This window comes from Silene latifolia, chromosome Y (genome assembly GCF_048544455.1).
Source record: "Silene latifolia isolate original U9 population chromosome Y, ASM4854445v1, whole genome shotgun sequence".
NCBI classification, from domain to species: Eukaryota; Viridiplantae; Streptophyta; class Magnoliopsida; order Caryophyllales; family Caryophyllaceae; genus Silene; species Silene latifolia.
Window position 1 is genome coordinate 443808311 of NC_133538.1, and position 72089 is coordinate 443880399.

At 41.6% G+C, this 72089-nt stretch overlaps 1 protein-coding gene across 1 annotated transcript; it reads right to left on the minus strand.

Moving 5' to 3' along the window:
* Positions 1-6204: 6204 nt before the first annotated feature.
* On the minus strand, positions 6205-9688 carry LOC141633328 (nucleoside diphosphate kinase 2, chloroplastic-like). The gene is made up of 7 exons (XM_074445808.1): positions 9404-9688; positions 8987-9043; positions 8493-8579; positions 7190-7270; positions 6990-7102; positions 6840-6889; positions 6205-6504 (listed from the first exon to the last, which is right to left on the minus strand). Exons 1-7 carry the CDS (start codon positions 9638-9640, stop codon positions 6437-6439), a joined length of 693 nt encoding a protein of 230 aa, XP_074301909.1. The 5' UTR covers positions 9641-9688; the 3' UTR covers positions 6205-6436.
* Between the last annotated feature and the right edge of the window lie 62401 nt (positions 9689-72089).

A 72089-nucleotide genomic window follows, 5' to 3' on the forward strand; every position in this document is an offset into this window, starting at 1 on the left:
TTAATTGTTTTCATTTAATGTAATATATTTGATCAACTTTGTGGACAGGGTGTTGAATCTGCACTTGATGAGATTTGGCCTCAAGCCTATAAAAGGTTTTGTGCTAGGCATCTTTGCAGCAACTTTAAGACTGAATATCCTGGCCTATTGATGTATAACCTCTTATGGAGAGTTGTGAATGCTACTTCTGAGTACACATTCAAGAAAGCATTAGAGGTTGTTGTGCACACTCCAGGTAGAGGTTGTGCTAGATGGTTTCTAGACCTAGGTAGCAAAGAGCATTGGACAAAGCACAAGTTTGACCCTAGGGTTTGTAGTGATGTGAACACTTCAAATTTTGTTGGAAGTTTCAACAGCACTCTAGGTGTTCATAGATTAAACCATGTCTTGAGCCTACTTGAAAGTAACTCTTAGCCTAAAATTTTGCATATTTCAACTCATTTTATTATACAATATATAGTGAATTTGATTGTTATGCATTCCTACAACAGGAATCAGGAGAATTAATGGTGAGACATGCCACAAGGAAACAGGCTGATGAAAAGTGGAGAGATAATGGAATCTGCCCAAATATAATGCAAAGGCTAAGAAAACTGAAAAAAGATTCCAGGGGATGTCAAGCTTATGCTTCAGAGCATAGATGGGAGCATGAAGTATCTGATGGTGGTTCACATCTACATGTTGATATGAAAGAGAGAACCTGCACATGTGGACTATGGCAAATGTGTTATCCCATGTAAGCATGGCATAAAAGCTATATTGTTTGCTGGACTGCAACCTGCTGATTTTGTAAGTGACTAGTTCTCAGTTATGATATACAAATAAGCTTATGGGTTAATAATACACCCCATCCCTGATGCTGAGTAGTGGCATGCACTTGATGTGCCAAGTTTGGAACCCCCTACCCTTAAAAGATCAATAAGAAGGCCCTCAAGGAACAGAAGAAGAGAACCAGGAGAGCAGAAGAAAGGTAAGAGGTCCATCACCATAAGATGTAAGAAATGAAAATGTCTTGGCCACAACTCCAAGACATGTAAGGAAGGGTACACTGATAGAGAAAGGGAAGAAATGCAATGAAAGGTGACAAAGAAGAGGAGCAGACAAGTCATGAGAATGACACCAGTTTCAAGCACATTCAAGTCTTTGGATGAGTTGGAGGGAGTGATAATGAGCACCACTGAAGCCACCCAAGAAGAAAATGTTGAAAGTACTAGCACTGGCAAGAAGAGGAAGACAAATTAGCCATAGTTGGTGTACTTTGTTTAGGTTTATCAGTTTTTGTTGCTGACTCTTAAACTGTTCAAGTGTCCATCACTTTTTGTCTTGAAAACCAAGTGTGGTTTATGGTTGAAAACTGTTAACAAATTGTGTTTTGTAATGAAACCAGGTGTGGTCCATTAAGGCTTCTTTTTATAATGAAACCAAGTGTGGTTCATTAAGGGTTCTTTTGTAATGAACAAGTATTGATTGATGCAATTTGAAATGTTCATTATGGTCACAAGTGTTCATACAAATTCTGAAATTTCTGGAAAAGCATACAAAGGCATAACAATTCATATTACTAATTTTGAAATTTCTGGAAATTCATAGCAACTTATACAATTTTGAAAATTTTTGCAAATTATCACTACTTCATAACAATGACTAATATAAGGAAAACAAACAAATATAAGATATACTTGAAAAAAACTTCATCATCCTTGACAAACCCAAAATCTCTTCCTTTAAACCTATAACTTGCTCTTTCATCACATTTCCACTTGATGCATCATTAACTTCATCTTCAAATGCTATCTTCAACCTTTTTGTTATTGTCAAATGATCTTCAGTCAACCACATCACAAAATTATTGAAATCTAAACATTTAAAATATGCTTTTGGATTATTAATTGACCCGGATATCTTGATGATAGCGTTTTTGCCACATCGATTGCAAGATTGATTCTTAAAATCAAAATCAAGGCCTTCAATTGGGTGGTTTCTCCATATTGAGGATGATGTCGACATGAGTAGAGAGAGGAAGAAGAAAATTGAAGGAAAAAATTTGGAGCAATTTAGCAAGTGAAGAAGAAGAAGATGAAGATGTTAATATAGTCGAGATTTAGGGAAAATGGAGGGAAAATCAAAGGCAAAGTGGAGGAAAAACAAAAAGAGGAATGAAGGGAAATGAAATGCCAACAAAGCATGCCACATAAGCTATTTGACGGATCATTTAACGTCTAACCCAGTTTTAGTCACGTTGTATAGTAATTAATCAAGGTCAAGGGTATAAATGAGGGATTACAAAAAGACAGGGGTATCAAATAGAAAATGAAAAAACACAGGGGTATACAAGAGAAAAACCCTAAATATTTTTGATATTTTTGGCATGTTAATTATTTTGATATTATTGTGCGAGATTCTTGCCTTGTATCGTTCTTAGTTTATTTTCGAATATTATGTAGTCATAAATAAAAAAAAGTTGCACAATTTTTTTGTCAATTGTTTTTAAATTGAATTAGGCATTTAAACAGGTGGATAACATGTGGCAAAGTATTGGAATGTGACATGTGGCGATTAAAGGGGTAGCTGTTTGTTGCTTTATTAGAATATATGATATGATATATGATGATGTGCCCAGATCAGCCCAGTTACTTAATTGAGTTGCAACGCTCTAATCTTGACCTGATAATTTCTAGTCGAATTCTTGTCTTGTTTTCCGATCATATCAATGATTACGAATTTCACATTTTCACCTCACTACAAGGCTTGACAAAATTGACAACCCAAATAATTCGATTTGTATCCGACCACATGAATACATGACTCGACCTGAATGTGTAGTGTTTCACATTTCCCATTATCTAAATAATTACATAATAACTAACCTAAAAATGACCTCAAACTAAAATAATCAGACCTGATCTGAATTTGTCAAACTCAAAATAACCCGATTCGCACCAACCCAATTAACCGATTTACCAGATCTACCGTCATGATTCATGAGTCATGGCCATAAATCATTCTCAAAATGTGGTAGCACTGAGGCCCTGTTCTTTGGACTTAAAGTCACTTAATTTAAGTTCTCTTCAGATCCTATAAGTTCAGTTCAGTTCAGATCCAATAAGTTCAGTTCAGATCTTATAAGTTCAGTTCAGTTCAGTTCAGATCCTATAAGTTCAGTTCAGATCTTATAAGTTCAGTTCAGATCCTATAAATTCAGTTCAGAAAAGTTATATACAGAGTATTATTTTTAAAAACCGATGCAAAAACATTTGACATTAATTATTCGATACATATATACATTATTATTTTTAAAACAAAATTATCACTCCTCTTATTATTTTTATCGTAATGTAATCATAGTATAATGTATGAATAAACCAATGTATATAAAGCGAAAAAATGTTATTATCTTACCTTGTATTTTAGACTATACTGATTTTACACCCGTGCAAAAAAAATATACGGGCTGCTTTTCAAAAATGCAAGCAAAATATAATTATATGTTATATAAAAATATCCTTATAAAATTAATTTAAATAAATTGAAGAATCAATAAAAAAAATCGATCACCAAGTATGATCGAAAACTTATATCTAGGTAATTTTTGAAAGTTTATATTGGATTAGTACTTTCCTGTATGGAGTAAAAATGTATAATGTATGGTTTGTTGTAATAAATTTGGAATATCTAAAAATAAAATTCCCATCATTTAAAAACTTTCCTGTATGAAGTGAAAATGAGTGATTAAATTGAAGTATAAAACATGGGTGACCCACATAAAAAATAAAAACTTTTTTTTCAATCCCTTAAAATAGGAAACCAATAAAAACTCTTTAAAAGTCTTAGCTTTTATACTAGGTAGATTTTCTTATTAATGTTTTCTCTTGACTTTACATTAATTTCTTGTAAAAAAATTGTTTAATCTCAATAAAAGTTTGCGTTTTTTAATACTACTACTACTACTACTAATAACAATAATAATAACAACAACAACAACAACAACAACAACAACAACAACAACAACAACAATAATAGTTAAGTTAAATTAATTTAAGTTAATTTAAATTCAGATCTTATAAGTTCAGTTCAGATCTTATAAGTTTAGTTCTGATCCTATAAGTTCAGTTCAGTTCAGATCCTATAAGTTCAGTTCAGTTCAGATCTTATAAGTTCAGTTTAGTTCAGATCTTATAAGTTCAGTTCAGTTCAGATCCTATAAGTTTAGAAAAGTTCAGATCTTATAAGTTCAATTTAGATCTTATAAGTTCAATTAAATTCAGTTCAAATCCTATAAATTCAGTTCAGTTCAGATCCATTTCAGTGCAAAAGAATAGGACCTGATAGTTCATTATATTCAACCATCCCGCTCAAATCCACTTAGGGCTCGCTTGGAATGGGAATAATTATTAAGGGAGTAATAGAGGTTAAAATAAGAAGAAATGGAAGGAGATTGGTGGTTTGTGGTGGTTGTGGAGGGTGGAAAAAAGTGGTGAGGGAGGAATTATTACCTCCATAGGGAGGTAATGCATTACTTGAGGGGGAGAGGATTATTATCCCTTAGGCTCCGTTTGGCAAGGCATTTCAGGTACCTGATTTGGTCAAAGTAGTTTATTTGACCAAAATTTCAGGTACCTTATTTTTTTTGTAAGCGTTTGGTAAGTAACTTATTTGTCCAAATAAGCTACCTGAAGTGAAATGCTACCTAGAGTAGCATTTGAGATTTCAGGTACCTGATTTGGTTTGATTTTCCGTTTTTACCCTTTAAATATATACTATTAAATAATTATCATATCCTTTTACGTCATTTCATCAAGATCAGTTACCTTTTCAGTTTGTTGCCAAACATTTTTTTTATATAATCAGCTACCTTATCAGTTACTAATTTTCAGCTATCTTATCAGTTACCTTTTCAGGTTTCAGTTAACTTTTCAGTTTTCAGCTACATTTTTAGGTTTTAGCTAACTTTTCAGTTAGTTTTACCAAAGAGAGCCTTAATGGATAGACTATTACACTATCTTCCTCCATTTCTATCTCCAACATCCATCACATTCCTCCATTTTCTAGTTCATTTGAGCTCTATTACTCTCTTAATAATTACTCTCATTCCAAACGAGCCGTTAAGATTCACAATTCCCGCTCTCATTTCAAATATTTTTCCACCAAGACTCCTCTCTTTGTCCCTCTTTTCATAAACTGTCGACATAATTAGTGAAAATAAATTATTCAACAAGAGGAGAAATATGTTCGGAAGGATACGACCGACGCCGTCGTCGTCATCACCGTCAATGGTGGAATGGTTTGAACATGAAAGGCCTCCTTCTAAGCTTCTTAAAGATGATTCTCTCTCCATTTTCGGTATTTTCTTCTTTTTAATGGATTTTAATTGATCAATTTCATTTGTATTATTTCAAAACCCTAATTGATAAAATTGATTGTGAATTGGTATGCAGAGGCGACATTGATGAAGCTTAAGCAAGGATCTAGACGTTGTTTGAGCTCCGAGCATGATTCAAGCGTTGTATCTCATGATTCGATGAATATTGAATCGAGTACGAATGCGTCTCAAGATTTTTCTGCAAATTCAGGAGTAACTGTAAGTGGTGATAGTTCCTGTGTCAGTATGAATTCGGAATCTAATCGAGTACAGGAGAAAGGCGTTGGTGTTTCGATACAGTTCCTGTTTTCTAGGTACAGTAATTCGCAGAAAAAACAAGGGTTTAGCTCTTGCGATAGTGATCCCCTGTCGAATGTTTCTGGTTGTTCGAGTGATTCTGAATCGACAGGCTGCTCCAAAAATCTGAGTTAGATGGTGAATAACGCGCTGTTTGCTGTCTGCGAGAAATTTCTGTGGTGTTCAGATGTTTCTGGTTGTTCTAGTGATTCTGAATCGACAGCCTGCTCGAAAATTCTGAGTTAGAAAGTGAATAACGCTTTGTTTGCTGTCTGCGATAAATTTCCTGTGTGTTCAGATGTTTATTTTAGCATGAAATTATGCAGTTAAGTTGTAAGCTTGTATCAGTATGATTATTTGATGAACTCGTATTGCCGAAGCAATTTGTACGTTGTCACTTTGCATTTAGATTTGCGTTCATAAGCGATTGCTTTCTGTTTATATCACACTCCCTTTGTTCATGAATATAAACATCACAACTTTCAATTGCTGGGCCAGTTTATTAATGCATCACGGACCAATTTCTTCCAACTCAGATACGCTAAAGCTTTTCTTCCGAGAATGAATCTCTATTTTTATCATGTCATGAATGACGAGAAATCAAGAATACCAGAGTAGGTAGTCATTACAAAATTATTAACAAAACATGAGCAAAAATTACATTTTAATTCAACAAATGGATTGTCATGCAGTCATGCCGGTATGCAAAAAGCATCTCTCATAAAAGAAGCTCAATATTGTCAAAACGTTCGCCATCACTGTTGCAAAATTGGTAAAAAATTACTCCCTTAGCCATGGTGCTTGAGCAGGAGTCCACTGACATATTTCATCTTCTTTGAACCAGAGACCTAAAAGGAGAAAAGTAAATCGGAATATCAGACTCCAAATAATCTCCAATATACGACCTACACAATCACCAGACACCAGTAATGTGTTATTTACCGACTTTCCTAGAAAGAAAACCCTAACAACTCAAGTCTCTTTGGAAGCCAGGATCTCCATTGCCGAGAGTTAGACCAAATGTAACACTCCATGGGAAAAGGTATATTTAAAAAACACATCACTTATGTTTGACTACTTAAATTTTGCTCAACTTTAACTTTTAACCATTACCCATACTGCAACCAATTCATCAAAGAAACATCTAGAAGATGAGTAAAAGAAAGGCATAGAAGTAACTTACTAATTTCGCGCTTGCCATTGTCAGGGCTATCACTTCCATGAATCACATTTCTGCAAGTACAGTCTCAAGTTAACATTCACAAAAAGAGATTAGCAGACAGTTCTTAGCTCGTAAATTATGTAAACATTGCTGTGCTCACAACAGACTAACCTTCCAGTTTGGACAGCAAGATCCCCTCTGATAGTTCCAGGTTCAGCTTGAAGAGGATCAGTAGCTCCTAAAAGTTTGCGTGACGATGCAACAACGCCAACGCCTTCCCAAGCCTAACAAAAATTCAATTCCACTGTTAATTTGCACTAATCGGCTTCAGCATTTCGCCAAGAAAACCAATTTTAGGATAGAAATCTTACCATACAAACAACAGGACCAGATGTTATATAGTCGATCAGCTTCTGATAGAATGACTTGGCCTTGAGATCTTTGTAGTGCTCCTGTAAAAGTTTATCTCTGTAAGAGCTCATAAGTCATACACATTATTCGTCATTTCTAACCACCAAAAGACCAATACATTGTGAAAGTTGTTGCCTTTTCGAGCAATAGAGAAAGCATTTGATTAAAGACAGAAGATTTATTGATTTTCCCCTTCCTCCCCCCTTCACTGCACACTAAGCTGAACTCCATAGTCGTAGAACCAAAGTCTTGAATCTTATGTAGCAATCTTAGGTTAAAAATGAAGTATTTTATCAACAAAAAGATAGTTTATCTAATTCGACGACATAAAATTCTTGTATGAAGCCATAATAACTTTTGACAACAGTTGACAGTGGTGTAGGCACGCCCAAGGTCATGGGGTCTCAAGACTCCACATGATCTTAGACGACCGATGTTCTACCGCGCAAATTTTAACTAAATTTGAATTTTTATGCTAGCATCTATAGGATCCAACAATAAAAATGAACAATTAATAGCAAAACTCAAATGACCCCATACAACGGAATCTCTGGCTCCGCCCTAGCAGTTGTATACTTGTATTAGCAAAAATCACAGTAGCTTTTGAAACTCATGATATGCTATGGATGGTATGAAACAGTCTCGTGCTAGAATAATCGACTAAACAGAAAATACCTACACATGCCAAACTAATCTAGTACTCCCTCTCTCCCGGTCATTTGTTGTCCTTTTCCATTTTGGGTGTCTCAATCAATTGTTGTCCTTTCTATTTTAAGAATGAACTTGATGGGCAATTTGATCATTCACACTCAATTTGGTACACTTGTCATTTAGTAATTGACCTCCTCTTTCCTTGGTCTTTGTGCCAAAACCAAAGGACAACAATTGACTGGGACGGAGGGAGTATGTCTTTTGAAGCTCATGATAGAGCTTTGTATGGATAAGACGGACTCGTGCTAGAACAATCGACTAAGCAGAAAATACCTACACATGCCAAGCTAATCTAGTACTCCGTATGTCTTTTGAAGCTCATGATATAGTTTCAGATGGTATGAATAAGACACTGTCGTGCTAGAATAATCGACTAAGCGAAAAATACGTAAACATGCCAAGCTAATCTAGTATGTCTATCCAAGCAACCTATAATCCTCATGAATGATATCTCCATAATTCATACCTCATCAAGTGAACAATACTAAAAGAGATACAAAAGAACATAAAAATCAAAACTTTCGAGCCGAAAAAAAAGACAAAAATCCGAACCTCAGCCAATTGTTGAGGGCACCGATACATCTTTAACCCAATCAATTTAAAACCCTTGTTCTCAAACCTTGAAATTATCTCCCCTACCTGATCAAAATTCCATCAACAACCTTTTCAATTCTTTGCGACGGGTACTTTAATTAAGGGTGTGTTTGGATAGCAAAAGTGGAGGAAAAGAGAGGGGAGGGGGGAGGAGGGAAGGGAAAGGGAGAGAATGGAAGGGGGAATGGAGTGTGGGTGTTTAGATACAATTTCCCTCCAAATCTTGCTTATTGTGGAGAGATTTTAATTAGGCTCCAAGGGAAATTGGATCCCTCCAAATCTCTCCCCCTCCATTTCCATCCGACCTCATTTGCTATCCAAACAAGAGATTTTAAATCCTCTTACTCTCCTTCCCTTTCTTTTCCCTCCAAATCTCTCAATCCAAACACACCTAAAGGTAAACAAATGATTAATAAGATGGAATATTCAAGTTCATCAATGAAATTACATACAAGACCACGCTGAACTCCATCTGGTTTAACCATAATGTAAGTCTCTTCAACATTTTCCTGTAAACCCACAAAAGATTAGGTAAAAAGATGAAAACTTTGCAAGAAAAGGGTAAAAAAAAAAGTAAATTTTGTAACATTTTACAAAAATTCCACAGCAAATTGAAGTGCAAAGATGAAAACTTTACAAGAAAGAAGTAAACTTTCAACATTTTACTGAAAACACACAAAAATATTAAGTAGAAAGATGATAAATTCAACATTTTCCTGCAAACCCAAAAAAAATTCAGGTAAAAAGATGAAGACTTTGAAACAAAGAGGGGAAAATAAGAAGTAAATTATTCAACATTTTACTGAAAACCCATAAAACATTGAAGCAAAAAGATGAAAGGAAGAGGTGAAAATAAGGAGTAAACATACCATGGAAGCAACTAAATGAGGAAGAAAGATGTAGGTTTTGATGGGTTTTGCAGATAAACGAGGGCATTTTGGGGAATAAGAGAAAAAATGGGAGTTTGAGGAGTGAAATGCGGCTAAGTTATTGTGGTGGTGATGGTGGTTGTTACGGTGGAGGGAGAGGTGGAGGGAGAGGTGGTGGTTGGTGGTGGAACATTGGATAGAATTGCTCAATCCACTCAATGTAGCCAATGCTTCCATTTTTTTGTGTTTTTGTGTTTCTAGCTCTACTTCGTTTATGTTTTAAGTTTAGGTGGTTCTATTGAGGTGCATTTCTATATGTGAGGAATATTTTTTTTTTTTTTTTTTTTTTTTTTTTTTTGATAAGGTAAGAAAATTAGGTTGATCCTCTAGGGTAGGACCAGCCTATCTCATACTTTCGAATGAGTGAGATAAGTTGAAGCCACCGGCTTTCAAACCACTTCGAAAGAGTTGGACATGAATGTCCAATAGAAGCCATGAAGTCAGCAACCTTGTTGACTTCACGAAAACAATGTTTAACTATCACTTCATCGAAAAAAGAAGGTCTAATTTCACATCCTTGATACTAAAGTGATGGGGCATATTCTGCACCGCTGACCAAGTCAACATATTGAGCAAGGTCAAAGATGTCCACAGCAAGTCAACTTAGACAAATAGCCGATGCCGCCCATCGGCCTGCCAACCCTGGTCCCGCATGACAACTCCCGCCCCAGACACATATCCGCGTACTCATATCCAAGACCCCTCGGCGGGGGTCACCAGCGCCGCCACGGCCACCATAGGTCCCTCGGCCGAGGGGTAGATCGGCCTTTTCCACCCGTTAGCCACCTGCCACTTGGCCACTACGTGACAAAAGGTGAAGTCTATAAATACTCCTCAACCTTCATTGAGGAAAGGATCCAATCCAGAAATATACAACTTGACCTAAATACACTATTCATCTGGTATAATCTTCCTTATCTCTCTACAATATATTCCTAGCCAATTAGCATACAACTTATACCTCTAAGTTTACCGACTTGGCGTCGGAGTGGGTACGCTTGGCACAAAGCCAAGCCCTCGCCTGTTCATTGTTGCAGGGAGAGGCCGAGAGGAACGATTAAGACCAAGGAGAATCAACTCAAGACATCATTCTACAAGCCACGGGTGGTAACGATACTTGCTCTGGAATTACACCCGGAACAATTGGCGCCGTCCGTGGGGAAAGACACTAGAAGCTAGTCACATTCATTCCCAAACAAAAAAAAAAAAAACAAAAACCCACCCAAAAAGCTAAGAAGATGTCAAAAGAACAAGAGGTGTTCGTAATCGACGAGCCCTCCACCCGGATGATACCTTCAACAATTCTCGAGTCATACGACCCTCCGCCGGCGAGTAATCCAACCGAGTTCGGGATGCCAATAACACCGATGCGACGCCACCAACCAAGTCACCCTCATGGGACATGTGGTCGACGTGGCATTGCTAAAGCAAATCTCGGACCTCATCGGTAGGACGTCGGCTCACACTTTGTCACACCGACAAGAGCGGCGGGACCCGTCCGGAGACCAGGGGCCCGAACGTGACTCCAAGAGACTTGAACGGAGCACCGGAAGAGGTTGGCCTGTTGAAACACCGGAGGAGCCCCGAATGCTAGTGATGGACATAAGTCCCACCGCACTCGCGGGGGACGGCGTCACCGTAGCGACCCACGAGGCCCACTCCGAGGAATGAAAGAAGTCCGACCCATCGAGTCGGAGAAGAAGAAGCCCGACTCGCCGAGTCGGGGAAGAAGTCCCTCCCGCTACGAGGAGAGGAGTCGGGCTAGGAATGCGAGGAGCCGATCGCCACGTGTCGTCCGGCATGTGATCGACACCCCCGGCGCCTACGTCCTAGAAGTCCAGGTGCCAACTAAGCTCAAGTTGCCACCCATATCATACAAAGGGGAGGGTGATCCACCACCACGCCGAGGCTTTCGAGTCTCACATGTCGGTATGGGAGCAGCCCGATGAAGTATGGTGCCGAGTTTTCCCAACAACATTGCATGGGATGGCTCAAAGTTGGTACAAGGGGCTCCCCGACGGCTCGGTGTACTACTACGCCGACCTAAGGGACGCCTTTCTAGCCCAATACTCTTGCAACAAGAGAAGGGCCGTGGAGACATCGGACCTCCTAACTATCAAACAGGAAAGGGGCGAGTCTCTACGAAGCTACATGAAGAGGTTCGACGGAAAGGTCCAACAGATTCGGAGATTAATCCCCGAACCGCGGCCTTGCGGCGATGAAAGGCCTCCCAAGGGGAGATTTGAAAAATGAGCTCATCAAGTGCGGAGGCCTGGGCTTGGATGCCGCCAGGAAGAAGGCTGACCAAGCCATCAAGGTAGAAGACTATCACAAGACATGGCTAGGTCCGAGCGAGGCCGAGCACTCAGAAAAGAAGAGCCGCCAGGAGGACAACCCGCATGAAAGACGCCGTGACAACAACGGGTCACGGTCCGAAGAAAGACGCCGAGACAATAATAGGTCACGGCCGACAAATCTGCCAGAAACGGGACTCGGCGGGCGCCGGGTGGAGTTCGGGAACGTACCACCAGAGGCGGTATAACGATAAAACCCCTCTCGTCGTATCGGCGCCGAAGTCTTCGCCCGAGCAAAAGCGAGGGCCGAAGTGGGAGAGACCCCAAAACCAAAAAGTGACGGTGACACGAGCCAAGATCGTGAGTACCACGGCCACACCGCCATCTAACCAACGATCGCCGCATCCGAAGAATGCCATTGAAGAGCTGATCCGGAAGGGGAGCCTCGGCAAGTACGTTGCCAAAAGCCAAAAGACCGACGCCGCGTTCGAGAAGAAATCCGTCTTCGAACGGATAGGAGTGATCCACGTTGTCATCGGGGGCCACGAGAACGGAGGGTCCGCTCATGGGTACAAACGACACCCGAACGAGCTCTATCGGGCCATCAACTTTGTGCCCAACACGGCCACCCCTCTTCCAACATCCCCGACATAACTCATCGGAAGAAAGGACTACGAGGGAGTCATCGCTCCTCACAAATACCCACTTGTAGTCAATTTGGACATATCCAACCACCTGGTCAAAAGGTGCCTCGATTGACACAAAGCGCATACACGAATGTCATGTTCAGGGAGTGCTTCCTCAGCCTCGGCCTGAAGGTCAAGGACTTAAGCCCCTGCACCAACTCGCTATACAGTTTCTCTGGGGCCGGACTGGTACCACTGGGATCAGTCAGACTCCCGGTAACGTTCGGTGAAAGGAACGCGGCCAAGAATGTCCTAGCTGAGTTCGTGGTCAATGACGGCTCATCCGCCTACAACGTTCTCATAGGCCGCGTCACTCTGAGCGAGGCTGACGCAGTGATGTCCATCCGGGCCCTAACATTGATGTACGTCTCGGACCGGGGGGAAGCGCATAAGCTCGTCTCCAAAGACGAGAATGACGAGGTGGTGAACGCCCAGATAGCTGCCAGAGGATGCAACATGCAATCCCTTAAGGTGGCAAAGAAATCGGAAAAAGGGAAAGGTCTGTCCTTACAACAGGAGAGCGACCTCATGGATGTAACTAGCGGCTAACTGGGGAGGTACGCCTTCAACGGGCCATTAGGACGCCGGAAAGTCTCGGGAATAATCCATGTAACGTCGGAGGTGTCCAAAACAGCTGTGGGCACCCCGACGCATGTTTTTACCTAAATGAAAAATCATCCAAGTCTTCCATCAGAATGTACGCTCTTCCCATAGTCACTAGGAAGGAGCAGACGCCGCTCACACTTTGTCATACCGACAAGAGCGGCACCTTTATCGAGGGAAGCAACACGCCGCTCACACTTTGTCATACCGACAAGAGCGGCGAGTCACTATCGATAGCGGATGTCGGCTTCTTCCGGTCACACCGACAAGAGCGGCGATCTCTATGAAGAAACAGCACCGTCGCAGCTCACTCCAAGTAGTAGACGCCACGGCGGTCACCCCAAGAGGTGTGACGCCGTCGCAGCCACTCCAAGTAGTAGACGCCACGAGTCTCCTTCAAGAAATGAGCACCGTCGCAGCCACTCCAAGTAGTAGACGCCACGGCGAGTCACCCCAAGAGGTGTGACGCCGTCGCAGCTCACTCCAAGTAGTAGACGCCACGGGAGTCTCCTTCAAGAAACGGCACCGTCGCAGTCACTCCAAGTAGTAGACGCCACGGCGAGCCACCCCAAGAGGTGTGACGCCGTCGCAGATCCTCCAAGTAGTAGACGCCACGGAGTCTCCTTCAAGAAATGTGCACCGTCGCAGCCACCCAAGTAGTAGACGCCACGGCAGACGACGGCTCACACTGTCATACCGACAAGAGCGGCATGCACCCTAAGGAAGCGGACATCATGCGACGGTTATAACCAGCCGCGGTTGATACTGGCCAAACGATCAAGATGCCTTGGAAGCGTTAACACAATTGAGACACGCACTCTAGACTGCCTCGGCCAAGCCGAGGCGGGAACATAAGAGATACTCAATTAATAACGGAAAGAGACAACCCGGACAAAGACGGAGACGCTAAAAGGACAGTCGAAGCTCGAATACTAGCACAAGGAAAAGAAGTGAAGTAAAAACGAACTCTTATTAAATATATTCAACGAATCACAAGAAATTACAAGGATAAGCCAAAAGACAAAAAGTTACAAATGCTATCTCCCTATGTCCGTTGTTGCTCGCCATCAGCAACGGCAGCGGCACTTTCTTCGATGGGTACCCCAGCAGCTCCCTTAGCAGCCTCAGCTTCAGCAGCCTCAGCTTTAGCCTCGGCAGCCTCAGCCGCCTTTGCCCGCTTGGCTTCCTCTTGGGCCTCCTTAGCCTTCTCGAAGAGCGCGCTTCTCGGCGGCCGCCTCCTTCTCTGCCTTCGCCCTCACCGCCTCTTTAGCCTTCTCCGCCACGGCTTGCTCCTTGGCTTCGAGCTTGTCATCAAGCAGCTTGTCATATCTGTCCCACGGAAAGGAACCATCAAGAGGGAAGAGCTCCTCAATCACTTCCCTAGCAGCTCCTTCGGCTAAATCCCTGGAATTCAAAGACACATGTTAGGGAGCATGACGGTTTGGAGCATCTCAATGTCCTTATCCTTTTGCCTAATGACGGCATCTCTGATCCGAACCACCTCCGCCTGGGCCTTAAACAGGTCCCTGGATTCATTCCTCTGCTTGAGGTAGAGGTCGGCGTGCCTCTGAACAAGTGTACACTTCCCCAAAGAGCTTAGCGGCTTCGGCCGCCGCAGCCTCGGCCTTGGATCTCTCGGAGGACCTCCTTTTCAACGTCCCCGCCTAAGTTTTCTTTCGCCAAGAGCGCCCTCTCGGATCCCCCGAGCCTCGCTCGTTGAGAAGATCCCCCGCTTTGCCTTCACGGCCACCTTCTTAATGGCATTAAGCTCAAAAAGCGGATTGAGCCAAGGCCTTCTCCCCGCTCTACGATACGAGCACCGGTAAGACCGTTCCACCTCGCCACTCCTTGATAAGCTCCGTGCCTTCATCTATGAGCCGGGAGAAGGAAACCTTCGGGATGAGGAAACAAAGTGGTGACATTTTGATCACCTACTGTGGTGAGAGGGAAACCTTCGGGATGAAGGGACAAGTGGTGACATTTTGATCACCGGCCTTGCAGATGGGGAGGAGAACCTTCTGGGATGGAGAGTTCACGGTGACGTGTTGATCACCGGCCCGCACGAACTCCCCTCCACTTGCGCCCAACAGAGCGGCGGACGATCATGGACGATCTACAAAATTTAAAGCAAGCATAAGTATCGACATACGCAGACGTGTTGAACCGGCTAAATCGAAGCCACGAAAGAACAATACCGTGCTTGGCCTTCTTGGCCGAAACGCGTCTCCTCGTCGGCCAGAGAATCAACGGTCGCGGTATAGGCCGTCGCTTTCTTTTTTACGGACAAGGGGCGAGCCCTCCTCTTCGTCGGAGTCATCCCCGTTGGAGATACAAATGATCTCCACCGTCTCCTTCGAACAAGGGGATGGAAGGCGGAGCCGGTGTCGACGCCACCACCGCCGAGGACTTCGTTTTGCGCGTATGGCGCGGCACGTTACTAACAACCTTCGCCCGGGTCTCCACCGCACTCAAGCTTTTCACCGCTCTATGAGATCGGTCGGCGACCTCCTGCGGTCATTGGGGAGAGCTTTGGGATGTAAGCTAGCAACGGTTTTATCTTTGTTCGATCCCATTCTCCGGAGGATATCCTCGAGGCAGTCCGGTCCAAAATGGTCTGCGAAGGAAACGAAGCAAGAGTTAAGTAGAAGAAATAAATCAAAGTTCAAAGACACAACGAGAACGGTGATGGGCCTCACACACCGACCCCACTCACCCTGCGCTAGGGGCCGGTATGAGGCCGACATGGCAAAGCGGCTCATCCTGGAGAATGATCTGCGTTGGAGGAATCCATCTTTTCGGCGACCCACCCTTGTCTACCTCAAAAAGCCGCATTGCCGCTTCTCGTCCTCCCGAGAGAAGAACCCCGCCAAAGATCCATTTTGAGTTTCTTCCGGGAGACCCATCTGTCATGCTCCGCCTTAGTCTCACACCGCAAGTTAACTTGATGCTGGAAGGAGCAGGGAAGCGGATAGTCGTTCGGCACCTTAACGTACACCCACCGACCCTGCCAGCCCTTGCAAGAGGAAAGTTTGTCAGCAGTGACATAACCCTTCTCCGTGTGCACGCTGAACCACCCGGCGCGGCCAGAGAATGACGGCTGGAGGTAGTGAAGTCGGAGAAATAAGTTCACCGTTGGGGCCTCCCCCTTGAAGAGACAAAGCCAGACAAACCCGATTATGGTCCTCATGGCCAACGGGTGCAATTGGGCAACGGCAACGTTCATGGCCTTAAGGATGGCCACAACATACCCATTCAGCGAAACCGAGCCCAAACTCCAAATGTCGCATATATACGCCGGTGTGGCCCGGTGGAGGGCAACAGACAGCCTGACCCTCCTCCGGGATAACGATTTCGTAGCCCTCACCGAAGAAGAAATGTTTCTCGAAAAATACCTCACCGGAACAGCGGGCTAACTTATGGGTCCAAGTACAGTCAAGACGGACTTTACAAGCGAGGCCGTGATCCATAACGTACTTCCTCACGTTATTAGGACGAGCCTCCTCAGCATCGTCACCAAAATCTTCTGCATCATCATCGACATCAGAATCATCCTCCCATTCCTCCAGAATTCGAGGATCGACTTCGGGAGAAGGGGACCTACGGCCCGGCTTACTAGGCCCGGCATCAGCAGAAGACATGTTTACAATGAACTTACAAAATTAAAAATTGGAAAGTTTGTTTGTTTACCTTGAAGAAAACGCTCGCCGGAGTAACAACTCAGGAAATTAGAAGACAAAGAAACCCTTGGGAGTTTAGAGAGAAGGAAAAATTTTGAAGAATGAAATTGGTGGCCAATTTCACGGAGCAACTGCCCTATTTATAGGGAAAAGCCCATGAAGCAAGACCAATCAGAGAACAGCCCATGAAGCGTCAACCAATCAGCGTGCAGACACGTGTCGGACATGCAACCACGGGATGTCAATCGTTGCAACAGTTGTGTCAATCAATGCAACAGTGACCAAACGTCTTCAACACGCCTATTCAAATCTCTCCGCCTATTCACCTTCCTCAACAAATTCCCAAGCATCTGTTCTCCGCCGGCAACATAATCAACCAAGCTAGACACCGCCGGCCGGGGGCAATCAAAAATAACCGGCAGTATCAACCTCGGTCTCGGCCAGCGTCCCTTTCTTTTCCACATCGGATGCCCAATACACATCCATGTGGAGGGGGGATATGGTACGGCCTAAGAAAGACTAGGCAGAGCAGAAGAAGCCGCCGCGGAAGAAGCCGATGCAGGAAAATTTTCTACAAACTACTTGCGCAGAATATACGCTCAGACGTACATCGAAGCCCATACCACGGCATAGACTACGCTGGGGGCAAATTGATGGGGCATATTCTGCACCGCTGACCAAGTCAACATATTGAGCAAGGTCAAAGATGTCCACAGCAAGTCAACTTAGACAGCCTAGCCGATGCCGCCCATCGGCCTGCCAACCTGGGTCCCGGCATGACAACCTGCCAGCCGGGACACATATCCGCGTACTCATATCCAAGACCCCTCGGCGGCGGGTCACCAGCGCCCGCCGGCCAGCCATAGGTCCCTCGGCCAAGGGGTAGATCAGTCTTTCCACCTGTTAGCCACCTGGCCACTTGGCCACTACGTGACAAAAGGTGAAGTCTATAAATACTCCTCAACCTTCATTGAGGAAAGGATCCAATCCAGAAATATACAACTTGACCTAAATACACTATTCATCTGGTATAATCTTCCTTATCTCTCTACAATATATTCCTAGCCAATTAGCATACAACTTATACCTCTAAGTTTACTGACTTGGGCATCGGAGTGGGTACGCTTGGCACAAAGCCAAGCCCTCAGTACGTTCATTGTTGCAGGAGAGGCCGAGAGGAACGATTAAGACCAAGGGAGAATCCAACTCAAGACATCATTCTACAAGCCACGGGTGGTAACGATACTTGCTCTGGAATTACACCCGGAACATAAAGATTTCCCAATAAATTTGCCAAGTACTACGAAGTGAGTTAATAACACATAAATTATCACTTTCCACAATTAACTTTGAAATTCCTAAGTGTTTAGCGGCTAAAATCCCTTCTTTTAAAGCAAGAGCTTCCGCAACAATAATACTATTAGATCCGCACTTTTTTGCTCTTAACAAGCTGACTTTACCATTATGATCACTTATACAATCCTAAAGCAGCTTTATTGTCTTCTATTCTTGAACCGTCAAAATTTAGCTTTAGGAAACCGTTTCTGGGTTTTTCCCACCAGATTTCTTCCTTACCAGAATTGATTCTAATTGACTTGTCTTTTTCGGGATTGTCGAGATCTTTATGTCTAGTCTCATTCCAGATCTTAATGCTGTTATTACATAAAATAATAACTTTGCTGATATTAATGTGAACATTGTTGAAGATAATGTCATTTCTATAAAACCATGCATTCCACCAAATAAAAATTATTTAATTGAAATCATCATTTGGAATTAAGCCTTTGAGATAATTGAGTTTCATAAGAAAACTTTGACTTGTAATATTATCATAATTTGACAAAAAATTGTTAAAGCTAAAAATATTCATATCTTGGATAACCGAACCAATCAAGGGGCATTCTAGAATAAATGATCTTTGTTTTCAATATGATGATTACACAAAACACAATTAGGTGGGACATTAATATGACTTTTAAGAAGCCTACCTTTCGTTGGGAGGCCATCAACACATGCTTTCCAAAGGAAAAATTTTAACTTTGGAGGAATATTCAATTTCCAAATCCAGTTAAATTCACATTTTTTAAGATTTTGATCGAACAAACTTTGCGCTAACCATGTTGCTGTTTTGGTAGAAAATTTTCCATCCACGGACAACCCCCAAAGGAGGGTATCCGGAATATCATTATATGGCAGTGGAGTGTTAGTAATTTGATTAACAATATCGTTGTTCACTAAATTGGATAATTTACATACATCCCATTGTTTATCAGAGGTTATGAAATCTTTAACCAAAAGATTAAGATCACGGGTACTATCATCACCAAAATTGCTGGTAATTGGGTGTGAAAAAACCCAATTATCAGTCCAGAATTTAATATTGCTACCATTCCCCACCTGCCATCTTAACCCTTTTCTAAATAGAGCCCGAAGACTCATAAGTTTACGCCACTGCCACGAAGAGGCTGAATTAGGCTTATGATCAAAGAGTGAACAGTTTCTCAGATATTTTTTAGTAATCACTTTGACCCATATGCTTTCCTTATTCATAAGAATTTTCCATAAAAGTTTCATTTGAAGAGCTTTATTAGCTGCTTCAGAAAATTTTATCCCCAGTCCACCAACTGATTTCGGTAAACAAACTTTATGTCAACCAATCAAATTTAGGGAGCGCTGAGAAGGATTCTTATTCCAGAGAAAGTCTCTATTAATCTTATCTAATCTATTATGGATTGATGAAGGAAGGAGGAAACTTTGTGACACGGCTATCGTGTACCCTGTCAAAGATAAAACCTAACGGTCTCAACTAAAATGTAGTAGAGGCAGTCGAGTATCGAATCCACAGGGAGGCGGTGCAATTATCAATTGCCTAATTCTAATCTTAAGGTAACAAATGGGGGTTGTTTGAATTGGTTGCTAAACTACGAGATTTAAAAGAAGAGGAATAAAGTAAAGAGCAGTAAAAGCAAGGAAATACGTTTAAACTATCAAGAGAGAAGGGACATGTCGGGAATTCGGTCACTACGGTAGTCTAGTGATTCAGCTGTAAAAGACTAAGACGAATTAATGTAAGACGGATGTTGAAAGGTCCTTTCGGTCCACTTTCTATCCTAAATTACCACTAACTTAACTTTCATTCTCATTAGGGTAGTCTACTGTTCATAGCAGACCTATTTAGTCCAATCTTTCGATCTAGGATTAATTTTAGCCAGATTAAAGGATGACATAGAAGCGTGCACTCAACTAAGTCGAATAAATACAATTAAATTGCTATGGTGACAGGGTCTCACAATTAATTCATCTAATTCATTCACTACATCGTCACATTTCTACCGCAGATTCCCTAATTCCAACATGAAAGGGGTTTAGCTACTCATATCGCTAATTAAACTAACAGCAATTAAATTCCCAGCAATAAACATTATGAAATAAACAATAAATTGCATAAAAGAGAAATTAGGGCAGAAGAAATAATGAGACAAACAAAGAATTAAAGCAAACAAAAGGTTAATTATTATTAAAGGAAGAGAAGGAATTACAATCAATGCGAATCCGGCGTAGAGAACAATCGAACCCGAGCAATAATAATCCCAAAACAAGGTTACAGTGGAGAAGGATGAAGTACGCAGTAAAAGTTTTATGTAAACTGACTAAGATAAAAGCTAGATAGTCCTAATGACCTAGTAAAGCGTGCTTAAATAGCAAAGTAAAAGAGTTTAGCGAAATAAACATTCACACGGGCTGATTAAAGCCCATAACCATCAAAACCACTCGATCGAGTGGATTAAAACCACTCGATCGAGTGGATTAAAACCACTCGATCGACCAAATCCTCAGCCAAATCTACTCGATCGACCAGAAAGTCACTCGATCGAGTAGATGGTCTTTCTGCAAGTTAAGGGTCGAGTACAAAGTGCTCGATCGACCACTCTGGGATGTAGAAACCACTCGATCGAGTGGTAAAACAGCTCGATCGAGTACTTTGACTTCATTTCAGCTCAAGTCCTCGCCTAAATGCCTCGTAATGCGTGCCACGACGCTTCCAAATGCAGTATCTCACTCAGGAAAATCCCGTCTCCTCTAAATGCATGTAAAAAGGACGAAAAAGGGTACGATTCCACTACTTTCGCGTTCATTTCTACAAAATGGACAAAACGAACCAAAGTAGCCAATTCGGGGCAAAATACTATAAAAACAGTATAAAAATGCATAGAAATAAGTGCTGAAATAGGCTAAAAATGTAACACCCCCATACTCCAAGTGCCTTACCAGGACCACTCAGGTATGAAGACATTACCATCTCGGTTGCCCGAGGTATGATAATCAAATAAACAATGAAGAAACAACGTTTAATTATAAATATTAGCGAAGAAGTACAATCCTCAAAACCAAACTGAAAGTACAATACATGTTCTCAAACCGATCGTTCTAATCAAATGTAAATAACTAATAAGCTACAAATGAAGACTCCTATCATCATGTCGTGGCCATCCCAAATATCCCAAACTCATCTCAATACCGCTCAATATCGCTCACCATCCCGAATGGATCACCGCAGTTTACAAAACAACACCGGGGTCGTACTAAATCACACAATTCAATATATAATAACAATAAGGCAAACAGACAGTATTACTTTAATCGCCACACACACGCAATCACGCCGATCCAATCGTCTCAATCATCGATCGTCCACCGGATCAGCCGCGATGGGGGGGACCGCAGCCGTACCCACCAAATCCCCGCTCCACATAGTGAGCGATAACCCTGTCCATTAATGTGCACATCCTTCGTGGCGGGTTCCACGGATATAAACTAGGGCGTGAAGCCACTCCCGCAAGTGACCCCACTCGGTAGAGGCCACGCCTCGCGAACCATCAACAACGATCACAACCACAATCACAATACAATTATTATGTCAAACAACCAAATACAATACATCAACCAATATCCCATTATGGGACTAATACGAGTAGAAATCCTACCTGGTAAGCACACAATCGACGGTCTCTCTCTTTGAATCAAAAAGTCTCCTCTATGAACCCTCCTCCTATCATACAACACATAAAGGCTACTAAATCACATACTACACATAAACCCCCAAATCTCTAAATTAGGGTTTAACCAATTCAAAGGAAAGACAATAAAAAGGGTACATAGATCTTACCCTCGACGCAAGGAACTCAACGGTATAATCAACGCTAAGAACTGACCTTCCAAACTCCGGGGATTGCTAATTATGCGATTAGGATGAAGAACTTGTTTGCTTTCTCTCTTAAACAGTAATTTAGGTTTTGCAAAAGTGATTTAGAATAATGACGACAAAGCTTATATACCTTAATCGCATATTTAACAAAACCCGAGAAAATTCCCGTCAAAATGGCTACTCGATCGAGTACCCAAGGATACTCGATCGAGTACCCCCTACTCGATCGAGTACCCCACTACTCGATCGAGTACCCAACAGTCGAAACTTTTCCAAAACGCAACTTACCCTTACTCGACGTAGTAAGGCCTACTCGATACAGTACCCCAAGACTTATAAATACGGAGTATTACAGTCTTCCCTCCTTAAAAGGAACTTCGTCCCCGAAGTTCAAACCACTACTAAACAAAGGTACTCCCACAACATTCCCGACTCAACAATCAAACAAAATTCAACATAAAACATGATACTAACCCAACTCATCCCGACAAACATATCGACACAACATATAAAAGGGGTATAAAACTCTTAAAAACTATTCGCGATCATCTCCTACCCCCCTAAAAGAAACAAGGTTACGTCCCCGTAACCATACATACCTGATCAAAAGGAAAGGGTAACGCTCTTTCATAGCTTCCTCCGGCTCCCATGTAGCTTCCTCGGTCTCGTGGTTAGACCAAAGGATCTTAAGCAAAACTGTCTCACCACTCCTAGTCTTTCTAACCTTTCGGTCTAGAATCTGCTTAGGCACCTCAAGATATGATAAGGACTCATCTAGCTCTAAGCTCTCTGCCTCTAACACATGTGACGGGTCACTCACATACTTCCGCAACGCGATACGTGAAACACATTGTGTACTCTCTCTAACACAAAGAGGTAAAGCCAAACGATAAGCAACCTCTCCCACTCGCTCTAAGATCTCATAAGGACCGATGAACTTCGACTCACTTACCTTTCTTCCCAAATCTCATAACCCCACGCATAGGAGACACTTTCGGAAGAACCTTGTCCCCAACCCGAAACTCTATATCTCGGCGATGTAGATCTGCGCATAACTCTTTTGTCGATCCCGAGCCGCTCTCATCCTTTCCTTGATCATTTTAATCTGTTCCACCATCTCATGCACCATCTCTGGTCCCAAAACCACCGCTTGACAAAGACTATCTTCCCAACAGATTGGACTCCTATATCTTCTCCCATACAAAGCCTCAAACGGTGCCATACCAATACTCGTGTGATAGTTGTTATTGTAAGAAAATTCTATCAAGTCCAACCTCTGCTCCCAACTACCACCAAAATCCATCACACAAGCTCGCAACATATCCTCAAGAGTCTTGATTGTTCTCTCGTCTGCCCCTGTCTGTCGCAGGATGAAATGTTGTACTCATCTTCAAAGTTGTTCCCAACGATTCCTGCAACTCCTTCCAAAACCTCGATATAAACCTCGCATCTCTGTCAGACACTATGTCCTTAGGGACTCCATGTAACTTAAGCACGTTCTTTCGATAGGCCATAGCCAATTGTGCCTTAGTCCATGTATCTTTCATTGGAACAAAGTGAGTGACTTGGTCACGATCCACTATTACCCAAATCATGTTGTTACCTTGTTGACTCTTTGGTAAACCCACAATGAAGTCCATGGAAATGGATTCCCACTTCCACTCAGGTACCTCTAAAGACTGAATCTTACCTTGTGGTCGTCGCTGTTCCCCTTTAACTCTCTGGCATGTCAAACAACGGGACACAAACTCAGCTGTCTCTTTCTTCATCCCAGGCCACCAAAACGTTTTCTTCAAATCCTTGTATAGCTTGTCTCCACCTGGATGAACTGAATATGGTGTGCAATGCGCCTCTGTCATGATAGTCTTTTTCAACTCCTCATCATTAGGAACACACCACCTACCATCAAACCGCAAACTACCATCTGTATGAATAGAAAAGCGGGACACTGTCCCTTTCTCTACTCCAGCTCTCCACTCAACTATCTTAGGATCCAAAGCTTGCTTACCTCGAATATCATCATAAAACTCAAGTCAGTCTTTGTCATATCACCCATGGCATCTCCTTTCTGCATCATATGTATCCCAAAGCTCGCTACCTCATCCCTCGGCCTCATCAAGGATAGAGCTGTATACAGAAATGTACACTCTTCCTACTCAAAGCATCAAAGAACAACATTGGCCTTCCCTTCATGGTAGATGATTTCCATGTCATAATCGCCAATCCGCTCCATCCACCTCCTCTGTCTCATGTTCAACTCCTTCTGAGTGAAGATGTACTTGAGACTCTTGTGATCAGAAAAAATACCTTAAAGATTGCTCCATAAAGGTAATGTCTCCAAATCTTGAGAGTAAACACCACCGCACCCAACTCCAGATCATGAGTAGGGTAGTTCTCCTCATAAGGCTTCAATTGCCTAGAAGCATAGGCAATCACTTTACCATTCTGCATCAACACACATCCCACCCATTCTTTGAGGCATCTGTATAAACCTCAAAGTTCTCGGTCCCTTCAGTAATGCTAAGACAGAGCGTGGTCAAACGCTCCTTTAATGTTTGGAACGCCGTCTCACAACTCTCATCCCAACGAAACCTGTTCTCTTTCCTCATCAACGCTGTCATAGGTCTAGCTATCTTGGAGAAATCTTTCACGAACCGTCCGTAGTATCCAGCTAAACCCAAGAAACTCCTAACCTCGGCAACATTCTTTGGTGCTTCCCACTTTGTCATTGCCTCTATCTTCGCCGGATCCACAGCTACCCCATCTTTAGAGATTACATGCCCTTAAAAGCAACTTTCTAACCAGAACTCACACTTGGATAGCTTAGCATACAACTCATGATCCCTCAAAGTTTGCAACACGATCCTCGGATGCTCCTCATGCTCCTCCTTAGTCTTAGAGTAGACTAAGATGTCATCGATAAATACCACTACAAACTGGTCCAAGAACTGTCAAAGATTATATTCATCAAATCCATAAACATCTGCCGGGCGCATTAGACAACCCAAACGACATCACCACATACTCATAATGGCCATACCTCGACGTGAAAGTCGTCTTTGGTATGTCCACCTCTCTAATCTTCACCCGATGGTACCCCGACCTCAAATCAATCTTAGAAAAGACTGATGCACCACTCAACCGATCAAACAGTCATCTATCCTTGGCAAAGGATACTTGTTCTTTATCGTCACTCGGTTCACTCCCCGTAATCTATGCATAACCTCAAACTCCCATCTTTCTTCTTCACGAAAAGAACTGGTGCTCCCCACGGCGATACACTTGGTCTAATGTATCCTTTCTCTATCAAATCATCCAACTGCTTCCTAAGCTCCTCCATCTCCTTAGGACCCATACGGTGCGGTGCCTTAGAGATCGGCCCCGTCCCCCGGCTTCAACTCAACGGTGAAATCTATCTCCCTCTTGGTGGCAACCCCAGAATCTCCTCTGAAAAACATCTCGCAAACTCTCCCACCACTGGTATCTCATCAATCGTCGGACTCTCTAGCCGGTCATCTCTCACATGGCACAAGATCAAAGGACATCCCTTCCTCAGATAAGACTTCAAGGTGACAGCTGCAATCAACTTAACTTTGGGTTTGACTAGAAACCCACGATAAGACACACTAACACCCTTAGGACCTCTTAAAGACACTTTCTTTTGATGACAGTCTATCTTAACTTTATACTTTCCTAACCAATCCATCCCGACTATCATCTCAAAACCGTCAAAAGGAAACTCTAGCAAGTCTACAGGTAGATCAACTTGCCCCACTATCATAGATACATCTCTAAACAATCTCCCACAAGATACGACTCACCCGAAGGTATGAAAACTTGCTCACTAACAACACTCATATACTCTTAAACCCAACTGTTTAACATGACTCGAAGACACAAACGACCGAGAAGCCCCCGAATCAAACAAAACAAAGGTAGGAATACCATTAACAAGGAATGTACCGGTGATAACGTGCGCATCTTCCTCACCGCTTTCTTCTCCATCATGAATAACTTGCCATCGGGTCTTCCGCCCACCTCCCGGACAAGATCTTGCCGAAGTGGTCGCTTAGCACCCGACCCTTGATTGTTGTTGTTGTTCGTTGGTGGTTTCGGATAAGAATTACCGCCGTTGCGGTTGCCTCCACTCTGTAACTCGACCTCCCGGTTTGGCCATGATCCAGTAGGTCATTTGCTCGCGAAGCTCGTGTGCGGTCTCTGGAAAGATCCCGGTGCACTTGTGCACTCATGTCTCTTGTGGCCTACACCACCACAAAATATAGCAGTCACTCCCCAACTATTACTCACACTTCCACGGCCATGCCCAAAGGAAGCCCCAAAGATCAACCCGGACCCGAAGAAAATCCCTTAGACGATTGTGGTTGCCTTTCTTGTGATTAGATTGGCCACCACCCTCGCTCTCAGACTTCCTCTTCTCACCACCTAACCTCTCCCGAGCCATCTCCACCAACCTCTCGGCTCTCCCACCCCTCTCATAAGCTTCCTTAACATCGAAGGCCTCCCACGGGTAACTTGTCCATAATCTTAGGGTCAACCCTCTCTCAAACCTCAACGCCCGAGTTCTCCTCACTCAAACCCATATCCTCAAGATACCTAGACTTCTCATTGAACTGTCTGTAGTAGTACTCGGCTCACGTACATCTCATCATCTTAAAACTGCCAAACTCTTCCCTCAACTTACTCCTCACATGCTCCGGTACAAACTCCTTCCTCACAGCCCTACGAAACTCCTCCCAAGGTATAGCAGATAACCCTTGGTTTGTATATATCTCCTTGGCACTCACTTTCACTGTATCCCACCACTTGCCACCGCCTCCCTCGGATAGAACGCACTGTTCCACTCTCATCTCATCGGACAAGAACCAAGTCTAATATGTTCTCCATCTCTCTCAGCCAACTATCAAGAAGATTAGGCTCCCCAACTCCCTTATATTCTTTCGGGTTAAACCTCGCTATATAGAGGCTGATTTTAGAGTGATCAACCTCCTTCTCCTTATCTTTATTCCTATCCTCATTCACTTTCTTTAGGGTCTCAGTAAGAGCATCCTGGTGCTCTAACATCTTAACGATGTCATCCATGGTCATAAGCTCAGCTCTCGCATACAAAGTAGTCTTCTTGGGCGCCATCTTGAGACTATACATATATAAGAAAGGGTAGATATGAACACACGTACTAAACTTAAAACACGAAAACACGCCACCCAGAACCTACTCGATCGAGTGCCCAAACATACTCGATCGAGTAACGGGCTACTCGATCGAGTACCCAACATACTCGATCGAGTACCCAAACATCGACCCTAAACCGACCTTTTGACCTCTAACATACTCGAACCGGAGTAGCTAGGCTACTCGATCGAGTACCCTAGTTACTCGATCGAGTGCCCCAAAACTCGATTCAACTCAAAATTATCAAAAACCCACCCGATCAAGTCGGTCCCCACTCGATCGAGTCATGCTAATTACGAAACGCTACCCGCATGCTATATCATATGCTAACATGCTAAACTTTATAAAACCACATTACATCATAACTAACATGCTACGCATCTTTTCATACGATCTACGAGATCATTTCATCATGTTATTAAACGCCACATTGTAGAACATCCAACATGTTATCATTCCAACAACAAATCTATATATTTCATTAACCTTCCTTTCACATTCTCAACCTTCCACTTCAAACATCCAACAATTAACACATTTCATCACATTCTTACACAAATTAACCAAACACACATACGACTCGACAAACATTCCCCCCATGTGACCGGTTCAAAATTGTAGGGCGACTTCGCGACTTTAGGACGTCTCCCAAGCCTTTGCATTAGCTCCTACAACTTTTACCCCGGTTCATTTTAGTTTGACTCCCTATGTTCATTAGGTTCATTGGTTACGGTTTTTCGGATCGTCGCTCGATACCATTTGTAACACCCCCATACTCCAAGTGCCTTACCAGGACCACTCAGGTATGAAAACATTACCATCTCGGTTGCCCGAGGTATGATAATCAAATAAACAATGAAGAAACAACGTTTAATTATAAATACTTAGCGAAGAAGTACAATCCTCAAAACCAAACTCAAAGTACAATACATGTTCTCAAACCGATCGTTTCTAATCGAAATGTAAATAACTAATAAGCTACAATGGAAGACTCCTATCATCATGTCGTGGCCATCCCAAATATCCCAAGTACTCATCTCAATACCTGCTCAATATCTGCTCACCATCCCGAATGGATCACCGCAGTTTTACAAAATAACACCGGTCGATACTAATCACACAATTCAATATATAATAACAATAAGGCAAACAGATAACTTAATCGCCACACACACGCAATCACGCCGATCCAATCGTCTCAATCACGATCGTCCACTGGACTACCGCCAGGGGGGACCGCAGCCGTACCCACCAAATCCCCGCTCCACATAGTGAGCGATAACCCCGTCCATTAATGTGCACATCCCTTCTATGGCGGGTTCCACGTATAAAGGCGAAACTAGGGCGTGAAGCCACTCCCGCAAGTGACCCCACTCGTAGCCCAGGCCACGCCTCGCGAACCATCAACAACGATCACAACCACAATCACAATACAATTATTATGTCAAACAACCAAATACAATACATCAACCAATATCCCATTATGGGACTAATACCGAGTAGAAATCCTACCTGTAAGCACACAATCGACGGTCTCTCACTTTGAATCAAAAAGTCTCCTCTATGAACCCTCCTCCTATCATACAACACATAAAGGCTACCAAATCACATACTACACATAAACCCCCAAATCTCTAAATTAGGGTTTAACCAATTCAAAGGAAAGACAATAAAAAGGGTACATAGATCTTACCCTCGACGCAAGGAACTCAACGGTATAATCAACGCTAAGAACTGACCTTCCAAACTCCGGGGATTGCTAATTATGCGATTAGGATGAAGAACTTGTTTGCTTTCTCTCTTAAACAGTAATTTAGGTTTTGCAAAAGTGATTTAGAATAATGACGACAAAGCTTATATACCTTAATCGCATATTTAACAAAACCCGAGAAAATTCCCCGTAAAACCGGCTACTCGATCGAGTACCCAAGGATACTCGATCGAGTACCCCCCTACTCGATCGAGTACCCCAGCTACTCGATCGAGTACCCAACAGGTCAGAAACTTTTCCAAAACGCAACTTACCCTTACTCGACAGAGTAAGGCCTACTCGATAGAGTACCCCAAGACTTATAAATACGGAGTATTACAAAAAAGACTATATAATAGGCACGTATCACTTTGCATTTGAAAAGTTCCCTTCGTGGCTAAATTAGCATTAACCAGAACTAGTCTACCTGGTTGCGATAATGAATTTGCTTTCCATTTTGATAGTTGAGTGCAAGAAGATTGAATAATACTTTCAAAAGTATTTTTGGTCACTCTGCTGTCAATTATAGGACATCCTAAATACTTACCTAAATGAACTTCCTCGTTCATACGAAGAATGCCCCCAAAGGATTCACGAAGAGAACGATCAATATTTCTAGTACATTGAAAGGTAGATTTGTCAAAATTAACAAACTGTCCTGATATCGTGCAGAATTTATCTAATATGTACTTAATAGTTCTGCAACTCTGATTAGAGGTTTTAGCGAAAATGATAGTATCATCCGCAAAAGTAAGAAATGGAATTTTCTCCATCCCAGCACCAATTCTAATACCAATATTACTAGAACTAAGGTCACTATTTTTTTGTAGTGATCTTGCTAAAATTTCAGCGCACATAATAAATATATACGACAAAAGCGTGTCTCCCTGTCGAATACCTCGAGTGGGTCTAAAGACGTCTCCTGGTGTTCCATTTACTAACACCGAGAAAGAACCAGTATTTATACATTCCATAATCCAAGAAATACACTTAGCATTAAAACCCATTTGCTTAAACGTTTCCACAATAAAGTTCCATTCTAGTCGGTCGTATGCTTTTTCCATATCAAGTTTAATCGCAATCCAACCTCCTTTGCCTTTTTTGCGTTTAAACGAGTTGAAAATCTCGTGTACTAGAAGAATATTATCTTGAATGAAACGATTAGGTGTAAAAGCACCTTGAAAAGGGTGGATAATCTTATGCAAGGCACTCCGTAGACGATTAGCCAAAATTTTTGCAATAATTTTATAAATTGTTGAACACAGACTAATTGGGCGAAAGTGGTTTGCTGTTTGAGGATTATCAACTTTGGGGATCAATGCTATGAAAGTATGATTTATTTCTTTTAGTAATTTATCAGAGTGGAAAAATGCTAAAACTGCTTTAGTAGCAGAATTTCCTACAATATCCCAATATTTTTGAAAGAACTCGGCAGGGAAACCATCGGGACCAAGACATTTATCAGCGGCTAAGCTAAACACAGTTTGTTTAACCTCCTCCATACTAATATTACTAGTAAGAAAAGTGTTATCTTCGTCCGTAATTAATCCCTTAACAGACTTAAAATCCTCATCCTTGTCGAAATTACAAAATTGGTTTTTTGTAAACCTAAGTTTAAACTCATCCAATATTTCTTGTTTAATAAGGTCTTTATCAGTAATACAAGCACCATTCTTATTAATAAATTGTTTAATTCCATTTCTACTACGTCTAATCGTGGCATAATTTTGACAAAACTTGGTATTGTTATCACCAAAATTCGCTTTGTTTATACGGGATTTTTGTTGCTAATAGACGCGTTTATAGTCAAGAAGTGCTTCACGCTTTTTCAGCCATCTCAATTGTGCGTTTTCTAAATCGGAAATATGAGAAGAACCTAGATGCTTTTGTATATTTTCTAACTTTTTCTTAGCAATTGAAAGTTGTCTAAAAATATTTCCAAATTTGGAACCTAACTTGACTTTGGAAGAAAGGCCGATCCGAATCCTCGAAAGGGCAAACAAGCAACTTAGAAACAAAGTTGTGCCCTTAGTTCGTATCCTTTGGCGTTGTGGAAATGTCGAAGAAGAAACTTGGGAGCCTGAATCTTCTATGTTAGCCAAATATCCCGAACTTTTCTCGTGAGGTAATCCTCTTTCCTTTATCTAATTCTTGTGAGTTTAGCTATCCTTTCGAGTGTTCCTCTCCTTCTCTTAAATACTCTCCGCGTTAGTAGTCCTTGCCTAGTTGTTTAAAAGTCGTAGTTAGAGTTTGGTCATAGCTAGTGGAGTTATTATCCTTATTATAGAGTTTCGAACTAAAGACTTTTGGAAATGTTTTAATGTTTTCCACTGGTTTTAACGTCAATGAGTGGTAAAGCTCATTATTGGAGACGTCCGATAATTGATTTTATCATTTGTTGGTGTAAAAATATATATTTTTATGTCTTTGATAGGGAATGTTGATGTTCTTGGACGGCCGATGAGGATATTCCGTTCCATTGAAAAGACACTTATATTTCATACGTTCATATTTTGAAGATTTTGTTTACTTGATTTTAAAGAGATAGACCTACATATATACAATGTTCCTTCTTCTAAGTTTCGGGGACGAAACTTCTTAAAAGGAGGGATGATTGTAACACCCCGTAAATTTGAAGACCTTTATTATATTTTAAAAGTAATATTTTAATCTATTTTAATTTAATATTAATTTATTTGAAATAAAATCTATTTGATAAAATATAATCTTATTTTGTTTTGAAGAAATGTAATTATTTTTGATAGTTTAGAAATGTTTAAAAGTGATTTAAACTATATTTAAACCTTTTCCTTTGATAAAATAGATTTCGGATCGGATTTTCCCATTTCTTACGGTCGTTGGGTAAACGAGTTTGGATATTGGGCATATGAGTACTTAATCTTTTAGTAAAATCGTGTTTAAGAACTTTAATTTTCTCGGAAATCGCGTTCAACGAATATTTCTAATTTCCGTCGAAACGAACCAAAACGTAAACAAATGACCCATCTCCCTATGCCTTTGGCTGGCCACCTACCCTCCATTTTTCTCCTCTTCCAATTTTTATTTCCTCCATAACTCAATCTATCTCCTCCTTCTCTCAAACATCAAAAACCCACTAAAAATCCTCCTTACAATCCCTAAATCCACCATAACTTCTTCATTTCTCCACCAAATCGCATAAAAATTATATATTCGGAATCCTCTCTTCAATCCTCATCTACTAGTAAGCTTTATTTTCACTTCCCCCAAATTTTGTTTAAGACACTTTTTTTTGGGGTTTCGAATTTAAGCTTAATAATTGTGTTTTTGTTGTTCTTATAGGTGAAGAATTTGAAGATGAGTTAGGTGACTCATATGTTGTTGAAGATGAAGAGTAATTTTGGGTTTTAGAAGCTTTCTCAAGTTATTACTTGTCTCTTTGCTAGCTTAAGGTAACTATTCCGAGTTACTCGACGAATTAATATCACATTAGTAGTTGTATTCGTTGTTTGTTGTTGTTTGTTGTTGTTTGAGACGATCTTGTTGATAAATGAATGAATGGAGTAAGATGAGTATGCTTATGTTTAATTTATGTTAACCATTTGTATATTATTGTTTAGAACAAATTTGGATGAGGAATTATGTGTTGTGACAAGTCCGCGTGTTGGCTGGAACGCGTCACAAGACGGACCGAGACGTTTTCCAATGTTTCCAAAAATATGACAGATTGAACGGCATCGAAAAATTAGGTGGTTTAGCCACTTGAATCACTCAATTCGGAGTCCGTATGAGTAATTGGCGTCGTTTTATCGATAAAATTTATAGAAAAGTTTACCCTTGTGTGAGACGGTTATTTATACTATTTTATTATGCGAGAATTTAATTGAATTGGATATTTTGTAAGTTGGAATATATTTTCTTATGTTGATAGTTTTTCACATGATAGAAATTGGAAATAGCATGAGAATGATATTGTGATGACTTTTGTGATTTGGGCCAAAGTAGGCCAAGACTCTGAGTTGGGCCAGATTGACCGAACGAGTTTGGTCAAAGTAGGTTTAAACCGGTCATCCTCGATTTGACCAATGACCCGTCGCGGGACTAGGGTCGAGGGTTTGTCTTTGAGGTTAGTTTGGTTGTTATTGGATGTTTTATGTTTATGCCTTGATATTTGTAATTATCATTTCACATGTTGGTTGTTGGATGCTTTGGATGCCTTATGCTTGAGTCTTATTGCCTCTTTGCCATTTTAACTTGTTCTCATGGATTATGGTACTGTTGGTTAGCTGGAATTTGGATTATTATCGATATTGGAGATATTGTTGGATTGTCAGCTGAATATGCTCTTGCGTAGTCTTTCATATGCTAGGGTGTGTATGATCTTTTGTGTGTGCAAGTTTGGACTCTTTGCCCCTCTTATGATTAATTGGGTGTCCTACTTGTCTTGTGTGGAGTGGGCTAAAGTATTCAAGCTGGGACTAGGTCCTAGGTGAGTATTTCGGTCTTTGTCATAGATAGGCCATTATAGTCTTTGACGAGTATATGTTCACCGCTTAATAGCCTTTGTGTCTTAGCTTGGTGGGCTTATATCCAAGTTAGGACATGACCTCCTGACGTACTCTTAGAAGTATGTGGTCAGCTTAAGTACTAGCCAACCCTTTGGTGGACTCCTTAGGGGTACTCATGTGTGTGATCATGGGTCTTGGATGCGGTATTTTCCGCATGTCGCTAGGTCTCGCGCAGGGTTTAGGACTAGGGTGTTTACCTTACCTCGTGGTATAGACTCGAGTTCTGAGTGACTATTGACCGTCCTAAGAACTTATGCCTGTCTCTAGATATATTGTCCTTTCTTGTTTGATGATTCTATGAATCATAGAAGGTGAGATGCAAGCCGGCTATGGTTGATAGAGTTTGGATTCCCGGATGCTATGTGATTCACATGATAGTGTAGTATGAGTCGGTCTAGTATTCACATGCTAGGACTATGTGTTGTTATATTGTTGTTCACATGATAAGCACGATTGTCTAGCATCTATATGCTAAGGCTATGTGTGATTCGTATTCATATTCTTATATTTACATGTTATATTAATTATGACATTTCGTGGTGGAGAACTCGAGTTACTCCCCACTTTATTTGTGGCTTTCGTATTTGTATAAAATGCGATTGACAGGTAGGTGATGCATATATGGGGTACATGGGCGAGCTAGCGAGCAAAGTAACCTTGGGACCTAGATTGGCTTTATATTATTGTGACCCTTAAATACTTTTATGTCATATACTTTTTAGGGACATATGTCTCCCTTTTTCATATTTGGGTTGTATAACTTTGTTTCGCGACTTTAGCGATGTTTTATGTATGAAATTTATTTTTGGACCTTGCATGTTTGACACCTTCCCATTTGGATATTTTTATAACAGGTTCAGGTTTTAAAAATTACAGGTTTTTACCCAAATGAACCTATTACAAACATATCCATGCAGTTTTTATCTAGAATTTTGTGTTTACTTTTCCGCAATGAACGAGGGTGTCACAGTTGGTATCAGAGCATATTTGCTCCCGATGCACGTTTGTGCACCCCCAATATAAATAACTTGACCTTAAAATAATAAACTTGAGAGATGGGTAGGATGGGTAGACTTAGGACCATATGTTGTAGTCTCTTTGTGATTGCTCTTGGTTAGGTGCTAACATGTTTGTTGATTGTCATTTAATCATTGTTGTGCCCTTGGATCAATAACCGTAAACCTACCGACGTGAAGAACAAGATTTGGTACCTATTGCCGAGGATTGAAGATTTGTTCAACTCTTGAAGGATGATTCTACTTCCTCGAAGATGTTTCTCATTCTTTGTGTATCTTGCCTTACTCTTTACTTCTTAATGCTTGCTTCTTCTTCTAAACTCTTTTTTCTTTCCTTAGGAGTGACTCTTGTACCCTCCCAACTTGTCTTTTGTTCCTTGCTTATCTTCCCTTAACGCATTTTTGATAGTACTCTTTCTTTTGAGGAACGTTGACCTTGGTTTGGAAAATTCAACTTTTGAGGAGATTGTTTGTCGTTAACCCATAACCCTAGTTTTAAGAGGTTGTGAAGTTGGAAAGACTTAGGTGGAATTGAGTGGTGGAATCGAAGGTGTAGGATTGAGAGAGTAAGTAAGTTGAATTTACGATTGGCTTTCGTAATCACTTTGGATATGAGGGTTTTATAAGGTATATGTTACCATATGAGAAATACTAATTTTTGGAATTATTAGTTGGTCTAAGTGAGTGATCTTAATTACTACTTGAGGTATGGAATGAGAGTGAGACTAAGCTACCTCGTTGGGAAATCTTAGCACTTGTTTTAGTAACTAGAAAGGATAATGGTATGGTTGGCGCCAATTGTTAAGTTGAAGGACATAGTTTTAATTTATGGTGTTAGAATGTGGGAATTTAGAGATTGGAATTAGGACCCTTGATTGAAGATGTTATCATTTTAAGAAACCCATGGTTGACACTAGTTGGATATGAGTATAGCTTTGTTGGAAACCCTGACCTTGATCTTTTGGAAGTTGTTTGTGGATGTTTGAGGATATGGAGTGATGAAATCACACTTATAGTGGAGTACCCTGTTTCAGGGAATAGATTAGGATGAAGTAACATGAGCGTTTTGAGGAAATCCTTGGGAGGGATGTGGTTATAAGTTTTGTTGCTAAGAAGTTTTCGGAACCGCTTAGGTTGATGTTGTTGTTTGAGATTTGAGTACCTGGCGTTTCCTTGTGTCTAATTTCCTTTCTTCTTTGACCATAAGCGTTACCGTTCATACCTCCTTTCCTCGCTTCATCTTGCTCATGATCTTGAATTAGCCGCCGTGGTACATGCCTTGAAGACATGGAGGCATTACCTTATTGGAGTTCATTGCTGCATTTATACCGATCATAAGAGTTTGAGGTGTATCTTTACCCAGAAAGAATTGAATATGAGGCAAAGAAGATGGCTAGAGTTGGTGAATGATTATGATGCCGAGTTGATTTATCATGAAGGGAAAGCAAATGTGGTGGGCGATGCTTTGAGTAGGAAGACTAGTCACTCTTTGAGCACTATCCGTGTGTTACCTGACGAACTTACCACGGAATTTCAAAAGTTAGGGATAAGCCTTGTTGGGAAGGGCTTTGACTGTCTTAGTGCCTTGAGTGCAGAACCCGATTTTTACCGTGAGATCCGTACTTGCCTACTTGAGGATGCTACTTTCGAGTCCATTCAAGCAAAAATCCAACTTGGGCAAGCTAAGGATTGTGTGGTGGATAGTGATGGATACCTTCGTTACCAAGGTAGGATGTATGTTCCGAGAGTAGCCGAGTTGAGGAAGAAGATCCTTGATGAAGCTCACCTTTCTCCTTATTCTATTCATCCTGGTGGTGACAAGATGTATAAAGACTTGAGATTACAGTTTTGGTGGCCTAGGATGAAGATTGATGTCCTAGAGTATGTTAGCAAGTGTCTTACCTGTCGAAAAGTGAAGATTGAGCATCGAAACCCGGGGTTTGCTACAACCTTTGGATGTTCCCCTTTGGAAATGGGAGTCCATCTCCATGGACTTTGTGATGGCTTTACCTAAGACTGCTAACGGAAAAGATGCGGTTTGGGTGGTTGTAGATCGATTGACCAAATGTTCTAGGTTTATACCTATCAAGGAGACGTGGAGATTAGATGTCCTAGCTAAGGCCTATGTGAGGGAGATAGTACGCTATCATGGAGTGCCTAAGGATATAGTTTCAGATCGTGACCTTAGATTCTGTTCCCGTTTCTGGACTGCTTTGCAAAAAGCCATGGGTAGTAAGCTACTGATGAGTACCGCTTTTCATGCCGCTACAGATGGGCAGACTGAGAGGACTATCCAGACTTTAGAGGACCTCCTCCGTGCTTGTGCTTTAGACTTCCACACTTCTTGGGGAAAATGTTTACCTCTTGTCGAATTCTCCTACAACAATAGCTATCATTCCTCTATCAAGATGTCACCTTATGAAGCTTTGTACGGTAGGAAGTGCCGTAGTCCTGTTTGTTGGGATCAAGTCCAAGATGCTCTTGTGTTGGGACCCGATTTGGTGACTGAGACCATCAATCAGGTTCAGATCATTCGAGAGCGTATGAAAACCGCTCAAGACTGACAGAAATCTTATGCCGATGTCCGTCGTCGACCACTTGCCTTTGAGGTTGATGATCGAGTGTTCCTTAAGGTATCACCTATGAAAGGGGTGAAACGTTTTGGTGTGAAAGGAAAGCTGAGTCCCAAATACATTGGACCTTTCCGTGTACTTGAGAAGATTGGTCCCGTTGCTTACCGTTTGGAGTTGCCCCCGAATTTGAGCAAGATTTATAATGTCTTCCATGTATCTCAGTTGAGGAAGTACATTACTGATCCGAGCCATGTTATTCAAGAAGAAATCCCAGATTTGGAACCTAACTTGACTTTGGAAGAAAGGCCGATCCGAATCCTCGAAAGGGCAAACAAGCAACTTAGAAACAAAGTTGTGCCCTTAGTTCGTATCCTTTGGCGTTGTGGAAATGTCGAAGAAGAAACTTGGGAGCCTGAATCTTCTATGTTAGCCAAATATCCCGAACTTTTCTCGTGAGGTAATCCTCATTCCTTTATCTAATTCTTGTGAGTTTAGCTATCCTTTCGAGTGTTCCTCTCCTTCTCTTAAATACTCTCCGCGTTAGTAGTCCTTGCCTAGTTGTTTAAAAGTCGTAGTTAGAGTTTGGTCATAGCTAGTGGAGTTATTATCCTTATTATAGAGTTTCGAACTAAAGACTTTTGGAAATGTTTTAATGTTTTCCACTGGTTTTAACGTCAATGAGTGGTAAAGCTCGTTATTGGAGACGTCCGATAATTGGTTTTATCATTTGTTGGTGTAAAAATATATATTTTTATGTCTTTGATATGGAATGTTGATGTTCTTGGACGGCCGATGAGGATATTCCGTTCCATTGAAAAGACACTTATATTTCATACGTTCATATTTTGAAGATTTTGTTTACTTGATTTTAAAGAGATAGACCTACATATATACAATGTTCCTTCTTCTAAGTTTCGGGGACGAAACTTCTTAAAAGGAGGGATGATTGTAACACCCCGTAAATTTGAAGACCTTTATTATATTTTAAAAGTAATATTTTAATCTATTTTAATTTAATATTAATTTATTTGAAATGAAATCTATTTGATAAAATATAATCTTATTTTGTTTTGAAGAAATGTAATTATTTTTGATAGTTTAGAAATGTTTAAAAGTGATTTAAACTATATTTAAACCTTTTCCTTTGATAAAATAGATTTCGGATAAAAGTCGTAAAATCGGGATTTTCCCATTTCTTACGGTCGTTGGGTAAACGAGTTTGGATATTGGCCATATGGGTACTTAATCTTTTAGTAAAATCGTGTTTAAGAACTTTAATTTTCTCGGAAATCGCGTTCGACGAATATTTCTAATTTCCGTCGAAACGAACCAAAACGTAAACAAATGACCCATCTCCCTATGCCTTTGGCTGGCCACCTACCCTCCATTTTTCTCCTCTTCCAATTTTTATTTCCTCCATAACTCAATCTATCTCCTCCTTCTCTCAAACATCAAAAACCCACTAAAAATCCTCCTTACAATCCCTAAATCCACCATAACTTCTTCATTTCTCCACCAAATCGCATAAAAATTATATATTCGGAATCCTCTCTTCAATCCTCATCTACTAGTAAGCTTTATTTTCACTTCCCCCAAATTTTGTTTAAGACACTTTTTTTGGGGTTTCGAATTTAAGCTTAATAATTGTGTTTTTGTTGTTCTTATAGGTGAAGAATTTGAAGATGAGTTAGGTGACTCATATGTTGTTGAAGATGAAGAGTAATTTTGGGTTTTAGAAGCTTTCTCAAGTTATTACTTGTCTCTTTGCTAGCTTAAGGTAACTATTCCGAGTTACTCGACGAATTAATGTCACATTAGTAGTTGTATTCGTTGTTTGTTGTTGTTTGTTGTTGTTGTTGTTGTTTGTTGTTGTTTGAGACGATCTTGTTGATAAATGAATGAATGGAGTAAGATGAGTATGCTTATGTTTAATTTATGTTAACCATTTGTATATTATTGTTTAGAACAAATTTGGATGAGGAGTTATGTGTTGTGACAAGTCCGCGTGTTGGCTGGAACGCGTCAGTACTGGACCGAGACGTTTTCCAATGTTTCCAAAAATATGACAGATTGAACGGCATCGAAAAATTAGGTGGTTTAGCCACTTGAATCACTCAATTCGGAGTCCGTATGAGTAAATGGCGTCGTTTTATCGATAAAATTTATAGAAAAGTTTACCCTTGTGTGAGACGGTTATTTATACTATTTTATTATGCGAGAATTTAATTGAATTGGATATTTTGTAAGTTGGAATATATTTTCTTATGTTGATAGTTTTTCACATGATAGAAATTGGAAATAGCATGAGAATGATATTGTGATGACTTTTGTGATTTGGGCCAAAGTAGGCCAAGACTCTGAGTTGGGCCAGATTGACCGAACGAGTTTGGTCAAAGTAGGTTTAAACCGGTCAACCTCGATTTGACCAATGACCCGTCGCGGGACTAGGGTCGAGGGTTTGTCTTTGAGGTTAGTTTGGTTGTTATTGGATGTTTTATGTTTATGCCTTGATATTTGTAATTATCATTTCACATGTTGGTTGTTGGATGCTTTGGATGCCTTATGCTTGAGTCTTATTGCCTCTTTGCCATTTTAGCTTGTTCTCATGGATTATGGTACTGTTGGTTAGCTGGAATTTGGATTATTATCGATATTGGAGATATTGTTGGATTGTCAGCTGAATATGCTCTTGCGTAGTCTTTCATATGCTAGGGTGTGTATGATCTTTTGTGTGTGCAAGTTTGGACTCTTTGCCCCTCTTATGATTAATTGGGTGTCCTACTTGTCTTGTGTGGAGTGGGCTAAAGTATTCAAGCTGGGACTAGGTCCTAGGTGAGTATTTCGGTCTTCGTCATAGATAGGCCATTATAGTCTTTGACGAGTATATGTTCACCGCTTAATAGCCTTTGTGTCTTAGCTTGGTGGGCTTATATCCAAATTAGGGCATGACCTCCTGACGTACTCTTAGAAGTATGTGGTCAGCTTAAATACTAGCCAACCCTTTGGTGGACTCCTTAGGGGTACTCATGTGTGTGATCATGGGTCTTGGATGCGGTATTTTCCGCATGTCGCTAGGTCTGCGCAGGTTTAGGACTAGGGTGTTTACCTTACCTCGTGGTATAGACTCGAGTTACAGAGTGACTATTGACTGTCTTAAGAACTTATGCCTGTCCCTAGATATATTGTCCTTTCTTGTTTGATGATTCTATGAATCATAGAAGGTGAGATGCAAGCCGGCTATGGTTGATAGAGTTTGGATTCCCGGATGCTATGTGATTCACATGATAGTGTAGTATGAGTCGGTCTAGTATTCACATGCTAGGACTATGTGTTGTTATATTGTTGTTCACATGATAAGCACGATTGTCTAGCATCTATATGCTAAGGCTATGTGTGATTCGTATTCGTATTACTATTCTTATATTTACATGTTATATTAATTATGACATTTCGTGGCTGGGAGAACTCGGAGTTACTCCCCACTGACTGTGGCTTTCGTATTTGTATAAAATACGATTGACAGGTAGGTGATGCATATATGGGGTACATGGACGAGCTAGCGAGCAAAGTAACCTTGGGACCTAGATTGACTTTATATTATTGTGACCCTTAAATACTTTTATGTCATATACTTTTTAGGGACATATGTCTCCCTTTTTCATATTTGGGTTGTATAACTTTGTTTCGCGACTTTAGCGATGTTTTATGTATGAAATTTATTTTTGGACCTTGCATGTTTGACACCTTCTCATTTGGATATTTTTATAACAGGTTCAGGTTTTAAAAATTACAGGTTTTTACCCAAATGAACCTATTACAAACATATCCATGCAGTTTTTATCTAGAATTTTGTGTTTACTTTTCCGCAATGAACGAGGGTGTCAGACTTACACATTGTTTGGTACCGTAATCGTGCATTAAACTACTTGTCCGACCACTTTGACCACTACACCATCACTAAACATTTAAAACACTCTTTTACTTACCAAAACGATTTTAAACCGAGTTTTTTCCGATCAAACAAGTTGTTACACTTACGTCGGTCACTCGCCACAACCAAACATGTAAGTATGAGGGTGTAAAAATCCTCTTTTATTATGTTTTCTTTCATTTCATGACTTTAACATGCTAAAACATGCATAACATGAACCAAAACATGGAATAAACGAGCCAAAACTAATTTTTCCCGAGGCGTAAGCCCCTTAGGTCGCCAACAGGCTCGCGCCTAAATGGGGTGCTCAGACCAGAGATCAACCGTGTTTGTTCTCGTCATTTCCCTTAATCCATTTTCATATTTGTAATCGGTTTTTACCATTTCAAGTATTTTCGAAACCTTTTTGTTTCATTTCACATGTTTTAACCATAAAGCATTTTTCACCCTTGGTTCTTCATACCATGACGGTTAAATCCGTGTTTCGGTGATAATATTTGGTTAATGACATTTAAGAGGTATTTTAAAGCCTTTTATTTCATTTCCTTACATTTTCAAAACAAGCATATTAGTCACCAACACGAAATCATCCTTGGTTCTATATACCATGCCGGATTTTAACCCGGGTACGATGATGAGTACCGACTAATTAAATTCAAAATGGACTTAAAACAATTAGTCCATAATCATTTTCAAAACTATTCATGTAAAGCTTGTCAAATCGAACCCGACATCGAATATTATCAAACAATGATGATTTTCCGAGTCTAGTTCTTCAAATCAACAAATACGGTCTAAACGACCCTTTCAAAATCAAACCGGGTCCAAATACCCATTTTCAACACGTTTCATAACGTTTTCTAAACAACCAGAACACGGCATACAGCCGTTGGTTAACCCGCGCCCCAAGCAGGCCTCTTCTTTCTCATTTTCAAAACCAGAGGGAGGCCCCTTACACCGCCGGCTGGCTCGCGCCTCTTATAGCCGTCTGGTACAGGGCCTGTTCCCTTCCAGCATTAGTCCAGGACGATCCCGACTCCGGTTAACCCGGATATAGGACGGATCAGATGACTATTCGAACCACATTTGCAAAATGCCTTACTAAGACAAATGGATCATGTTATGCACCCTAAACCTAGTACGGTAAATGGATGTTTAATTTCCGTCTTGCATTTAAATCAATCATTAATCCAACTCGACATCTTATACTTGATACTTGGATTAAATCAACTGACTTAGAAAGCTCACATGTTAGGTTTAAATCATTGGATGCGCATTCATGCATTTAAACCGTTTTATCAACTTTTGCATTCAACCAACCAAGATCGATCAGTAGAGGCCGCTAAACGCGGGCGGGATTAGGTGTCTGATTAAAGGGCTTCCTAATACGTACCTTCACCTCTTACTCAGAAACTTTGGATAGTGGACGACCTTATCCAGGGCGTACGAGAGTCATTCTAGAGATAGGATGCTAAAGAGGGATGATTTCCTTATCTTTAGTACCTATGTCAAAACGCTGCTTTGTGCTTCGATTTGACCGAGGTATAAAGTGGAATTCGAACGGGTTCCAGGCATCCCACAAATGCTTGGTGGCGACTCCGAACATCTCTAATCGTTTCGAGACCCTTACCGAGACGAAACCGACCGATCTAAAACGATCCGGTCGAAAGCACCTTTACGCCGCCGAGCGTGGCTTTCAAAAAGATCGCTGCCGTTGTCCACAGATCGGCTGGGCATACGCAGGTGGGCCCATGTCCACTGATTGGTGACTCCGCTGGGGAAAACTAGGACACTTACGTCTTTGTGATCCCTAGATGGTGAGACTCGAACGAGGTCTTGGTTGGAATGCATTAATTGATATTACGGTCACGGTCGGGTTCCTTGTCCGGGCCCACAACCTAACCCTTTTCGACCAATTGGCTCGTCCCGTCGGCGTGAGTTTTCTCATCCCCGCGTTTCGAATCCCGATTGAGTCAAGCATACCATTGACGTTACACATTTATGTTTCGTCAAAGAGCTTTCATCACTTTCGAGCACGAGGCTAGGGCACCCTCCTTACACATTTTGTTTGGATTGGTATCCCTCTCGCAAATCGGGGTTTGATTGCTTGGTGTGTAACCCACCCTTTTAAGCCAAAACCCATGTCAGCATGATGCATAATATAATTAAACTGTGAGTGCTTAAGTGCTACTTGATCATAAGTCCTTCCGTGTCATTTTCGAACTTTCAAATCACCTTTTGCGCCGTTATAATGGCCATTTCAAACCTCGGTCCTTTGCGGACCGATGCACGCCTTTCTAGGCCGTCGTAATGACGATTTTCAAAACTCGGTTTTGTATGACCATTTTCAACACGCCTTTCTAGGCCGTCGTAATGACGATTTACAAACCCGGTTTTGTATAACCATTTCAACACGCCTTTCTAGGCCGTCGTAATGACGATTTTCAAACCCGGTTTTGTATAACCATTTCAAATCACCTTTTTCACGCCGTTATAATCGCCGCATGTAGACACGGATTTTAACCCGTTTCGCGCCGACAATGGCTCTTTCAAAACCCGAGAAAAGCACACACCCTTTTCTCGAGACACTTTCGAAATCCCGAGGACCATGCACCGTCCCCGAGACCTTTTCAAACATTTCAAACTCGATTTTCAAAACATATAATTTTTGAATTTCAAAACCGTCTTGGGAAGCAACACACTGTTCTCCGAGCCGACTCAAACTCAAACCGTCTTTTGTAAATAAACTTAAGACAACCCTTTTCAACTGATCGACTTGCGGAGATTTCTATCTTCGGAAGCCGCCCTTTAAAGCGACAAATGAATCTTTTTGAAAATTCCTATTTTCGAAAACTTCGGTCCACCATTCCAATTCCGCCTCGTGTCTATCGAGTCAAAGCAAACGTACTTATGGGTCTTTACTTATGAGTCGTCTCGCCACGAGACCCGTCCAATGGCGTCACGCCGTCATATTGGACCCGTGTCAAAGGTTCGGTCAAACACCGTCACGTCATAAATCGAGTCAGCACCGAGGGACCACACATGGTCACCCCGTCTTGTTGAGTCGATATTGATCTCGTCCTCTATGTTGTCTGCGTTCAGTCTTGGAACCGTGTCGGATTGAGTTGTAATGTGAGCCGTTTTTCTGCCTCAAAGCCATGGCCCCGTCTTCAGCTTCGTCCAACAACAACAATGATAACAACAGAGATGTCACAACTGATCAGCTAGCCAGCCTATTTACCGCTCTTAAGGTCACCCTGGATCGCGTCGAGACCCGTATCGACGCCCTGGAAAACAAGGAAATTGGGGAACATAATACCCCACCTCTGACTGAGACTGAGAAGAGGCTGAAACTCTTGGAAGAATAACTCCTAGCCCGGGGTAACAACATCCACCTTGAAAATAACCGAAGGTTCGAACCTGTTGGGGACCAGTTACCTGACAACTTCACCCTGACTGATGTGCCTAAATTCAAGGGAGTGGAGGACCCACTCAACCACATCCGTGCTTTCAAAGACTACATGGCCATTAAGGGTGTCAAACATGAACTTTTTACCAGGATCTTCCCATCCTCTTTGGAGCCAATTCCTCGCCAATGGTACTACTCCTTAGACCCGAAAAACCTTACCACCTGGGACGAAATCGCAGTTGAGTTTGCCAAACAGTATGCCGACAATGTCGAGATCCAGGCCAACACCCGTACTCTCGAGGTGTTAACCCAGAACGACAAGGAGGGATTCACTGAGTTCCTAACCCGTTGGAGGAGGGTGAGTACTCAGTTGGTTAGTAAGCCGAGTGAATCAACTCTGGTGGAAAAATTTGTCAACAACCTCCGCCCGGTTTATGCCAACCTGCTGAGGTATCAGAATATCAAAACTTTTCAAGATCTGCAAATTCTGGGGACACGCATCGAGGACGACTTCCGAAAGGGTGTCTTAGCGAAGACCACAGGCAGGGGTTATCAGGGATCCACCTCAACCGGATCTTGCCCTTAAGGTCAGACAAACAAGATTGATGAGGTTAACCTCGTCGAACCATCTCCCAAGAAAATTGAACGCCCCCAGAGAGTGTTCACCAACATAGGGTCAACTTATGCGAGCGCCTTGAAAAGACTCATGGACCAAGGGAAGCTACAACCGATCGGGCCCACCCCGTACCCGGCCGACGCCAAGAAATCCCGATTTTGGAACCCCAACGCCTACTGCCAGTATCATCGAGGGAAAGGGCATGATACCAAAAATTGCTTCAAACTCAAGCACCTCATTCAAGACATGATTAAGAAGGGAGATTTGCCTATACCCCCACTAACTAAGCCAAACAACAAGACGAATCCTCTGGGAATTCACGCCATCTCTGACGATGAGCCGACCCTAGACTGCTCTCATATCATCTTGCCAATTGACGACGAGGTAAATGCTCTGGAAAAGGACCCTTCAGACGGAGTGTTCGTGTTCGATCTTTGCCACTATGCTCACTATGTTTCAAAGAAGTTGAGGAGGCCATTGCCACCTTTTCGAGAGAATCAGCCGACTCAACGACGCCAACCGTCGACTCATCTTCAATCCCCCGGCACCACGTCCGCGAGAGAATTCCCCAAGCATTCAAAACTACCCACCCCAGGATGGATTGCTCCCGCGACCGTTCTGGCATAGGCCCCACGAAAATCACCTTCAAAACAACCACCTTCACGAGAATTACCCTCAAAATAACTGCCCTCAAAATAACTACCCCCAAAAAAATCGCCCTCCCAAAAATATTCCCCACAAGAACTACCCACCGAGGAATACCCTGTTGGGAAATGTGTCCTCAACAATAGTGCGATCACATGATTTAAATATCATTATTAAATCTCATACCAAGAATACGAAAGGGATGATACATTACATATATAGTCAATGGTCCACACATATCGGTAATGATTGGTCAAGCTAGAGTTTGACATTACGTCGTGCGACGGTGGTGACCATTGATCCCGAGGTCACACCTAAAGGACGATTCCCTTAATTGAAAAGGTTAATTAATTGTATACCGATTAATTAATTCCTTAAAATTGAACAAATTATCATAAGAGAGAAAATGACATCTTATTATAATGTGATTAAATGAGATTTTATTTAGTAATTTAAGAAGTTATATTACTAAAATTAATCGGTGTTTGCGAAACACGCGAGAAGAGAATGATAAGTTAGTTATAATTACAAGATATTGTGAATTATACTAACTAGTAATTAAATGACCATTTTATGAGAAAGTAATTTTATATTACTAGTCAATTTGTTAAATATTATTTATTTAATTTATAAATGATATTTAATTTGTTAAATATGCATTTTAAATTAAAACATGACATAAGACATGTCACATGTCACATGACATACAATTGTACAATTGACAAAAATAAAATGGACTCCACATTACACACATAAACCGAAATTGGTGGGCATTGTGAGATGTTTTGTCTTTTTCCATTTGTCTTATTCATTTGTCCAAATTGCATGATAGTGACATGACAATGCAAAAGACTTACACCTACTTGTCTTGTGAAGACAAAAAGAAAAATTATGATGGTCCTAATATAGACTAAGGCCACCGGTTTTTTGAGGGCATGATAGAGAATTTTTATTCTCTTAATTCATTCATCATTCATTCTCATATTACATGCAAAAGGTTCATGTGTTTTTCCTCTCTTCTCTCTCTTTAATCTTCATCAAAAAGGATGAGTTTTTGATTCAAATTTGTTCAAAAGATTACTAAAATTATTAATGTAATATATGAGTGTTAGTAATCAATTTTAAGGTAAACCACAATATAAATATCTAGTACATATTAGTTTGTGGGTTTGAGGGATAGTCTTGGGTGCAACTAATTGGAGGGCTTCTATTTTGAGGTCATGTATGTTCATCCAATATGGAAAGCTCAAGAACTAACAAGAAGGAGATCTTGTTGGTGCCCATTTGGCCGAAATTCATATGGTGAGAAAATGATTTCTTCACTTATTTATTTTAGTTTGCATGCATAAGATCTAGAATTTATTTTATGACTAAATAAATTTGAAACATATAAGAATATGTTGTATAATGAGATATAGATTTCCAACAAGCGGTATCATGAGCACAAGATTGTTTGCATGCAAATCGGTTATAGTTTTTCCGAGTTATACGATTAACATATAAAACTTGTAAATTTGTGTTATTATGATATATCACGAAAATAATTTATGCATGTTAAAGTTTCTGATCCTAAAATGTATTTAGGATATTTTGGTTAATTTATGGATTTTTATTGTTCATTTTATATAATATTGGCATTAAAATGTGATTTTTATGATAAAAATGTCATTTTTGGACGAAAATTAGCTAAACTTCGTATTTTCCGGTGGTTTTTGTATATGTTTTCACATATATTATTTTTAGATGATCTGGAAATTTTCATAATTTTATGAGTTCTTATGCTCGAAATATGGATTTTTCATGTTATAAATCGGATTTAGATGAAAAATAGGTTAATATGAGAAATATTTTGAATATGGTCATAGAAATTTAGTATGTTGTCACATGCAATTTTACAAGATGTGTGTAAAATAATAGGCTATAATGAAGTCTTGATGCATGATTTATGGATTTTTGATGAAAAATAGCATAAATAGTGACTTAATTAGTGAAAATTGCTAAAACATACTTCATGACTAAGGAAAAACGTCACATGTTGCATTTTATTATCTTTTTTCAGATCTAAAATTGAAAAGTTGATGAATATAATTTTTCTCATGTTTTTATGATTTTTATTGATAAATCCGATAAACCGCAACATAGTTTTTCCGATAATATTACGAAATTTTAACCTAAGTTTTTGAACATTATGAGTGTCATGGTATTTTTTTCAGAATGTTCACAAGTTTTAAATTTCAAATTTTGAATTTATTTGAAATTTTGTGATTTATTTGAAGTTTATAGCTTTTTATTGTTATTTTAAGTCCTTTTATGAACAATAATAAGAAATATGAGTTAATTATGGTAAAATGGTTAGTGGAGACTAATTTTTGAGTCCTAAGAAGTTAGGGTAATTAACTTGTGCATAAATATGAATTTATGTAATTTTAGTGATTATAAAACGTTGAATCACGCAAATCCGTAAAAACCGTGTAATATACGATATTGGCTCCTTAAAGGCGATTTAGCATAAAATTGGGCATGTTCATACATATTATAATGCTGCATTTTATTTATGATTGTCATAATTTTATTTTATGTAACTTTTGAATTATGTAATTTTACTTAGTATGGCCTTAGTTTTTAAATTGGTATTACCCGAAATGTATGGGAATATCGATTCGGTTGTAATTTATTGTGATCTCGTATCACCGTTTTGTAATTTAATAGATTTATTTTATTTTAATTACAAATGTATAATAGGAAATTATGTAATTTATTATGTAATTTATTTATTCCGGAGTTCCATAAAGACGGATTTCTTCAAGAAGGCGATACATAAAGACGGTGTTACCTCGAGATGCGTGCCTCAACCTAAGTTCAAGGGACCAATGGAGTTGGTTTCCGAATATGTAATAGTTAATTAGATTTTCTATTTTAGGAAGGCCTTACTAGGATTTAAATTTATGCTTTGCATTTTATTTATATGTCGCATGCATCGCTAAATCACCATAACTAAAACATGCATCATCTTTTAATCGAGTATATCGACCGTGTCAATTATAATTATCGTAGTTCACCGCTTTAGTTCACTTAAAACGTGATAGATAATAAATTGACATGACCTCTCTCTAAAATAAACAATTGAGACTTAGCCTTACCAAATAGTAGAAACCATGAAAACCTATTTCATGAGGGAGTGCACTCGGCCACACCGGGGTACAAACCTTGTTACGTAGGGGAAGTGGGTGATAAATGTCTATCCAGCGAATTCATGTTGATAAGGGATGTATCGGCCACACCGTGCCCAAGTTGATGTGGATTTGGATCATGGACACATTTATTCGAAATTTGGGTTGAACTCAACAAAAGTTTTTTTTTGATAAGGGATGTATCGGCCACACCGTGCCCTTGTCGGATGTGTTTTGGGCTAAAGATAAATGTTAATGTAATTTTATCGACCAAGAGTTCTAAAAGTAGAATCGATTAAAGAGTTAATCCACCGAGTTATATTGATAAGGGATGTATCGGCCACACCGTGCCCATGTTAATATGAATTTTGATCTTGGAATCATTTATCATAGTTGGGTAGAGGTCACTATGTAAATGCTATACTTGTTTACAAGTATTATTATAACGATAAATGTTTTGTTTTCATTATTCCGTTGACGTATTGTTCTATTTCTTTACCACAATTCATATACGATATCATTTCGTTTTTTGATTCAAATCTCCATTAAAACATCGCAACTAAAGACAAATATGAATTTGCTTCTAAAACCTCAAATGAACCATTGCTAAGGATCTCTTGTAAAGAGTATAGATATAAGTTATTCATTATCAAACAGGTTTTTGATTCTTAACTAACACATCTACTTACAATGGATTGTTTTTCATATACTTAATTGAATTAAGTACCTTGAAGCGATAAATTGTTTTGGTAATTAGATTTGTTGGAATTCGTAATTGACCAAAATATCGCAACCACTTCAATGAAAGTTTTAAGACTAAAACGAACAAATGAAGAGTAATCTTCATGAATTCAATTTTGCTTCTCAAAGCAAAGACTCATTGAAATGAGTCGGAGCATTCTCTTAAACCGTTAAGATGAGAATGAGGTTCAAGAAGTAAAGATTATAATGGAATTGATACAAGGTAATGTTGAAAGTAAAGTTGTTGAGAATAGCAATACTAAACCTATCAATCCCGACCGATAAAGTTTCCATTGTCTTAAATGTTGGACACAAGAAAGGAAACTACTCCAAATTATTGAAGAATCAACAAGTTAGTTGTGGGACATCTAATGGGACCTTCTTTTTTAAATGTTTATTTGATTAAACATAAATTTTGCTAGTACCACTTCGTCAATATTAGAAACCAGTGGAGGTTTTCATCATTGTATTCGACACATAAGATGATTAGAATATGACGACTAGCAACAATAATGTCGAGAGATAGAGTAATTGTGTACTCAATCTAGTTTTTGGATTTAAAGTTGTACTTAATTGTGACTATTAAGTGCATGAACTCTAAATAAGAATATAAACTTATTAAGATACAAAAGAGGTTTTCACTTTTGTGACCCTATACACCACGATTTGATGTATGGCTAGCCCATTATCAAGGTGATTATATTCTAAACCAAACTAGAATGATATATCATGTAGATGATGCAAGACTCAAATTGGTAACCCAAGATTAAACCTTAAATTTTGGAATGATGAACGCAAAGAGTTATCGAGTACTCTTGAAACCATTAGATTGTTAATGGTATATGCGTATCTTGTATTCAAAGCAAGATGTCTCGTGCCTTTTGGTTGAAAAGGAGATCGAGGTTGTAAATCATCGATCCAAATAAATTGATCATTTTCTTTTACCAACGATTTAAGTTGACGCTAATGTGTTCACTTAATAAGGTAAATAGAAAAATCTTTGAAGAAGTTTAAAGAGTTCAAGGAATCATGATTTAGTCGTGATGGGATTATCAAAGTGAAGACTTTGATATAAGCCAAAGGAAATGTGATATAGTATCACAAGTTAATCTCTCTTAGCACGCATTATGGAATAATGTGTGGTTGGATAAGAAATCAAACGCTATTCGATATGGTTTGGACTTCAATCAAGTTACTTTGAGTTACTTAATCCTTTTGGGGATTTTATCTTTTTGTCTAAATTATTTTTCCACTAAATCGAATCATATGAGATATGAAATGGTAAGGGTACCATGTTTGTAAGTTTTCATAAGAAACAAATGCTCATTTTTCCCTTTTCAATTATCACGAGTACGACGGGTTTGTGGCTCGTGAAGCTGTCTTTCTAAAATACAAGTTTATTTCTAGAAGACAAAGTGGGAGAAATTATTCAAGAGCCACAAAGAATGCCACAGAGAATGTTATGTCGCAAGAAACTGGTCTTTCTTGGCTACATGAGACGTTTTGTGTAAGACATTGTTTCTTCAAAACCTAGGAGGTTAAATTCGTCCCTTGTTAAAGATGATGAATTCATGCTACTTTTAAGAAAGTAAAGAGCTTATAACTTACAAAAGAAATCGTTTGATTCAAGTTGATTACTTCTGGAAAGTAATGAACATATGACTTACATAAGACATGAGAGTGTTTATGTCACAACTCAATACAAGGCTTAGAGCCATGAAAATCCGAAATAAAAAGGCTTGATTAGTGACAAAGGGTTTTGCACTAATAAAGAGAGATTTCAAAGCAAGATTGGTTGCAAAGGGTTTTGCACTAATTGAAATGCTTAAGTCTATTTGGATCTTCTTAGTGATTGTGTTTCATTATGAGGATATGCATACAGCAACTGAATCTAAAACCCACTTCTTCAAAAGAAGGAATGTATTCAATACATGTCATGAGTTTTATAGATTCTTACAATCCTAAGATAATGTGAAACTTAAGAGAGGATCTTAAGTAGGACATCAATGAGTTGGAATCAATGATTTGATCATGTTATAAAACTTTTCTCGATAAGTCGAGAAGTTGTTTTATACATGAAGTTTAGTGGGAGTTACGGTAATTTTAATTAGTCTTATATGTGGATGACATATTGATCATTGCGAATGATTTAATATTTTTGGAGTATCATAATACATCTTTAATATCCGGATTTATGAAGATAAATCCACATGATATTAGCGTCAATAAGAAGTCTTACGTTGATAAGATTCATGACTAGTTCAATTAAATTGAACATATTTGATTGATTACATTTGCTTCCGCCGCCGGATCAATTAAATGAGTAATGATGTATAACACTTCATATACTTTGAGTATGATGAATTGTTTTCAAAATCGAATTTAAGTAATCTTTACCAAGTAAGCCATAAATATTACCCTTAAGTGCTTGCAGAAGCATTAAGGAAGTAAAGCAAAGTGTTTATGATGCAATTTTGTGTAAGGGTGTTACACAAGTGACAATTGACAATTGAGATTGCACATGGTTTCTGACAAAACCATAATAAAAACACATTAGATGGTTAAGATACCATTGTGGCTATGTTAATTAAGAAGTAGATTTTCTAGAATCGTTCTAGGCAATAAAGAACAATGAGAAATGTTTACAACGGAAATTGAGTACACTTGCAATCATGAAAGGTGCAAGAAGGATGAGTCCCGCACACTGTGAAAACAGTGGGAGCTATTCTAAGGCTAGAGGGCCTATGTCTTGATTGGATCTCGACACGTACTCAGAAAGTTTTGTAATGCAAATGTATACATTACAAAGGAAAACGAGTATGTAGTAAGGTTGAGTAAGGTACAAGAAGTTGATAAAACCTACTAACCAAAGCCTTCTCATAGGCTTAACATGATGAGTCATGTCATTTCAATTAAATTGAGATGTATAACTACATAAAAGATCAAATTAGATTATAGAATATGAAGTAGTAATCAAGCATTGACTATTCATATGTGATAATCGCATTTGTCGTTTGAGTTTTACTATAAAACTCTTTTATTATACTTTGTTACATCCAAACGGGTTGTAGAGACAACATTGAACCCCGTTAAAGTGAACTCGGATTAAAATTGTATTCGCCCATAGTCACTTGTATGAGGTGACGTCTCGAAGTGACTAGAGTGTGATGCGATTGATGGCAAGTTCAAGTGCCATAGAGTCATGTGAGATGACTAGTCGATCACATAGGCAGACTGTTAGGAACACTTTGTCGGGCAGTGACCGCTTATAGAGTTCTGGCAAATTTATATAGCCTGGTCGTGGCAAAGAGCTACTATAGTATTCTAATGAGTCGATTCTTTTGACTAAAGACTGTTCGCCTAAGATGACACAGTTTCAGATTAACTTTGATTTGTGTTACTACGACCTTCGTAAATGGGGTCAAATGGGCATATTTTGGGTTATGATGGCTGTGGCTAGTCGAAGGGAATAAGTGCGATAGGAATTATCCACCCCCTTGTCAGGGTTAAAACAATATCTCAGGGCCACTCAAGGAGTAATGAACTGGAAATGCGTGGCCACGCTCGGAAGGTATCCATGGTGGATAAATTCCGGTCAATCAGTTATTCTCCAGATCGAGGAAACCACTCTCGATATGATCACTTGCAAGTACGACCCGAAAGACATCTTGCATTGAGTGGGAGATAGTAATAGGACAAGAGAATTGGTGACGCACACTTGTCGAGGACAAGTAGGAGATTGTTGGGAAATGTGTCCTCAACAATAGTGCGATCACATGATTTAAATATCATTATTAAATCTCATACCAAGAATACGAAAGGGATGATACATTACATATATAGTCAACTGGTCCACACATATCGGTAATGATTGGCTGGCTAGAGTTTGACATTACTGTCGTGCGACGGTGGTGACCAGTTGATCCCTTGAGGTCACACCTAAAGGACGATTCCCTTAATTGAAAAGGTTAATTAATTGTATACCGATACAGATTAATTAATTCCTTAAAATTGAACAAATTATCATAAGAGAGAAAATGACATCTTATTATAATGTGATTAAATGAGATTTTATTTAGTAATTTAAGAAGTTATATTACTAAAATTAATCGGTGTTTGCGAAACACGCGAGAAGAGAATGATAAGTTAGTTATAATTACAAGATATTGTGAATTATACTAACTAGTAATTAAATGACCATTTTATGAGAAAGTAATTTTATATTACTAGTCAATTTGTTAAATATGATTTATTTAATTAATAAATGATATTTAATTTGTTAAATATGCATTTTAAATTAAAACATGACATAAGACATGTCACATATCACATGACATACAATTGTACAATTGACAAAAATAAAATGGACTCCATATTACACACATAAACCGAAATTGGTGGGCATTGTGAGATGTTTTGTCTTTTTCCATTTGTCTTATTCATTTGTCCAAATTGCATGATAGTGACATGACAATGCAAAAGACTTACACCTACTTGTCTTGTGAAGACAAAAAGAAAAATTATGATGGTCCTAATATAGACTAAGGCCACCGGTTTTTTGAGGGCATGATAGAGAATTTTTATTCTCTTAATTCATTCATCATTCATTCTCATATTACATGCAAAAGGTTCATGTGTTTTTCCTCTCTTCTCTCTCTTTAATCTTCATCAAAAAGGATGAGTTTTTGATTCAAATTTGTTCAAAAGATTACTAAAATTATTAATGTAATATATGAGTGTTAGTAATCAATTTTAAGGTAAACCACAATATAAATATCTAGTACATATTAGTTTGTGGGTTTGAAGGATAGTCTTGTGTGCAACTAATTGGAGGGCTTCTATTTTGAGGTCATGTATGTTCATCCAATATGGAAAGCTCAAGAACTAACAAGAAGGAGATCTTGTTGGTGCCCATTTGACCGAAATTCATATGGTGAGAAAATGATTTCTTCACTTATTTATTTTAGTTTGCATGCATAAGATCTAAAATTTATTTTATGACTAAATAAATTTGAAACATATAAGAATATGTTGTATAATGAGATATAGATTTCCAACATACCCCTCCGAGGTATCCTCGAGACCCTGAAATTAACGGCATATGGCGGGATGATGTTGAGGATGTCTATGTCGTCCCAGGAAAGGAGAAGCGGACAAAGGAAATCGGACATCTCACCCGGTCCGGACGTCCCTATCAGAATCCGAGCAACCCAGCGGTCGTTCCAACAACGAATGACCAAATCGTCCCAGAGGTGGACACTCAACCAAAGGCTCCCGAGAACTCAATCCTGAAACAGCTCCAGAAAGCAAAAGCCGAGATCTCTATCTGGCAACTGATCGTAACGTCTTTTGAGCATCGACAGGCCTTGCTGCAGGCCTTGGGGAAATTAACCTTGCCCTCCACCTCTTCCCCAGAAGAAATAGTGGCACACATGACAAGAGACGCCCCTGATCTGAGCAACCCGGTCGTCTTCTCCGACGAGCATATCCCCCTGTTCGGAGCCAACCATAACCTGGCCCTATACATCACTGTGCAATGCCTCTAAAAGAACATACCAATGGTCCTCATGGATGACGGTTCCGCCGTGAATGTCATTCCTCTCAAAACTGGCCACAGGTTGGGTATTAAGGAATCTGATTTAATCCCAACGAATCAAGGAGTACGCGCCTACGACGGAACTCGTCGTAAGGTCGTATGGCTTATCACTCTAGCCGTCGCAACCGGGCCACTAGAAAGACAAACCAGTTTCCAAGTGGTCGACATCGACGCATCCTTCAACATGCTCCTGGGACATCCCTGGATTCACGCCGTCAAAGCAGTGACATCAACGCTTCACCAAAAGATCAGGGTCCCCTTTAACGGGAAAACGATCACGATCCCCGCTTCCCCAATCAAAGCAGTCATGAGAAGAGGGGTAGCCTCCCAAGCCATTGAGGAGGACGACAATGAAATGTGGGGTTTCCAAGCCGTGAACGCCATAACTGATGAGCTAACAACCTCTGAATGTGACCCGTTCGCCAGCCTCACGATCAACCGTATCATGATGCGCCAGGGTTATTTCCCGGGTTTGTCGCTCAATCCGCTGAAGGACCCATTGCCTCCCTTGAAGCAGGCCAAGGTCCCCAACATTACCTTTGGACTCGGATACAAGCCTACTGACAAAGACATCCAGGAGATGAACCTCCTAATCCGAAAACGCAAGAAGCACGGAGTCATCCTCCGTCCCTACCACCTGACTCTCAACGGATACTTTGTCCCCGAGGGAGAGTTTGAGCTCTACCACGGCTTTCCGGAGCCTATCTATGACTCTGTGGCGAAGGCTAGATACCCGGGAGTGGAAGTCTTCCAGGACTGCTACTTTATTCCCGACAACATCGAAGCCGCATCAACCGAGTCCAAACCGTCACCATGCCTCGACGGACAAGTCACACTACTACTCTTTGGGGAAGATAACATCAAACGCCTCGACTATGAGGACATCATCAACATCGCCCGAAAGACAATCGTTTGATCCAACCGCCTTGATCTCCGATCACGACCGGAGAAAGCCACCCAAGGCTGGAGGAAAACCATCAAGTGGACCGATCGCCAAGGCCGCATTCTCAAGATCACAACGGAGAAGGCCCTATGTTCAAGGAGGAAAGTCTTTGAAGGATCCGAGTCGAGTCCGAGTCGGAGTCGAGTCTGTTATAGCTCCTAACACTCCGGATGTCCCAGTCAAGGTCCCCTTCCTACTGTTTTATCACAAAGTCGTGGCTGATTCAGAGGTTGAGTCTACTAAGGTCACCCCCACTCCAATGAAAGGTGACAACCTGGAGCCCGTTCCAGGGGCCACTTTCTCTGTTGTGTCGCCTCTGACTGACCATGAGATGTCTGTCCTTTCCGAGCTTTTCGCTTGTGTCAACTTAATGAACGCTAAGTTTGCTTATGACTCGTCTCATTTTAACTGCAATGCAATTCTGAATGATCATGAGGAATTTGACTTGAGTAACTACCCACCTCACTTAGCCAAAGAACTTGACAAACGGGAAACCAGAACCCCCATCATTGAGGAAACCGAGCCTATTAACGTAGGAATCGACAATACACCTCAAGAACTTAGGATAGGGACAACCTTGGACCCCTCGGAAAGACAACAGTCATTGACCTCCTCCACGAATACAAGGACGTGTTCGCCTGGTCTTACAGAGACATGCCTGGGATTGACGGAGAAATTGCAGAGCACCGGATACCCATCAAACCCGAGGCTAAACCTGTGAAACAGAAGCTACGCCGGATGCGTCCTGAGTGGGCCCTAAAAATCAAAGAAGAGGTGGACAAACAGTTCAAGGCTGGGTTCATCAAAGTGTCTGAATACTCGGATTGGGTGGCCAACATTGTGCCGGTACCAAAGAAAGACGGACGAATTCGGGTTTGCGTCGACTTCAGGGATCTGAACAAGGCAAGTCCAAAGGACGACTTTCCTTTGCCGCATGTTGACATTCTGGTAGACAACACCGCCGAACATGCTCTCCTATCATTCATGGACGGGTATGCCGGGTACAACCAGATTAAAATGGCTGAGGAGGACATGCACAAAACTGCGTTCACCACACAGTGGGGTACATATTACTACATGGTCATGCCTTTCGGCCTCATCAACGCCGAAGCAACCTATCAAAGAACCGCTACCACTCTCCTACATGATATGATGCACAAGGAGGTAGAGGTATATGTCGATGACATGATCGTCAAATCAAAAGAACGGGACGGCCACATCAATGCCCTCCGGAAATTCTTCGTTCGTCTGCGGAAATATAACATGAGACTAAATCCTCAGAAGTGTGCATTCGGGGTCACCTCCGGAAAGCTCTTGGGACATGTCGTTAGCAAAAGAGGCATTGAGATTGATCCAACCAAAATCAAAGCCCTTCAACAAATGCCTCGGGCTAAGAATGAGAAGGAGATTCGGGGATTTCTCGGTCAGGTCCAGTACATCAGCCGGTTCATCGCCAAGCTCACTATGATTTGTGAACCAATATTCAAGAAGCTTCGCGCCTCCGATCACACCGATTGGGACGACGACTGTCAGAAGGCATTCGACAGGATAAAGGAAATCCTATCCAAACCTCTTGTTCTCATGCCACCTCAACCGAGGATTCCTCTATCCCTGTACCTGACTGTTACTGACACAACCATGGGAGCAATGCTAGCACAAACAGTTGGCAACGAGGAGCGAGCCATCTACTACGTCAGCAAAAAGTTCATTGAGTACGAGACGAGGTATACCCAACTGGAAAAGACATGCCTTGCCCTAGTATGGTCAACAAAGAAGCTGTGGCATTACATGCTCAGCTACTCGGTCCACATCTACTCCAAGATGGACCCTGTCAAATACATCTTCGAAAAGCCCGTACTAAAAGGAAGGCTGTCTAGGTGGACACTCATGTTGTCCGAATTTGATCTCAAGTTTGTACCCCTCAAGGTTATCAAAGGAAGAGCGGTCGCCGATTTCCTAGCAGAAAATCCCGTCAACGAGGATCCAACGACCGACACTTGGTCACTTCCTGACGAAGACATCCTTTGTGCCGACTCCGACGCATGGGACCTATACTTTGATGGTGCATCTAATCTGAGAGGTTTCGGGGTAGGAATCCTTCTAATATCACCAGAGGGAGAACACGTTCCGATCTCGGTCAAGCTAGACTTCGCCGTCACCAACAACGCCGCTGAATATGAAGCATGTCTCATCGGCTTACAAGCAGCCATCACACTTGGCATCAAGAGACTGAGGGTCCATGGCGATTCCTCACTCATCATCAATCAGGTATCCGGATCGTGGAAGATCCGATCTGACAGCTTAGCTCCCTACCAAGCAAAGGTCAGTCAAGAGGCCGAGTTCTTTGACCAAATCGACTACTTCCACTTGCCGCGAGAGGAAAATCAATTTGCTGATGCCCTGGCAAAACTTGCCGCGCTCGTCAACATACCTGACGACATGTCATCGATGCCCCTATGTGTCAAAAGACGGAGCGAGCCAGCTCACATTTGTGCCATTATCGACAACGAGGAAAGCCATGATGAACCTTGGTACCAAGCCATCCTCAATTACAAAACCAAAAACGAATTTCCTCCCAACTCTGATCAAAGAGGACAAAGAGCCATCCGTTTACTTGCATCACAATTCGTGATAAACCAAAATCAGCTCTACAAAAGAACATCCCAAGGAATTCTTCTCCTTTGCGTTGACCATCACAAAGCCAAGAAAGTCATGGGAGAAGTTCACAACAGAGAATGTGGCCCTCACATGAATGCAATGATGCTTACACGGAAAATCATGCGGTTAGGTTACTACTGGACAACCATGGAAGCCGATTGCCGTAACTACGTCAAACATTGCCGCAATTGCCAAATCTTCGCCAATACACAACATATACCACCATCCCTTTTATACACCATGACATCACCCTGGCCATTCTCAACCTGGGGCATCGACATCATCGGGAAAGTCAACCCGATAGGCACCAATGGGCATTGCTTCGTCCTCGTCGCCATCGACTACTTCACCAAATGGGTGGAAGCACAGTCATATGCAGTCTTGACCGCCAAACAAGTGGCCAAGTTCATTCAAAACAACATCATCTGCCGATATGGGGTACCCCATGAAATCATCAGCGATCAAGGCTCTCACTTCCGGGCGGAAACTCAAGCTTTGCTGGACAAATACAAGAACAAACGACATCGATCATCCCCCTACCGTCCCCAAACCAACGGAGCGGTGGAGGCAGCGAACAAAACTCTTGTTACTATCATCAAGAAAATGCAAGACAACTACTGCGATTGGCCGAGCAAACTCCCATTCGCACTCTGGGGGTACCGAACCTCCATTCGAACACCGACAGGCGCCACACCCTTCTACCTAGCATATGGTATGGAGGCGGTTCAACCGGTAGAGTTAGAGGTCCCATCTCTACGCATTCTACTGTAGAGTCAAGTCCCTGAGGCGGAATGGACCCGTCGAAGGTACAAACAGCTCACTCTTCTAGATGAACGGTGACTCAACGTGTAATACTCCGTATTTATAGTCTTGGGGGTACTCTATCGAGTAGCCCTTACTCTGTCGAGTAAGGGTAAGTGGCGAAATAAAATAGTTTCTGACCTGTTGGGCACTCGATCGAGTAGCTGGGGCACTCGATCGAGTAGGGGGGTACTCGATCGAGTACCTTGGGTACTCGATCGAGTGTCCGGTTTTACGGGGGAGTTTTCTCGGGTTTTGTTAATTACGCGATTAAGGTATTTAAACATATTCGTCATTGTTCTAAATCACTTTTTACAAAACCTAAAACCTGTTTAAGAGAGAAAGCAACTAGTCTTCTTCCTAATCGCGTTCTTGACAATTCCCGGAGTTCAGACGGTCAGTTCGTATCGTAGTTCGTGTCGTTGGAATCCTTGCGTCGAGGGTAAGCTTTTAATATAATTTATATAATGTTTTGTTAAGATTGGTAAAACCCTAATTTAGGAATTGGGGGTTTTTATGAGTAGTATTTGAATGGTAGCATCTATGTGTTGTATGATAGGAGGAGAATTCGTAGAGGAGCCGTTTTGATACAGCTGTAGATACCGTCTGCGTGTTGTGCTTTCCAGGTAGGATTTCCTACTCAGTATTAGTCCCATAATGGGATATTGGTGATGTGCTGTAGTTAGTTGTTTGATATGATGATTGTGATTGTGATTGTGATTGTGGTTGTGTTTGTTGATGGTTCTCGAGATGCGTTCTCGGCTGAGTGGGGTCACTTGCGGGAGTGATCTCACGCCCTAGTTTCGCCCTTCGTGGAACCCACCACGAAAGGGGATGTGCACATTAATGGACAGGGTTATCGCTCGTACGATGAGCGGGGCTTAGGTGGGAACGGCTGCGGTCCCCCACTCGGGGTCCCAAAGGACGGTCGAGATTGAGATGATGGGAGTCGGTGGTGTGTGTATGTGTGTGTGACAGTTCAGCTGTATGTTTGTCTTATTATTGTTGTTTATATTGATTGTGTGATTAGTACTGACCCCGGTGTTGTTTTGTAAAACCTGCGGTGATCCATTCGAGGATGGTGAGCAGATATTGAGCAGGTATAGAGATGAGTACTGGGATAGCTGGGATGGCCACGACATGACGATAGAGTCTTCCGCTGTAGTTTAGCATTTATTTACATTTCAGTTGAGAACAGATAGTTTGGAATAATGTATTGTACTTTGGTTTGGTTTTGAGGATTGTATTCATCATTAAACTATTTATAATAAATGTTGTTTCCGTTTTGTCTATTTGATTATCATACCTCGGGCGACCGAGATGGTGATATCTTCATACCTGAGTGGTCCTGGTAAGGCACTCGGAGTATGGGGGTGTTACAAATGGTATCAGAGCGACGATCCTGAAACCTGTAACCAATGAACTTAATGAACATAGGGAGTCAATTAAAATGAACCCGGGGTAAAAGTTGTAGGAGCTAGTGCAAAGGCTTGGGAGACGTCCTAAAGTCGCGGGGGTCGCCCTACAACTTTGAACCGGTCACATGAGGGAAATGTGTGTTGAGTCATGTGTGTGCTTAGTAACTTGCGTAACAATGTGATGGAATGTGTTGATGGTTGGATGTTCGAATTGGAAGTTGATGAGATAAAAGAAAAGTGATGTTATATATATATGGACATTGTTGATGAAATGATAGCATGATGGAATGTTTTACAACGTTGCAATTAATAGCATGGTTGTTATGATATAATGTGATTTATAAAGTTAGCATGTTAGTATATGACGTAATATGCGGGTAGCTCTTACGTATTGGTGGTACTTGATCGAGTGAGGTCGACTCGATCGGGTAGGTTTTGGCGATTTTGAGTCCAGAATCGCGTTTTGGGGCACTCGATCGAGTAACAAGGGGTACTCGATCGAGTAGAGGGTCACTCGATCGAGTAGCCTAGATACTCGATCGAGTGGGTTAGAGATCGAAGGTCCGTTTGGTTACGGGTTTGGGTACTCGATCGAGTACATGGGGGCACTCGATCGAGTAGCCCGTTACTCGATCGAGTGGGTTTGGGTACTCGATCGAGTAGGTTCTCCGGCGCGCGTTTTTCGTGTTTGAGGTTTAGTACGTGTGTTCATGTTTACCCTTTCTTATATAGCTTCAAGATGCCGCCCAAGAGAAATGCTTTGTATGCAAGAGCTGAGCTTATGACCACGGATGACATCGTTAAGATGTTGGAACACCAGGATGCTCTTACCGAGACCTCCCAAGAGAGTGAATGAGGACAAGGATAAGAGTAAGGAGAAGGAGGTTGACCATGCTAAAGTCAGCCTCTATATTGCGAGGTTTAACCCGAAGGAGTACAAGGGAGTTGAGGAGCCTAACCATCTTGATAGTTGGGTGAGGGAGATGGAGAACATACTAGATTTAGTTCGTCGTCCCGATGAGATGAGAGTGGATCAGGCTGCGTTCTATCCGAGGGAGGCACTGGCAAGTGGTGGGATTCAGTGAAAGTGAGTGCCAAGGAGATATATACCAACCAAGGATTGCCTGCTATACCTTGGGGGAGTTTCGTAAGGTCGTGAGGAAGGAGTTCGACTTAAACATGTGAGAAGTAGGTTGAGGGAGGAGTTTGATAAGTTTAAGATGATCATTGAGATGTCCGTAGACGAGTACTACAGTATGTTTAATGAGAAATCTAGATATTGCCGAGAGGATATGGGTTTGAGTGAGGAGAATCTGGCTTTGAGGTTTGAGAGAGGGCTAACCACGAAAATTATGGATAAGTTACCCGTGGGAGTCCTCACCGATGTTAAGGAGGCTTATGAGAGGGGCCGGAAGAGCGGAGAGGTGTGGAGATGGCTCAGAGAGGTCTGTGGAGAGAAGAGGAAGTCCGAGAGCGAGGGTGGTGGCCAATCTAATTACAAGAAAGGCAACCACAATCGCCTAAGGGATTTTCTTCTCGGGTCCGGGTTTAGTCTTTGGAACTTCCTTTGGGCGTGGCCGTGGGAGTGTGAGCAATAGTTGGGGAGTGACCTGCTTTGGTTGTGGTGGAGTAGGCCACAAGAGACATGAGTGCACGAGTGCACCGGGATCTGTTCAGAGACCTGCACAGAGCTTTGCGAGCAACAGACCAGCTGGATCATGGCCAAACCGGGGAGGTCAGAGCTACCAGAGTGGAGGCAACCGCAACGGCGGTAATTCTTATCAGAAGACACCGATGAACAACAACAACAATCAAGGGTCGGGTGCTAAGCCGACCGCATCAGCTAGTACTGTCCAGGGAGGTGGGCAGAAGACCAGTGGCAAGTTGTTCATGATGGACAAGAAGGCAGCTGAGGAAGATGCGCACGTTATCACCGGTACATTCCTTGTTAATGGTATTCCTATGTTTGTTTTGTTTGATTCGGGGCTTCTCGATCGTTTGTGTCTTGAGTCATGTAAAACAATTGGGTTTGAGAGTATATGAATCATAGTGAGCGAGTTTTCATACCTTCGGGTGAGTCTGTATCGTGTGGGAGGTTGTTTAGAGATGTATCCTTGATAGTGGGGCAAGTCGATTTCCCTGTAGACTTGCTAGAGTTTCCTTTTAATGGTTTTGAGATGATAGTTGGGATGGATTGGTTAGGAAAGTATAAAGCTAAGATAGACTGTCATCAAAAGAAAGTGTCCTTAAGGGGTCCAAAGGGTGTAAGTGTGTCTTATCGTGGGTTTCTAGTCAAACCCAAAGTTAAGTTGATTGCAAATTGTACCTTGAAGTCTTATCTGAGGAAGGGATGTCCTCTGATCTTGTGCCATGTGAGAGATGACCGGATAGAGAGCCCGGCGATTGACGAGATACCAAAGTGGTGGGAGAGTTTGCGATGTTTTCCCGGAGGAGATTCCGGGGTTGCCACCGAGGAGGGAGATAGATTTCACCGTAGAGTTGAAGCCGGGGACGGGGGCCAATCTCCAAGGCACCGCACCGTATGGGTCCTAAGGAGATGGAGGAGCTTAGGAAGCAGTTGGATGATTCGATAGAGAAGGGATACATTAGACCAAGTGTATCGCCTTGGGGAGCACCAATTCTGTTTGTGAAGAAGAAAGATGGGAGCTTGAGGTTGTGCATAGATTACCGGAGCCGAACCGAGTGACGATAAAGAACAAGTATCCTTTGCCAAGGATAGATGACCTGTTTGATCGGTTGAGTGGTGCAACATCTTTTCTAAGATTGATTTGAGGTCGGGGTACCATCGGTGAAGATTAGAGATGTGGACATACCGACGACGACTTTCACGTCGAGGTATGGCCATTATGAGTATGTGGTGATGCCATTTGGGTTGTCTAATGCGCCGGCGGTGTTTATGGATTTGATGAATAGGATCTTCGACGTTCTTGGACCGCTTTGTGGTGGTGTTTATCGATGATATCTTAGTCTACTCTAAGACTAAGGAGGAGCATGAGGAGCATCTGAGGATTGTGTTGCAGACTTTGAGAGATCACAAGTTGTATGCTAAGCTGTCCAAGTGTGAGTTCTGGTTAGAGAAAGTTGCTTTTAAGGGGCATGTAATCTCTAAAGATGGGGTAGTCGTGGATCCTGCGAAGATTGAGGTCGTGACAAAGTGGGAAGCACCAAAGAATGTTGCTGAGGTGAGGAGTTTCTTGGGTTTAGCTGGATACTACAGACGGTTCGTGAAAGATTTCTCCAAGATAGCTAGACCGATGACATCGTTGATGAGGAAAGAGAACAGGTTTCGTTGGGATGAGAGTTGTGAGACGGCGTTCCAAACCTTAAAGGAGCGTTTGACCACGCCTCTGTCTTGGCATTGCCTGAAGGGAGCGAGAATTTTGAGGTTTATACCGATGCTTCAAGAATGGGCTAGGATGTGTGTTGATGCAGAATGGTAAAGTGATTGCCTATGCTTCTAGGCAGTTGAAGCCTTATGAGGAGAACTACCCTACTCATGACCTGGAGTTGGGTGCAGTGGTGTTTGCTCTCAAGATTTGGAGGCACTACCTTTATGGAGCAATCTTTAAGGTATTTTCTGATCACAAGAGTCTCAAGTACATCTTCACGCAGAAGGAGTTGAACATGAGACAGAGGAGGTGGATGGAGCTGATTGGTGATTACGACATGGAAATCATCTACCATGAAGGGAAGATCAATGTTGTTGCTGATGCTTTGAGTAGAAAGAGTGTACATTCCTTGTGTACAGCTCTATCTTTGATGAGGCTGAGGGATGAGGTAGCGAGCTTTGGGATTCATATGATGCAGAAAGGAGATGCTATGGGTGATATGACAGTACATATGGAGTTTTATGATGACATTCGGGATAAGCAGGCTTTGGATCCTAAGATAGTGGAGTGGAGAGCTGGAGTAGAGAAAGGGGCAGCGTCCCGCTTTTCCATTCATACAGATGGTAGCTTGAGGTTTGATGGTAGGTGGTGTGTTCCTAACGATGAGGAGTTGAAAAAGACGATCATGACAGAAGCGCATTGCACACCATATTCAGTGCATCCGGGTGGAGACAAGCTTTACAAAGATTTGAAGAAAACGTTTTGGTGGCCTGGGATGAAGAAAGAGACAGCTGAGTTTGTGTCCCGTTGTTTGACATGCCAGAGAGTTAAAGGGGAACAGAGAAGACCACAAGGTAAGGTTCAGTCTTTGGAGGTGCCTGAGTGGAAGTGAGAATCCATTTCCATGGATTTCATTGTGGGTTTGCCTAAGAGTCAACAAGGTAACAATATGATTTGGGTGATAGTGGATCGTCGACCAGTCGACTCACTTTGTTCCAATGAAAGATACATGGACTAAGGCACAATTGGCTATGGCCTATCGAAAGAACGTGCTTAAGTTACATGGAGTCCCTAAGGACATAGTGTCCTATGCAGAGATGCGAGATTTATATCAAGGTTTTGGAAGGAGTTGCGGGAATCGTTGGGAACGACTTTGAAGATGAGTACAACATTTCATCCTGCGACAGACGGGCAGACTGAGAGAACAATCAAGACTCTTGAGGATATGTTGCGAGCTTGTGTGATGGATTTTGGTGGTAGCTGGGAGCAGAGGTTGGACTTGATAGAATTTTCTTACAATAACAGCTATCACACTAGTATTGGTATGGCACCGTTTGAGGCTTTGTATGGGAGGAGATGTAGCAGTCCAACTGTTGGGACGATAGTCTTTGAGGCGGTGGTCTTAGGACCAGAGATGGTGCATGAGATGGTGGAACAGATTAAGATGATCGGGGAAAGGATGAGAGCAAACTCAATCGACAAAAGAGTTATGCAGATCTACATCGTCGGGACATAGAGTTTCAGGTTGGGGACAAGGTTCTTCTGAAAGTGTCTCCTATGCGCGGAGTTATGAGATTTGGGAAGAAAGGCAAGCTAAGCCAGAAGTTTATAGGGCCTTATGAGATCTTAGAGCGAGTTGGGGAAGTTGCTTATCGTCCGGCTTTACCAAATGCGTTAGAGAGAGTACATAATGTGTTTCATGTATCGCATTGCACTGAAGTATGTGAGTGACCCGTCACATGTGTTGGAGGCGAGAGCTTAGAGTGGATGAGTCTTTATCATACCTTGAGGTGCCTAAGCAGATCCTAGACCGAAAGGTTAGGAAGACCAGGAGTGGTGAGACAGTTTTGCTTAAGATCCTTTGGTCTAACCATGAGACTGAGGAAGCTACATGGGAGGCGGAGGATATCATGAAAGAGCGTTACCCTTTCCTTTTTGATCAGGTATGTATGGTTACGGGGACGTAACCTTGTTTCTTTTAGGGGGGTAGGAGATGATCGCGAGAGTTTTTAAGAGTTTTTACACCCCTTTTATATGTTGTGTCGGTATGTTTGTCGGGATAAGTTGGGTTAGTATCATGCTTTACGTGGTGTTTTGTCTGACCTTCGAGTCGGGAGGCTTATGGGAGTACCTTTGTTTAGTAGTGGTTTGAACTTCGGGGACGAAGTTCCTTTTAAGGAGGGAAGACTGTAATACTCCGTATTTATAGTCTTTGGGGTACTCTATCGAGTAGCCCTTACTCTGTCGAGTAAGGGTAAGTGGCGAAATAAAATAGTTTCTGACCTGTTGGGCACTCGATCGAGTAGCTGGGGCACTCGATCGAGTAGGGGGGTACTCGATCGAGTACCTTGGGTACTCGATCGAGTGTCCGGTTTTACGGGGGAGTTTTCTCGGGTTTTGTTAATTACGCGATTAAGGTATTTAAACATATTCGTCATTGTTCTAAATCACTTTTTACAAAACCTAAAACCTGTTTAAGAGAGAAAGCAACTAGTCTTCTTCCTAATCGCGTTCTTGACAATTCCCGGAGTTCAGACGGTCAGTTCGTATCGTAGTTCGTGTCGTTGGATTCCTTGCGTCGAGGGTAAGCTTTTAATATAATTTATATAATGTTTGTTAAGATTGGTGAAACCCTAATTTAGGAATTGGGGGTTTTTATGAGTAGTATTTGAATGGTAGCATCTATGTGTTGTATGATAGGAGGAGAATTCGTAGAGGAGCCGTTTTGATACAAATTTGTAGATACCGTCTGCGTGTTGTGCTTTCCAGGTAGGATTTCCTACTCGGTATTAGTCCCATAATGGGATATTGGTGATGTCTTTGTAGTTAGTTGTTTGATATGATGATTGTGATTGTGATTGTGATTGTGATTGTGTTTGTTGATGGTTCTCGAGATGCGTTCTCGGCTGAGTGGGGTCACTTGCGGGAGTGATCTCACGCCCTAGTTTCGCCCTTCGTGGAACCCGCCACGAAAGGGGATGTGCACATTAATGGACAGGGTTATCACTCGTACGATGAGCGGGGCTTAGGTGGGAACGGCTGCGGTCCCCCACTGGCGTAGTGGGTCCCAAAGTGGACGGTCGATTTGAGATGATGGGAGTCGGTGGTGTGTGTATGTGTGTGTGATTCAGGTTTGTATGTTTGTCTTATTATTGTTGTTTATATTGATTGTGTGATTAGTACGACCGGTGTTGTTTTGTAAAACCTGCGGTGATCCATTCGGGGATGGTGAGCAGATATTGAGCAGGTATAGAGATGAGTACTGGGATAGCTGGGATGGCCACGACATGACGATAGAGTCTTCCGCTGTAGTTTAGCATTTATTTACATTTCAGTTGAGAACAGATAGTTTGGAATAATGTATTGTACTTTGGTTTGGTTTTGAGGATTGTATTCATCATTAAACTATTTATAATAAATGTTGTTTCCGTTTTGTCTATTTGATTATCATACCTCGGGTGACCGAGATGGTGATATCTTCATACCTGAGTGGTCCTGGTAAGGCACTCGGAGTATGGGGGTGTTACACAACGCCTTGCACAACGTCCAGCTATACCAACGACGTATACAATGGGCATTCAACAAGAAGGTCAAACCCAGAAATATCCGGGAGGGCGACTTGGTCCTCAAGTCAGTCCGAGCACCATTACCCGTCGATCCGAGGGGAAAATTCAAACCTAACTGGGCCGGGCCATACCTGGTCAAGAAAATACTTTCGGGGGGCGCAGTGAGATTGAGTGACCTAGACGGGGAGGACTTTACAAACCCAACCAACCTAGACCAACTCAAGAAATACTACCCTTGAACCCTATCAACAAACAACCTAGCCTAGTTTCGCAACTAGCACCAACCTCAACCCTTTTCAAGTCAAGTTCCTCAATATGTTCTAATTTGAAATTGCATGTTTTATCGAGTCTAAGCTGAGGCACCTTGCCTGTTTCAAATGTCCTTTGATCCGTCAAAGGCAACGTCCATTTGCACTACAAAAAAAAACCAAAACCCCTGAACTACGAGCATGGTTTGATTTCACCTCTTCAGGTGAATAAGTAGGCAGTCTCTCTTATGCTTGAGGGATACAACCACAAAACCCAATTCAAATTCACAAAGCATTTCGAACTACGATCATGGTTTGATTTCACCTCTCCCGGTGAATATGTAGGCAGTCCTTTCTTACACAAGAAGGATACAACCATCCCCACATACAAAAAATCCCATCAAAAAAAAGGAAAGGGAAAACCATTCCCTTTCCCCACGAAAATACAAAAAATGAGCCTTTCTCCCTTCCCACAAAATACCACTTTCCCAAGTGCAATTGTTTAGGACGATTCAAATCGAGTTGCCTTTACCAAATGGATGGAAGAAACAAGCGTTCACAACTTTCGACACGAGCAATCCTTTTATTTAATTAATAATGGGAGGGATTACAATTTCAACAACAAATAAAGCTCGACGAGTCTGCAACTTGTCGAAGCTAAGGCGTCAACTAACACACCTCATAGAGTAAAACTAGCACAAAACACACAATAACTAGCTAGTACAACATAATAAAAACTCACAACAATAATACAACATAATAATAAAACGGGTAATGGAGGCCTTCACTCTTCCATTATACCCTTGCCTTTTCCTTCGGGGTACATCTTCCCCTTGCTCTTCTTGTTAGCCCGCCTAGCATGGACTTCTTCCTCGGAACGGATCCTGAACGGATCTAAGACGGCAACGGCCTCCGGTCTAGCACAAGACCCCATGTTCGACCAAAGACGAGACAATGCAAGGCCCACCATACTCTTGGGGCCGGAGTTCCTCCTCTTCGGTGGTCTCATCACATCGGGAGTAGCTCCCTCAACATACTCTTCAAAGAAGGCACGGTTGGCCTTGCCAACCTCTCGGTACTTCAAGTCGACAACCTCGTCCTTACGGAATTTGGATCTCTCTTCCAAGGATGGAGCACGTGACCATTTGACATAAGCGGGAGTCACCCATGTCGTGGCAACGGGGTTTGGCACCTCCCAAAGTGGCCGAGTGGCCCACCACCTTTCAAAGAATTCCACAAGCTCGGAGTTCCGGAACACATTCTCTTGGACAAGAGTATCTTGAGCGGGCACCTTTTGTTGACGCCCCATTTGCCTCATGAGCCTTTCGGGATATATGAAGGAAACAACCTTCAAACCCACCACCATCAAAGAACGAGGACTAGCACCCGAAGCGGGCAACCCCGTGAAGGACCTCAAATGCCACCACGACACCATTCAACGGATATGAGGACCACCCTCCTCCGCCAACCTTGCGGCCCAATAGGCCTCGGTGGAAGCAAAACTATCCGGGTACAACTTCTTCCTCATGGTGAGGTGACGGAAGGAGTAAGAAGAAGGATTAACCGGAGGCCCTACATACCTTAGCCTCTCCAATAGCCACACTTGGAGGATCCTTGGCGATCCAAAAGAGGGAGCTTCTCCACAAGAGCCTTCCTTGTCCAAAGCTTGGATAATCTCTCCAAGCACCAACCACGATGGATCTCTACCATGCTCCATTTTCTCAATCACATGGATAAGGGTCATGCTACCGTGGCATCTTGGCCCCTCCTTCTTCAAGACATCAACAAAGAGGTACACATGGACAAGGCAAAATGCAAGAGCCCTTCTCCTAGCAACCTCCGAGACATTAGCATCTAACCGATTCAAGAAGATGTTGATAAGAGCCAACATATCCACACCATGTGGAGCAAGAAGAAAGTTGACTTGGCTTGTTGATAAGCCCAACATGGAACGAAATTTCTCCTTGTAGCACAACCGAGTCGGAGGAAGCACCGGAGTATAACCCGGCCACCCACCAATGGCTCCAACTTCTTCGACAAGAGGACAAATCTCGCCCTTCGGGAAAACGAAAACATGATGTTTTCAATCCCAAAACCGAGAACATGCTTCAAGAAACGAAGGTTACACCTTGACTTGACGAAGCACCAACAATTGACCAACTCCCATGCAATCGAGTTGATACTTCTCGGGAGGCGACAAATCCCGACACCATTGCCGCAAGGCGTTCTCAAAAGCATCCATGAAATATTTTTTTTTTGTGGAAGAAGAGGAGGTTTTGTAGAGATGTTTTTGTGTTTCGGATGCTGAAACAATGAAGCGCAAACGTCTCTATTTATACAAAATGATCAGCGCATTTTTCAGAAAAAGGGGAGAGCCGGCTTCCATCGCCAAGCAGCTCGCGCCTCTTTGGGGCTTCTCCAGGATTCCCGCTGTTGACTTGTCTCTTTCAACATGTGTTTTCTCCTGACACCTCAAACCTCCCGCCAGGAACCTCGCGCCTCTTCGGAATGATTCAGGAAATTTTGTGTTTCTTCACACTCACATTTCCTTGTTTTCGCGTTTTACGAAGTCCGGCACGGTTTCCATGACGCAGCTTTAAACATACGGATTTTTCTTTTTTTTTTTAAGGGGGGAAGGGCTAGTCGCCCCGATCCGCGACGGATCGTTTCCATGTCAGTCGAAATCCCAAATTTTTTTTGCTTTTTTCGCAAAACAAAATTCAAAACCGAAGATTGATAACACGACATCAGTTTTCCTCAAAATTCAAGCACTCACAAATTCGAGTCTTGACCTCAAAAGCCAAAAATATACTCGCAAAAAACCCTTTCCGAAATTCTTTCCTGACGGTTTGAGTTTTTATATTTTTTTTTGAGTCATTTTCAAAATTTCGATGCAATTTAATTCACGACACGAGTTAATTGCTCAAATTTTCAAATCAATTCCTTTTGAATTCCAAACGTGATGATTTTGTCACGGAATTTTCAAAAATTCGTTTCAAAATTTCAAATTTTGACTTCAAGTCATCTTGGTTAATTTTGATTTTTTCAAAGAAATGCTTTACGTGATCAAATGCTTCTACGTGTTCATATGCTATCTATTGCCTGTTTTCTACACTAACGATGCAGGAACTAGTGCAAAGCAAAAGGAGAGTTGACAGCCAACAACGCTCCTCCGAAACACAACACAAAAAAAGCCAAAAATCATAAAACAAACCACAGTCCAAAAACACATATATACAAACCGCCTCACGCAAAATGTAAATATGTACAGTCAAGAGTCCAAGACACGGACAAGCTACAACGACTACTCGACGTCTCCCATCGGACCAGTCCTGGTCTCGCTAGGAATCGCCGCCAACGCAGACACCACCACCAGCTCAGACTCCCTCTCCGGGGAACTCTCCAACGTCTCATGCTCCATCTCAACGTGAAGCTCCTCCGCTGCAGCCAACTGAGCCTTCAGAGAGGTAATCTCCGCGTCTCGACTCCGCAGCTCGTCCTCGTGACGCCTCAACTCCTGGTCTCGAAGGGTAATCCCCAACCCCTGGGCCTCGATCATCAACCTGGCCGCCTCCAACTCAGCACGGACCCGAGCAAGCTCCGCCGGATCCGTTGTGCCCTGCCAAACACAATAACAGATCCTCAAGATCTAAAAACGTGAAATACAACACCAAATATACAAAAACAACACACAAAACGTACCTGAGAAAGCCGAGCCTCACTCGTAGCCAGGTCACTAGCCAAGACACCCAAATCCGGTTAGCCATCCGCCACAAGTTCTGGTGACTAACAGTCGTCACCTACAAAACAAAAATGTCCTTCAAAACAATGTAAGGCAAAGTATAAATGGATAAAATGTTCAAGACAGGAACTCACCCTCAGACTAGTCAACCTCCACTCCATGCCAGCGTCAGCCACCTCGGCGACCGCAGGCTCCGGTAAGCGCAACTGAAGCTCCTCGCCACTCGGCCCCTGAAAAGTGGTCTCCGTCG

Bases quoted from the DNA above. Each gene is read 5' to 3' on its own strand.
- LOC141633328 (XM_074445808.1), bottom strand. From the start codon at position 9,640: ATGGAAGCATTGGCTACATTGAGTGGATTGAGCAATTCTATCCAATGT. The intron at 9,044-9,403 runs GTATGTTTACTC...GTGGGTTTACAG, and splicing joins CTCATTTAGTTGCTTCCATG to GAAAATGTTGAAGAGACTTA. The intron at 7,271-8,492 runs GTTCGGATTTTT...AAACTTTTACAG, and splicing joins GCCCTCAACAATTGGCTGAG to GAGCACTACAAAGATCTCAA.